General features: G+C 38.4%; 1 protein-coding gene across 2 annotated transcripts; it reads left to right on the forward strand.

Annotated features, from left to right (window-relative positions):
* The first annotated feature begins 12,989 nt into the window (after window positions 1-12,989).
* Window positions 12,990-57,405, forward strand: LOC110462163 (acetylcholine receptor subunit alpha-like 1). 2 transcript variants are annotated; one of them, XM_021516005.1, is made up of 5 exons: window positions 12,990-14,138; window positions 46,283-46,327; window positions 52,744-52,853; window positions 55,651-56,644; window positions 57,099-57,405. In XM_021516005.1, the coding sequence occupies exons 1-5, from the start codon at window positions 13,917-13,919 to the stop codon at window positions 57,267-57,269; spliced, it is 1,542 nt and encodes a 513-aa protein (XP_021371680.1). In that variant the 5' UTR covers window positions 12,990-13,916; the 3' UTR covers window positions 57,270-57,405. The 2 variants fall into 2 exon arrangements, with proteins under 2 accessions (XP_021371680.1, XP_021371681.1); XM_021516006.1 differs by lacking the exon at window positions 12,990-14,138 and adding an exon at window positions 35,450-35,628.
* The last annotated feature ends 14,684 nt before the right edge of the window (window positions 57,406-72,089 follow it).

A 72,089-nucleotide genomic window follows, 5' to 3' on the forward strand; every position in this document is an offset into this window, starting at 1 on the left:
GCCCCACGTAGTTCTCGAACCCGTGACCCAGCGGCGGAGGGCTAGTGGTATCAGAATGTTCACCAGTAAGGAAGCACATATTCAAAGATTTGGTTTGTTGATGGAGCAAGTCATACAAAGTAAAACATTACTGTACCATACGGCCATTTCGTCGATATACAAGTAGTTCTCATCAGGAACAGACAAAGGATGTATGTTCTATTAAATGATCGTCAAGACGATGATAAGTACAAACATTGCACTTCATTTTCCTTGTTAGTTAAATCCTGCATGTCAGCGATTGCGATTGTTAGAAAATGACAAGTGTCCTCCATTTGTTGTAAACCGTGATAAGATCTCACGTTCGTGTACAAATCTATGTGTTTGTCAATCCTTCCCGGAAAAGTACGGTTGTACGTTGATAACGACCATACTTAAGATGAAAACACATGAATGTACTTTTAAAATGAAATTTAAGTAGAAAATGGCAAAATGGGTTCAGGCTACAGATTGCCTTTCTGTTGCACGTTTTGTTATGTCGCACTGATAATGTGGCTATATCACACACAGGAGGTATTGAGGAGAGCTTACAGGTGATTACAAGTAACAAGAACGTGCCTTCGGATTGATTGACCTCCAGCAACTGTTTTTAACGACATGTCCATACTATATGTTATTTACAATGTTAATCAATTAAAATCTGCATTCAATTTTCAGCCAACTTAATTAAAGCTGCTGACCCCTAAGTTTTGCGATGTATCTGTAGTTGGGGTTATGGTTATTTTTTAAGTATCAAAAAAGTTAAATACGAATTCCAGTATCATTATTTTTGTTTTAATTTTCATTTATTGAATTTTGTACTTAACGTGAGTCCGTCGTAAGTAACGTCTAAATAGCGAATTTATGTAATACATTTTACCTGATGTTATAGTACGAGGTGAACGCGGCTCACTCAATGGACTAAAATATATACATGTATAATACAATTATTTACTACCTTTTTAAAATTCTCTTCCCGTATCCAAACAAAGAAATCGCATGGCCCTGACACAGCTTATAGCCTATCGAGAAAGGATTTTGAACTGGATCGACTCCTATCGAGATAACCTTTGTATCGCAATATTTGTTTGTTTTCAATAATTGTTAAGTCATAACAGGAAAACAACGCTAAGAAAACTGAAAATCAGTGCAGGCCCACTCATATGTAAGGTTTAAAGGTAATGCTTTATGTATTAGACAGAACAAATAACACATTATCGGTCAAATCGCAAATACTGCAAGGATACATTTAAACAAATGATTGTGTTTTTCAACAAAAATTGATAAGCATTTTATATCAAAATTAATTTATCCACCTAATATCAATATTATATGTTACTTTTATAATTAACGGCTCAAGTAGTTCGCTTCACACGTTTTATATACTGTGCCCGGATAAACACAATTATTCAAATATTGCTGATTTTGTTAATTCATAAACACAAGCTACAGGTAGAGCAGCATCTTAATAGTTAATTTGTAACTTATCAATAGTACATGTGCATCAACCATTCATTGTAGAAGACCCTGTATTTATATCTTTGAATTATTTCTCACGACCGTAGGGTGATAAATAGGTATAGAGGTGTCATAGGCGACAACAAAAACATTGAACCATGGGACCTTTTCACTTTTTATATTGCAATTATTCAAGATTTCTTGTCATTCTTGATGACACAAGACAAGCTGGATGATAATCATTACATCTGGCAGTTTTAAAAAGCATTTAACATGTCAATCAACTGAACCGAAGGACAACACAGCATTTATAGTGTATGTATGTTTATGATATAGGTCAAGTTGAAGATTATTTAAGAGGTGTGTTGCTGACCTCGTTCATGCCTGAATGCCATTTTTATGTGAGAAACCACATTGTATGTTGAGCACGCGCATCCTGCGCGAGGTTCCACTAATTACCCAATTTACAGATTTATAATCCCCCACTGTGGGCCGGGAGTGGACGGCGTGTTCATCAAAGCTACGCGCTATGGAGTCTTCTAATTAACTAGCAATAAATATGATTAAAACAATTGGCATGGAAATTGGGTTGTGAGTTAGGAAGCCTGGGTTGGATCATTCGTTCGATTGTGTTGAGAGAGCTGTTATGAAGCCGTATCGTTTACTCTGCTGTCAAAGCTCTAGTCCCGTAAGCTCATCTCTGCTGAGGAATCTCCGACTGTTGTCAAATTTACAGCGAAAATATGCATCAGATTTGCTTTAATCTTAAATGATTTTCGACTCTACGGGCGTTTCAATTCGGCGTATTGAATAAGCACATGGTTTTATTTATAATTGATGGGAGATTTGCATGGAAAATTGGACAAGAAAGCCGACATTACCAAATATTAAATCACCACATACATTCTTTTCTTGCACTTGTATAATCTGAGCAAATATTAAAGATAAACTGACGAAGCTTTTTTTTTCTGGCTGATTCTGAAAATTGCCTAAAATTGATCTTATCCTGAAGATTTTCCAATTGGTTATGGCAAATTTTCCGGGGCTTGGTGCCAACTTTGTAGCCTAATACTGGTAATCTGTTCGTGTATGTAGCTCTGGTTTACCAATACTTGATATGAAGGGAGTTTCCTCTCAGCTAAATATAAATATATGATCCACTAGCTATTTTGATACTTTTGAGATCTAACACGTACACGTGTACCTATATGTCTATTTTGTCATAGAGACGCTTGCCTCTCCATGTACGTTTGTCTTTCCGTTCTCACGAACACCTGCTTCGTCATCCAAACGTTTGTCACTGTCTATGTTCGTGTTCACCAACGACGTCATATGGACGCTTGTCTATCCGTTCTTGCGTACACCTACATTGTCGTGGGAACATTTGTCACTCTACGTGAGGAGTAAAACAACAACGTTATAGGGATGCTTGTCTATTCATGGACGTGCACACCTAATACATGAACGACGTCACAGAGACGCTTGTCCATCATTACACATGCATACATTGGCCGTCATTTAGATTTTGGTAACAGTCTTGTGAAGATGATGAAATGCTGACGACATAGTGCTAAAGATTAAAAAAAAGCAAAACAATGATGTCGCGTAAACATTATTGGTCTCTGATCTACTTAATAGTATCAAAGGAAGAGATTTTCCATTCGACAAAAAATAAACGTGTAAAAGTTCTTCATATTTTCATTGGTAGATTTGTGAACCTGTCAAACTGAAATTTAAATATTTGCATATGAATTATACGTTTAAAACCATTAAACCACAGGAAAAACAAACGAACACCCGAACATAAGCACAGGAGAAATTCGAATGTTAAATCACAGTGGAAAGCACACTCGCCAAAGCGACTGGAGATCGAGGATGAGAAAAGCCCGACCACATGGGTTTCCAGGGGTACTCCGGTTTTCTTCCTACATTTATACCTCCCGCGTGCTAACATCCGGACAAACAAGAGTGATCAATATAAGTTGGGAAAACATATTCCATAATTCAATGAATATTTAAGTATATATATATTGGATTTCTTGGGGACTGAGGGGACACCAAAACAAAAGGAAAGACAACGTGAATCCAAAAAAAATGACTATACAGCAACTATTCTTACGGATTCGCCGTGGATTTATCACATTGTGTCCGTGACTGATAATAATATATTATCGTGTGTCCTTATCAATAGCTCGTCTACAAGTACATCAGATACATGAATTACCATGGGAACCATTGACCACGCGATCATTCCCGATCAAGCATCAGATATTGAGACTTTCTATCTTAGGAATGGATATCTGTCACATGCATTACCATCAAATTCGTTCACCCCCTTTGTACTTCCCTATCATGCAAAGTATTAGTAATCGTCACTGATTGATAGACTATGTAAGAAACATTGGGTCTTCATTTAGAAAGATACTAACCGCTCCCAACCGACTTGGCTAAGAAGAATTTTTCTCTTTAGCTCATTCGGTAAAGCGTCAGACTAGTAAGCAAGATTTTCTGATTTCGAACCTTAGCGGAGGCGTTTTGATTTATATTTTTGTATACAAAGACGACTTTTTGTTTGTTTATTTTTTAACATAAAAACGCACCTTTCAAATGAAGTGAGCTATTGTGTAGAGTATTCGACAAATAGGTGGTCGTCAGGGTTGTCATCTATACTACTTGTAGTACTAGCCATGTAAGACGACATAAGCATCTTGTCCAAACTTATAAAGGCCTGAATTTGGAGGCCATCAGATTTACAGTAGTTCATCACATCACCTGATACGAGATTTTTTTTACTTCTCGCTCAAATCGCTCAATATAGCCATTTTCAAACACGATTATGACGTCTTGTTAATAACAAGGTTGTAAGACAAACCTCTATTAGACTGTCTTATAGATTAAGACACGCGAGGACTGCAGTGGACACCAGACACGTAATAGGTCAAAACATGCTCGACCCGTCCAAAACTATCTATCCGTCTTCAAGACCTTTAACGTTTCGTAAAACGTTTCCCTATTACTTCCGATCTGTAAATGTGACAACCTTCCAAACATCCCCAAAACTTGTTCAGTGTGTGAGAAAGAACCAATGTCTCGTGCAATCTTGTCAATTAATTTATTAGTTAACGATATCAGTACACATTGTAACATTGTATAACCAAGCAATCGTGTATAGTACTGCAAAAGTTTTCAATTCATGCAATCATATTTTTTCTCGCATTTATCCCGAACTTCATTCACGTACAAACAGCGACCGGCCTTAACTGTTAACTTATGTCAAACACAATTTATCAAGCAGCTGAAACATACTTTGCGTTCAATTACAAAGTAATATCCACTTGTGAAAATGGAGCAATTAAATTGCACCGGAACGAACCAGAATCCGGTAAGTTGTTTTGTTTGTTTGGGGTTTGGTGCCCTCGCACAAGGTCATATAAAAACATGTGCCTTTTGAGATGCCACCGAACAAAGCTAGATAAGTGAGAAAAGCAAGAAAAGTATAAATTCCAAATGTTACAATAGGTGCAGCAGATCGATTTTAGTTTCTCCATTGAAGCAACACAAGAAAACTTCGAATTCTGCAGGGGTTCACGTTATCGCCCAGTACGATAACGTGTAGTGGCGATACACAGACCCATTCTGCATGTAGTGTAAGAGGCGACTAATGAAGAGAACCCCTGTAGAATTGGGGGTTTGCTTTTGCGTCCTCTACTTGAGACACAAAAGTGACCAAAATAATCTGCTTCACCCAATTGCAATATTTGGGATCGTTGTGTTCCTCTCGACTCTCTACTTCTAAATACCTTTTATTTCCTAGCGCCTTGCTTGACAATACCTTTTGGCGTTCGCCCAGGTGAGGAAGGCAATTGGTTCTGTCCCCAGGCCGGGACATACCAAAGTCCTTAAAAATGGTAGTTGCTATTCCCTGCTTAACGTTCAGCATTTCGGGGAATGACAACAACAGCTTTCAGTATGGTCGTCTGACAAATTAAAATGACAAATTAATTTACCTACTTGTACTACATGTAATAGCATGTTTACCTAATATATAGTTTGTATGCTTGACTACAGCAGTGCCCCATCTTTTTGATATCGTCATCTGGCATTCCCCGAATGGAGGCTGCTGTTGCTGCTCCGATGCGAAAGGAATGGGATTTGAACCGTTTTGTATCAAAGCCACCAAAATGAAGTGCTTTGTGCAGCACGGCAGAAAACTGCTAACGTGTAACAGGTTTCCCTCCATAATGACAGAAAAGGTGACCCTGTATATTTGGACGGAGATGCAGGTATTGAGAAACGAATGTTACTGGTCCCCGCTTTTAGCTACTGGAATTTTTTGTACCCCTTGAATGCTGATCGGTCTTGGAAGAAGAGAGTGTCAATCCTAGCAGTCCCGTTGTCAGTATAATGTGACCGGGTGAAATGCTATGCATGGTGCCTTAAAAGTATTAAAAAAGCATTTTAATGTCAATGTCGTACAAATATTCGTTTGTCATTGTCCACCACACAGACTGTCATATAAATTATATACTATATATTGGTCAGCCTTTGCCATTTTGTCATTCTGATTGATGTATATTACCAATATGTTGCTCAATTGCTTGATAACATCAGATATACAGTTATACATGTGTCCCTCACATCGACCGACGTGTCACCTATATTCTAAATACGTTGATCAGCAGCTAACGTTCTGTTGCCCGGTCAAAGTCTTGCCAGACATATTGCAATATGATCCACTTACAACAGCTAAACAACACTCATTGTTTGTTACGCTTTTATTCATGAATCGTATTTTAAGCAGCTTTTAGTCCGCCCTGTCCCGTGACTGTAAGTCCCGTCTGGGTCTCGTCTGTTACGAGAACATGTCCTTTGTGGATAAATATGTAAATACGGCGTTGACAATATCTCTGTATGATTTATATATCTGACGTTTGTCACGGTACGACTGGCGATCGTCTGTCTGTGAATCGGTGAGGTTTATATACAATGTCTGTGTTCTGTGGATCGTAAAATTATTCAATCATTTCAGTAATGGTCGGGATTCTTCATAAATCACAGATCACTGACGTTCGAACGGTATCTTCTTTTGAAAATCTCTCCTTAGCCTTAAAATCAAACTTCCTTCACACATCTAACAAAAGATTCATATTTCCAACAAGAATGTCATGTTGAAATATTTACCATCGTATGGCACTGGCAATATATATCGTTTAGCATTCGTAGCATGTATGAATAACAAGACCCGCTTGTTGACGTCATCATGTTTATGGCGTCATAATTGTCATTTCCAATATCACTGACTCTCCCTGAAGAGTTAGATGACTGTTTTTTGACAAGTTTCTGTGATATATACATTTTTTCGAACGAAGTGTTAATTTTGATTCTTTATTTTCTATGACATTAACAGAATCTGCAAATGGTAAATATAAGTGTTGAACTGTTTCCAATTTGTAATTTCAGTCAATATGACACAGGGACAGCGTGTGAGAGGCAGCTACGGTATGACACAGGGACAGCGTGTGACAAGACAGCTACGATATGACACAGGGACAGCGTGTAACAAGACAGACTCGGTATGCCACAGGGACAGCGTGTGACAAGACAGCTACGGTATGGCACAGGGACAGCGTGTGACGAGACAGCTACAGTATGACACAGGGACAGCGTGTGACAAGCCAGTTACGGTATGACACAGGGACAGCGTACGACGAGACAGCTACGGTATGACACAGGGACAGCGTGTGACGAGACAGCTACAGTATGACACAGGGACAGCGTGTGACAAGACAGTTACGGTATGACACAGGGACAGCGTACGACGAGACCGCTACGGTATGATACAGGGACAGCGTGTGACAAGACAGACTCAGTATGCCACAAGGACAGCGTGCGACGAGATAGCTACGGTATGGCACAGGGACAGCGTGTGACGAGACAGTTACGATATGACACAGGGACAGAGAGTGACGAGACAGCTACGGTATGACAGGGGGACAGCGTGTGACGAGATAGCTACGGTATGAAACAGGGACAGCGTGTGACGAGACAGCTACAGTATGACACAAGGACAGCGTGTGACGAGACAGCTACAGTATGACACAGGGACAGCGAGTGACGAGACAGCTACGGTATGGCACAGGGACAGCGCGTGACGAGATAGCTACGGTATGGCACAGGGACACCGTGTGACGAGACAGTTACGATATGACACAGGGACAGCGAGGGACGAGACAGCTACGGTATGGCACAGGGACAGCGTGTGACGAGATAGCTGCGGTATGGCACAGGGACAGCGTGTGACGAGACAGCTACGATATGACACAGGGACACCGTGTGACGAGACAGCTACGGTATGGCACAGGGACACCGTGTGACGAGACAGCTACGGTATGGCACAGGGACACCGTGTGACGAGACAGCTACGGTATGGCACAGGGACACCGTGTGACGAGACAGCTACGGTATGGCACAGGGACACCGTGTGACGAGACAGCTACGATATGACACAGGGACAGAGAGTGACGAGACAGCGACGGTATGACACAGGGACAGCGTGTGACGAGACCGCAACGGTATGACACAGGGACAGAGAGTGACGAGACAGCTACGGTATGACACGGGGACAGCGTGTGACGAGATAGCTACGGGATGACACAAGGACAGCGTGTGACGAGACAGCTACAGTATGACACAAGGACAGCGTGTGACGAGACAGCTACGGTATGACACGGGGGCAGCGTGTGACGAGATAGCTACGGGATGACACAAGGACAGCGTGTGACGAGACAGCTACAGTATGACACAGGGACAGCGTGTGACGAGCCAGCTACGGTATGACACAAGGACAGCGTGTGACGAGACAGCTACGGTATGACACGGGGTCAGCGTGTGACGAGATAGCTACGGTATGACACAGGGACAGCGTGTGACGAGACAGCTACGGTATGACACGGGGGCAGTGTGTGACAAGGCAGCTTAAGGTACATGTATGACACAGGGACAGTGTGTGACGAGACACCTACGGTATGACACAGGGAAGTGGATTTCATTAAATTTTAATTCTCTGTTAATACACAGAAATACTACTTCAAACAGACGACCATGCGTTATCTAACGCGTACAGGGGCATCTGCAGGTTTCGGGTTTTGTTCTGTTCTGTGGGAGATACTGCCCCGATATATCTTCGTGTTGTCTTTTCTTGTGTCCGTTTGGCTCCTGATGTTTGAGCATTGAATTTGGTTTCCGAATTTGGCATTATGAGCTATAATGCTAGAGTATAATTGTTTTATTGTATCAAGATATATTTGAATTGGTAAGACTTGCAGTCTTATAGCTATCCTGTTTTCCGCCTCCTCTAATATGACCTTATTTGAGCGACCTGTGACCTCATAATATATCCAACATTGTCAAAAAATTTGTGTTAATATGTGACTTCCTTCTCCCACATAAACACATGTTTCCTTTGGAATGCACACACATTATTTTTGTCTATTAACCATTCTGTCTCAGAACAAAACTCGACATTAACGTTTCAAGGAGATGGTATCGGGCTATCTGTACTGGGACGATACACCGGAACATCTAAAGGATCGGAGGGTCGTTTTTTGACCGTGTCTGTAGCACGTGGACCTAACTGAGTTAACCCTCTTCTGATGTCCTGCAAATTCGGTAGAACGCATCGTAATGGGGCCTTGTATCCCGGCGGGATGGGGCAGTTAGATACAAGCTTAGATACGGGACACGCCAATACTGCGCGTCAATTACAGAAAGGCGTACGCATGTTGATATGTTCATGCATAATCGTGCAATTTCGCCGTCTTCTGATGAACGAGTTTGAATCTGTCCTGCAGTCCACTGTTTGCATTCATCGATAATTTCTAATTGGTCTTAAACAATACTGGTTATATGTAACATGAGTTTTATTGAATGATGATCATTGCAGATCATTGATATTTATCCTGTGACTACATGCCTGTGGGAATCGTCCAATATGGTGTACACGTTTTGTACAACAAATATTAACACGACTTATTAGTGTACTTGAGTTTCTCTTGAGCAGGCGAACTTACTGGTGCCTTATTGATCAGCGCTGGTTTTATATTTACATTAAAGGTTGATGTGATACAGTTGGACACATACAGCGTTTACAGATTCAATTGATGGTTTAATTGTCGATCTCTCCTTGTATTGCAGCACGCACCGTTCAACTGACGATCTCATAAATCAGCTAAACCATTAACACTATTTGCAAGCAAGGAACATAACATGAAGACGCGGTCAATGACACTCGCATGTCCTTGATAATCATATCATGTGATCAAATAACGTGATAAATCACATGATTGAAACCTGTTGTTATAAGATATGATGGGGGTCACCGGTACTATACCGATCTTAGCATGTTGTTTGAACTATGAAAAGTAATGGTATTTGGATTAATAAATACATTACATAACGTTTGAATCGTTTTAGTTAGCAATATGGACGATCGAGTCCAGAAAGGGTTGCTTTCTATTGAACTTTGATAGCAATATCATGTTTTTTAGATTTTATCTCAGCCCCATGGTTTCCGTACAAATCACATTATATGAATACTTGATAATATTAATAAAAATATACATGGAATTTTTATTAGAAAATTAGGAATACAACTGGATTTAAATTTTATTACGGCATCGAAAACCAATATTGTTTTATCGGGATAAAAATCGGGGTTCTCTTCATGTTGTCTTTTAAAAGTGCACTTCTACTGGACGGTGTACAAATGTATATTACAATTCAATGAGAGACAGGTTGGCTGGTAACAGAAAAGAAAAAAAAATGCCATCAACAATGCTTAGGTCCGTTCCGATCGGATCGTGGTCAAATCGGCATCAGAGCCTAGATCACTAATGAAAATCTACTTAGTGGTGAATGGTTCTAAAGTATTGCACACGGATGCATGTCTTGACCTCTGACGTGCCGGTAACGTCGGCAGCTAATGGACCGACGTAAGTATATATAGGTAATTAAACATCGTCCGCCACATGTGCGCGGACTAATGGTTACTAATTGCTGGTCTCACAGACAGGGAATCTTTAATCTAAACCAGCCCTACATATAGATCAGATTTGTCAATACCGCTTACCCTTTTTATCGGGACTAATCTCGCTCGGTTATACCATCAATCTAAATGTAGGTCTTTTACTGTGGAGGTAAGTATTTAACATACAGACACATTAGTATTATAAGTATCTTTCCAAATCAGAATTGGTGAGAACAATCAGAACTCTTCATACCGTCAGAAAATAAAAGATGTTGATTTTAGACAGGACTTGATACTTCATCTCACCAATAATCGTTAACGCTGTTTTCTCACGTTACATTTTAATACATAAACCCGTGCGAAGCTAATCCGCGGGCAGCATGAGCTGGGGATATTGTTAATATTTGAAAGAATGTGTCACTTCTCTTGAATAGACAACCGAGGTTTATTGAAATAAGTCCACATCAGCTTGCGCCATCTGGTATAGACCTCACACGTGTGATATGCGCCCGATCGATTAGGTTTTCTATCCCATGTAACAAGTGGTCATGCACGTGTCCGAGCGTACAAAGTAATCCGGGCCCCGGGTCCCGCCCCAGCCCGGGAGGTTCCAAATGCTCATTTCAGGTTCTGCGTCTCACAGAAGCTGGTTTACGGTAGAAAATCCCCCTCGCTTGAAATACACACGGAGGGAGACCCCATCCCACGTTAGAAACACGATACAAGAAACGTGGTAAACGGATTTACATACACTCGACTGTTTTATCGTTTGTTGCTCGTTTGTCTTGTGGTTCGCACGCGCAGTGTATTGATCGCTGCGCGTGCCAGAAAATAAGTCAACCAAGCAAAGACGGGAAAAGAAGCGAGGTTCGGAACTAAATATTAACCAAAGTATTCCGGTTATTGTAGTCAAGCTCCATGAAGAAAATAACTTCGAACGGATAATAACACACCAAAAAATAGCCCGTTTAGCGAGCAATCGATAGTCGGGGTTCCTTTTGATGTCACACAACGGTGGGCCACTCATTGTGACCATTCGTTCAATCCATTTCATGCAAGTCTTTGAGAATGTAAATATTACGAGCGAAAAGTCAATTGAAATTCGCTCAAGCTGAAGTTGTCAATATGAAGATCGTGAGCGTATCAATGAACACAAATTTCCTAAGCCTTTCCTTGTGTTTGTATTTGTACATGGGATTGATTGGCATGTGTTCGCCGTCCCGTGTAGAACATAGATCTTGTGCTTACCGTCAGAGTAGGGGGTGGGGGTGGGGGTAATTGTTTCATAATAGCAGTAATTATAAAGTCGTTGAATATTGTTTGAATATGTAATATATGAATGCCTATTGAGATATATAGCGAGTTCAGTTCTGATGAAACATTGAATTGAATGCTGTGTGAATATATGTAAGCATGGACTACCGATATTGCGAAAGGAATATGAAAAAGGTTCACACATATAGTTGAATACTAATGGAAATTGATATTTATGGTTGATTATTGGGTTGAATTATGTTTGAATAGGTAAAATTTTGAAAATGATTTATTTTTAATATCTGAAATGAATATACATATATTTATGAAAATAAGGAATGAATATGTATAGTTGAATATTATATTAAGTTAGTGTTGTGACAATATGCAGGAGTTGAAAATGCATTATATCTTTGTTCTACATATCTATAGCATGAATGTATTAATAAATACAGTTAATGAGTATGTGGAGTAACATGTAAATATTGAATTGGGTATTGTGTCAATATACAGGAGTTGAATATGCTATATTTCGTTATTTTACAAATCAAGTATGAAAATATCAGCGAATATATTTGATGAATATGTAGAGTTCAATAATGATTTGAATGTTGTGTCAATATGCAAGAGTTGAATATGATTGATTCCGTTATTCTACATATCTAGTATGAATATGTTAATGACTTCTTTTATTTTTGCTGTCATTATTATTTGTAGAAATATGATTGGGAATGATTGCGTACTAGTTGATTGAATGTGATGTAGGAGTTGATTGAATATGATGTAGGAGTTATTGAATATGATGTAGGGGTTGATTGAATAGGATGTAGGCGTTGCTTGAATAGGATGTAGGGGTTGATTGAATAGGATGTAGGCGTTGATTGTATAGGATGTAGGGGTGATTGAATAGGACATGCATTGCAGTTGTTACTATGGAGTCTGCATACGTGTCGTTGGTGAGTAGAAAGCTTATATTTTGGGGCAGCTGAAGGAAGTGCTAATACTTCTACCACAGAGTATTAACCTCTACACTAACACTAGGAGTTCTCGACGATCTCAGTTTCTGTTGGTAGTGTGCAGTACTTTTAAAAGATACATTGTGTAGGTAAATGTGGCAACAGACACCCTAGGTGTACACGATAATTAACAGAGAATATATCATGTAACATCCGCGGACGGCGCGGGAACCACCAACCCAGCACGTGCTGCAGTTTTAATATCCATCACGTCCATAAGCACGGAAGATAGCGCACAAGATTTCACAACTTACAAAAGTCAAAAGAATTTCGTTAAAGTTATCGGTTATCTGCTGCAGCTTCTGACAGGGATGGTAGTGTCGAACAACAGTGTGTGTGCAATTGCAATATTTGGGGGCGACGTACCAAAATACCTTGTTTAATTAACAAATAAATTCACATCAAAGTATCATAATGATTATATACGTTGTTTCTATTTAATTGGGTGCGTCGCCCATCGAGAGACAGTACAGAGCTGGGCGTCTCTCGTTAGCTGTGGTGTGGTACCCGTCCGCACAGCCTTGCCTAGGTCAGTACAGACCCAGCAGGCCGCGTTGTGAGGAACGCCGTACTTATGTCAAAATATCAAACAATCGGAGGGAATGAACAACGACAGATACACGTGGTAAGGAATACACAGTCGAGTGGGAGGCTCCACAAACTCCTCCTTACTTACTCATACAATCGTATCAAACTTCACCGCGTTACTCCGTAGGATTTAATTCAATATAATCGCTGTTCCCGTACACGAGCAGACCAAGTCTAGCCCGGCAGTGTTTAGGAAATTATACTAACTCGTTGCTTTTTTAACATCTAAAAGTCAGAGAAATCATATTAGAGGGGACGGATATTGCTCCTCAACTCAACCAGCACGACTCGGCTTCAGACGTCAGTGGGGACAGGTCGGATAATTAAAACCTAGGAAATACAAAGGACTCATCTTCCGATACCAAGACATGTGACTTCTTGTGACAGAGTTAGATGGTCATACAGTTCTGTTATATAGCAGGTCACCTTGTTCGATAGCAACCGAAACCACATGCCTCCCAGTGGTCGGTCAAGGTCAGTGATACTGAAGACGGTCGGCCAAGATTTCTGTGACGTAGTTTGATAATTGTGTGACATTGGACGTTGTGTTTAGAGACATGGTAACCCCTGGTCTATTTTTTGGGGTGGCCACTTTCCTCGTGGTCCTGGCCGGATATTGTGACGGACAAGAACCACCGGCAGAGAAGCGTCTCCATAGCGACCTGTTGGTGCGGGGTAGATACAGCAAACTCATCCGTCCTTCCGGTACTGACGGAAACAGTAGCGTCCAGAAGCTGACGGTCAAACTGGGCATGCGCCTCACACAGCTTCTCAACATGGTAAGTATTTCCGGGTTTATTTTTGTTTTGTGTTAATGGGTTTCTGTATTTGTTTATAAACATGCTTTTAGTAAATTAGATGAAGCAAACTTTCTGCGATGAAATGTAATGCATATTACCATTAAAACGACAAATATGATCACTCTTTCAGAGAGGCAACGATGGACATCGACGTTGGTTTTACCCTTATCAATATAATTTAATTTGTATTCCATTTCTTAATTGAATTACTCTTCCCTAACTTACTGAAATTTCTATAATTGATGTTTCCAGGCTTTGACCCGCGTTTGAACAAAAAGATCAATATTCATTGAACAATTTAAGCAAATAGTTACAAATGTGTGTGTTGAGTTCTTGAAAATGTCAATACAATGTATTGTATATATATATGCATACAGTTTAATAGTAAAACACTTGTCTCTTTACCTTGTAACAAAATTGGAGCAGTTTGATTACTGCTAGCGTACTACAGTATTCGATTGAGCAGAACAGCTTACTAGTCATGTTAACCTAATCCGTTTTAAATGATGTTTAGTCTATGATAACATTTTCTCAGGTTTAAATTTTGGCATATGTACATAATTGTAATATACCTATTTAAGTGTAAGTGGTTAGTGTTAAGGAGGTCCAAAGGAAGCAAATCATACTACGACTTTCTCTGATCGTAGGGCGAGCTAGTAAACATTTAAATGTTATAAAATAAAATAAAAACATTGTATAGCGTTTAAGTGGTTGTCTGAAGATTAAAAGCTAATTATGTCTGTCGGGGGTTATTTCAGAAATGTATGCACTACCTGCCTGTAGAATAAATCATGTGTGTGTTTGTTGTTTGTATGTATATATATAGATAAGACCGTACCAGGGTACCGTTCACCAATACACAACAATGGTCCATTGTTTAGTTAGCATTCAGATATGTTACTTTCACATATGTGCGGTGTGTTTTATGCAAGCCAGCGAAAGAAGCTGTTTTAACGGAAGTATTAAAAAAGCCATTCTCCTTACATAAGGACCGTTATCATCCCTCCTGATAGCGTTACGGCACACTAGCTAGAGGCACATTAAACCGAAGTGTCGATATCATACCTGTCTGCCACATTCCGTAAGGAAACTTCACACAACTACGTGGGTACAAAACAACATAGGTCCTAAACCACTTTGATGTGTACAAATATTTAAAGAATGCCATTTAAGAACCTATTACGATGTTTTGAAAAAAATACATAAAAAGTTGTGTATTCGACGTGCAATTTCATGCAACTCTGAAGTGGTGGTATTCTGTCGAGCCGTTTGTTAGCCCAGCACCAACAGTATTTGTAGTTCTATCTCCATATGCCGTGTCCTCAGATACAGATGCGTAATGTTTATCTATTAATAGTATACATTTGTTCTCTGAACGTCCATACTCTGTTTAATATCATAATATGTTTCATAATGTGAACGGGCATCTGTTTTGTCCCAAGTATCTCGCAAACCGTAGTCGAAATGTCTCCATGTAAATTAAAGTTCTGTACCCTGTGTTCATACGGATCGGGAGTTAAAGATTAAGAAGGAATATCGTGCATTTTGAAGAAAACATGCAATCGTTCACGAACTTGTTTGATAAGTGGTAACGACCCACATGTACAATGTCATACATGGCCTCACAGTAATTTGAATGTCCCACCAGTACAATAAGGTCATATAGCGGTAGTCGTAACAACTCATCTGCCCAATGAAGTCATACAGGGTCAAACGATAAACTTAACGGCTCAAATTTAAAATCAGGTCGTATAATGGTATTGGTAATGGCTCATCAGCAAAATTCAAAATTAATATTGGCCAAACGGTAGTCTTAAAGGCACCTCTGTACAATGATGTCATACAGCGGCAAACGGTAGTCTTAAAGGCACCTCTGTACACTGATGTCATACAGCGCTAAACGGTAGTCTTAAAGGCACATCTGTACAATGGTGTCATACAGCGCCAAACGGTAGTCTTAAAGGAACATCTGGACAATGGTGTCATACAGCGCTAAACGGTATTCTTAAAGGCGACTCTGTACAATTACGTCATACAGCGCTAAACGGTAATCTTAAAGGCACCTCTGTACAATGATGGCATACAGCTCCAAACGGTAGTCTTAAAGGCACCTCTGTACCATGATGTCATACAGCGCTAAACGGTAGTCTTAAAGGCGCCTCTGTACAATGACGTCATACAGCGCTAAACGGTAATCTTAAAGGCACCGCTGTACAATGATGTCATACAGCGCCAAACGGTAGTCTTAAATGCACCTCTGTACAATGATGTCATACAGCGCTAATCGGTAGTCTTAAAGGCACCTCTGTACAATGATATCATACAGCGCCAAACGGTAGTCTTAAAGGCCCCTCTGTACAATGATGTCATACAGCGCTAAACGGTAGTCTTAAAGGCGCCTCTGTACAATGACGTCATACAGCGCTAAACGGTAGTCTTAAAGGCGACTCTGTACAATGACGTCATACAGCGCTAAACGGTAGTCTTAAAGGCGCCTCTGTACAATGACGTCATACAGCGCTAAACGGTAGTCTTAAAGGCGACTCTGTACAATTACGTCATACAGCGCTAAACGGTAATCTTAAAGGCACCTCTGTACAATGATGGCATACAGCTCCAAACGGTAGTCTTAAAGGCACCTCTGTACGATGATGTCATACAGCGCTAAACGGTAGTCTTAAAGGCACCTCTGTACAATGGTGTCATACAGCGCCAAACGGTAGTCTTAAAGGAACATCTGGACAATGGTGTCATACAGCGCTAAACGGTAGTCTTAAAGGCGCCTCTGTACAATGACGTCATACAGCGCTAAACGGTAGTCTTAAAGGCGACTCTGTACAATGACGTCATACAGCGCTAAACGGTAATCTTAAAGGCACCTCTGTACAATGATGTCATACAGGGCTAAACGGTAGTCTTAAAGGCACCTCTGTACAATGGTGTCACACAGCGCCAAACGGTAGTCTTAAAGGCACATCTGTACAATGCGTCATACAGCGCTAAACGGTAGTCTTAAAGGCACATCTGTACAATGGTGTCATACAGCGCCACACGGTAGTCTTAAAGGCACCTCTGTACAATGATGTCACACAGCGCCACACGGTAGTCTTAAAGGCACATCTGTACAATGATGTCATACAGCGCTAAACGGTAGTCTTAAAGGCACATCTGTACAATGGTGTCATACAGCGCCAAACGGTAGTCTTAAAGGCACATCTGGACAATGGTGTCATACAGCGCTAAACGGTAGTCTTAAAGGCGACTCTGTACAATGACGTCATACAGCGCTAAACGGTAATCTTAAAGGCACCTCTGTACAATGATGTCATACAGCGCCAAACGGTTATCTAAATGGCCCATCTGTATCAGGTCATAGAAGGCCACACGGTAATCTGAATGCCTCATCTGTATACTAAGGTCATACAGGACAACATAACATATAATGTCCTACCTGTTTCCGAAGGTCACACAGGGCCAAACGGTAGTATTAACGGTCCATATACACTGATGTTATACAGGGCCACACAGTAGTCATATTGTACCGGTCATAAACACTATGATATTATACAGGGCCACACGGTAGTCTTATTGTACTGGTCACATGCACTATGATGTTATACAGGGTCACACGGTAGTGTTATTTTACCGCTTATATACACTATGATGTTATACAGGGCCGCACAGTAGTCTTATTGTACCGGTCATAAACACTATGATATTATACATGGCCACACAGTAGTCTTATTGTACTGGTCATATACACTATGATGTTATACAGGGCCGCACAGTAGTCTTATTGTACCGGTCATAAACACTATGATATTATAAAGGGCCACACGGTAGTCTTATTGTACTGGTCACATGCACTATGATGTTATACAGGGTCACACGGTAGTCTTATTGTACCGGTCATATACACTATGATGTTATACAGGGTCACACGGTAGTGTTATTTTACCGCTTATATACACTATGATGTTATACAGGGCCACACAGTAGTCTTATTGTACCGGTCATATACACTATGATGTTATACAGGGTCACACGGTAGTCCTATTGTACCGGTCGTATACACTACGATGTTATACAGGGTCACACGGTAGTCTTATTGTACCGTCCATATACACTATGATGTTATACAGGGCCACACAGTAGTCTTATTGTACCGGTCATATACACTATGATGTTATATAGGGTCACACGGTAGACTTATTGTACCGGTCATTTACACTATGATGTTATACAGGGCCACACAGTAGTCTTATTGTACCGGTCATATACACTATGATGTTATACCGGGCCGCACAGTAGTCTTATTGTACCGGTCATATACACTATGATGTTATATAGGGTCACACGGTAGACTAAGTGTACCGGTCATATACACTATGATGTTACACAGGGCCACACAGTAGACTTATTGTACCGGTCATATACACTATGATGTTATACAGGGCCGCACAGGAGTCTTATTGTACCGGTTATATGGTCACACGGTAGTCTTATTCTACCTTATTGTACCGGTCATTTACACTATGATGTTATAAAGGGTCACACGGTAGTCCTATTATACCGGTCGTTTACACTATGATGTTATAGAGGGTCACACGGTAGTCCTATTATACCGGTCGTTTACACTATGATGTTATACGGGATCACACGGTAGACTAAGGGTACCGGTCATATACACCAGGATGTTATACATTGCCATACAGTAGTCTTATTATACCGGTCATATACACTATGCTGTTATACAGGGCCACATAGTAGTCTTATTGTACCGCTCATATACACTATGATATTATACACGGTCACACGGTAGTCTTACTGTACCGGTCATATACACGATGATGTTATACAAGGCCAAACGGTAGTCTTAAAGGCACCTTTGTACAATGATGTCATACAGTGCCAAACGGTAGTCTTATTGTACAGGTCACATACACTATGATGTTATTCTGTACAATGATGTCATACAGCGCCACACGGTAGTCTTATTCTACCGGTCATAAACACTATGCCGTTATACAGGGCCACACAGTTGTCTTATCGTACCGGTCATATACACTATGATATTATACATGGCCACACAGTAATCTTATTGTACCGGTCACAGACAAGATGATGTTATACAGGGCCGCACAGTAGTCTTATTGTAATGGTCATATACACTATGATGCTATACAGGGACACACAGTAGTCGTATTGTACCGGTCATATCCTATGATGTTATACAGGGACACACGGGAGTCTTATTGTACCGGTTATATGGTCACACGGTAGTCTTACTGTACCGGTCATATACACGATGATGTTATACAAGGCCACACGGTAGTCTTAAAGGCACATCTGGACAATGGTGTCATACAGCGCTAAACGGTAGTCTTAAAGGCACATCTGGACAATGGTGTCATACAGCGCTAAACGGTAGTCTTAAAGGCACCTCTGTACAATGATGTCATACAGCGCCACACGGTAGTCTTATTGTACCGTTCATATACACTATGATGTAATACAGGGCCACACAGTTGTCTTATCGTACCGGTCATATACACCAAGATGTTATACATGGCCATACAGTAGTCTTATTATACCGGTCATATACACTATGATCTTATACAGGGTCACACAATAGTCTGATTGTAGTTATACAGGGCCACACAATAGTCTTATTGTAGTTATACAGGGCCACACAATAGTCTTATTGTACCGGGCATATACACTATGATATTATACAGGGTCAAACGGTAGACAGGGCCACACAGTAGTCCTATTGTACCGGTCGTATACACTATGATGTTATTCTGTACAATGATGTCATACAGCGCCACACGGTAGTCTTATTGTAACGGTCATAAACACTATGCCGTTATACAGGGCCACACGCTAGTCCTGTTGTACCGGTCATAAACACTATGATGTTATACAAGGCCACACGGTAGTCTTAAAGGCACCTCTGTACAATGATGTCATACAGCGCCAAACGGTAGTCTTATTGTACCGGTCATATACACTATGGTGTTATACAGGGTCACACGGTAGTCTTATTGTACCGGTCATATCCACTATGATGTTATACAGGACCACACAGTAGTCTTATTGTACCGGTCATAAACACTATGCTGTTATACAGGGCCACACAGTAGTCTTATTGTACCGGTCATAAACACTATGATATTATACAGGGTCACACGGTAGTCTTATTCTACCGGTCATAAACACTATGATATTATACATGGCCACACAGTAGTCTTATTGTACCGGTAATATACACTATGATGTTATACAGGGCCACAAAGTAGTCTTAGTGTACCGGTCATATACAATATGATGTTATACAGGGCCACACAGTAGGCTTATTGTACCGGTCATAAACACTATGATATTATACATGGCCACACGGTAGTCTTATTGTACCGGTCATAAACACTATGCTGGTATACAGGGCCACACAGTAGTCTTATTTTACTGGTCATATACACTATGATGTTATACAGGACCACACAGTAGTCTTATTGTACCGGTCGTATACACTATGATGTTATACAGGACCACACAGTAGTCTTATTGTACCGGTCGTATACACTATGATGTTATACAGGACCACACAGTAGTCTTATTGTACCGGTCGTATACACTATGATGTTATACAGGGTCACACGGTAGCCTTATTGGACCGGTCATAAACACTATGATATTATAGATGTTATACAGGGCCACACGATAGTCTTATTGTACCGGTCAAATACACTATGATGTTATACATGGCCATACAGTAGTCTTATTGTACCGGTCATATACACTCTGATGTTATACAGGGTCACACGGTAGTCCTATTGTACCGGTCATATACACTATGATATTCTACAGGGCCACACGGTAGTCTTATTGTTCCGGTCACATACACTATGATGTTATACATGGCCATACAGTAGTCTTATTGTACCGGTCATATTCACTATAATGTTATACAGAGTCACACGGTAGTCCTATTGTACCGGTCGTATACACTATGATGTTATACAGGGTCACACAGTAGTCTTATTGTACCGGTCATATTCACTATGATCTTATACAGGGTCACACGGTAGCCTTATTGGACCGGTCATAAACACTATGATATTATACATGTAGACTAAGTGTACCGGTCATATACACTATAAGTTTATACAGGGCCACACAGTAGAAGTATTGTACCGGTCATATACACTATGATGTTAGACAGGGCCACACAGTAGTCTTATTGTACCGGTAATATACACTATGATGTTATACAGGGTCACACGGTAGACTAAGTGGACCGGTCATATACACTATGATGTTATACAGGGCCACACAGTAGTCTTATTGTACTGGTCATATACACTATGATGTTATACAGGTTCACACGGTAGACTAAGTGTACCGGTCATATACACTATGAGTTTATACAGGGCCACACAGTAGACGTATTGTACCGGTCATATACACTATGATGTTATACAGGGCCACACAGTAGTCTTATTGTACCGGTCATAAACACTATGATATTCTACAGGGCCACACGGTAGTCTTATTGTACCGGTCACATGCACTATGATGTTATACAGGGTAACACGGTAGACTATGTGTACCGGTCATATACACTATCATGTTATTCAGGGTCACACAGTAGTCTTATTGTACTGGTCATATACACTATGATGTTATACAGGGCCACACGGTAGTCTTATTGTACCGGTCACATGCACTATGATGTTATACAGGGTCACACGGTAGACTATGTGTACCGGTCATATACACTATGATGTTATTCAGGGTCACACAGTAGTCTTATTGTACTGGTCATATACACTATGATGTTATTCAGGTTCACACAGTAGTCTTATTGTACTGGTCATATACACTATGATGTTATTCAGGTTCACACAGTAGTCTTATTGTACTTGTACCGGTATTATACACTATGATGTTATACATGGCCACACAGTAATCTTATTGTACCGGTCACATACAATATGATGTTATACAGGGCCACACTGTAGTCTTATTGTACCGGTCATAAACACTATGATATTATACAGGGCCACACAGTAGTCTTATTGTACCGGTCATATACACTATGATGATATACAGGGTCACACAGTAGTCTTATTGTACCGGTTATATACACTATGATGTTATACAGGGCCACACAGTAGTCTTATTGTACCGGTTATATACACTATGATATTATACAGGGTCACACGGTAGTGTTATTGTACCGGTCATATACACTATGATGTTATACAGGGTCACACAGTAGTCTTATTGTACCGGTTATCTACACTATGATATTATACAGGGTCACACGGTAGTGTTATTGTACCTGTCATATACACTATGATGTTATACAGGGCCACACAGTAGTCTTATTGTACCGGTCATATACACTATGATCTTATACAGGGTCACACAGTAGTCTTATTGTACCGGCCATATACACTATGATGTTATACAGGGCCACACAATAGTCTTATTGTACCGGTCATAAACACTATGATATTATACATGGCCACACAGTAGTCTTATTGTACCGGTCATATACACTATGATGTTATACAGGGCCACACAGTAGTCTTATTGTACCGGTCATATACACTATGAGGTTATACAGGGTCACACGGTAATGTTATTGTACCGGTCATATACACTATTATGTTATACAGAGCCACACAGTAGTCTTAATGTACCGGTCATATACTCTATGATGTTATACAGGGCCACACAGTTACCTGCTACTAAAAGGAAATTGAGTTAAAAATATGTCAGAATTGTCACAGATTTTACAGTTATTGCCCATGTGATAGGGAAAGATTATTCTTTGTTTCCCTTTGATTAATCATGTTATATGAGAACCTGTGAATTATTTGATTTTCTTGTGAAATAGTTAATCAAATGGCCCTACTACAAAATATCATCAGGCTTACGCTCCATTATTGCCCTCTGTATTGGTCACTTCGAAGTTGGAAACTCAAGCTTTGAAGGGAAACACTATGTTTTATATTAAAGTCGTGTTATTTTTTCCTATTCTCAGGTCTGAAAGCTGCATATCATAACTAGAATATAATGATGTGGAAAAATTGTTACCATATAAAATTTATAAAGTCGAATAATTAAACAGGCAATTTTATATTAATGGTTCATACCATGTGATAGAGCTTAAAATAGTACTCTCAACGATGTCACCTGAATGAAAGGTCGTCACATTATAAAATATTTGGTCCTAACTTATTTTTGTGAAACTGAGCGGTTGAAATATCGCTGCCCAACTTTGGTACATAATATATATTATCATTTGTGGAAATATAAACGCCAGGGGGTGATTTTATTGTCGCTCTTTCTCAAGGACGGGGGCGGTGGTGGCCGAGTAGTTAAGGCGTCTGACATTTTGCTACCACTAGCCCTTCACCACTGGGTCGCGGGTTCGAGACCTACGTGGGGCAATCGCCAGGTACTGGCCGTAGGTCGATGTTTTTCTCCGGAAATTTCGGCTTTCCTGCACCATCAAAACCTGGCACGTCCTTAAATGACCCTAGCTGTTAATAGGACGTAAAACACAAACAAACCAAACCAAAAACGTCAAGGACACAATTGCTGTTTTCAGTTTACGAAATGCATTGATGACTTCAAGGTGCTGTTGCTCTAGGATCACTTTGGCCATGTGTCATATTTAAAAAAAAAGATATAATTTGATGAGTTTTGCTTTTCGCTTAGAAACAATATGTCAGTGGCATGTTTCTGTAAAGACAGTGATGTGAGTCTATAGCCCCTGATGAAAGCACCATATAGTTAGCTTCCACATACAATAACATTTTTGACAAAATTATAAACATTCGTTAAGTTTTTTCCAGTCAGTTTAATGTAGATTTCAGTGTAGAATATGTCAATGACAGAAGTTACTAATGATTTTTTTTAAGCCATTCATATATTAAGTAATCTAATACACGTTTATAGCTGAAGAAAATGGCAAATTATACCGTTTCACAAACGAGAAAAGAATTCATAAGAATATGACACTAAAGCTTTTAATTCTAAAACATATACACAGCACACAATGAAACTTCTACTATCTTCGTGGCGTGAATGACAATATCACGTGTTATAAGCAACAATAACACGTGATGAACACAACAATATCACGTGGTGTATATGACATCATCACATGGTATATGTAACAATGGCATGTGATATAGATGATAAAATCACGTGTTATAGGCAATAATATCACGTGATAAACACAACAATATCACGTGGTATATATGACATTATCACATGGTATATATAACAAAGTCATGTGGATATAGACGACAATATCACGTGGCACCGGTTAAGATATTCATGCAAATTGTCGGGGATAAATTCCCGTAGCGAGCGTAGAATTTTCAAAAATATTAATCTGCTTCCTGTACCGTTAAGCTCTTCGGAGTTCTTTACTGATTAAGAGAATGCAGAATCTAGGTCCCGCGTCTCAATGTCTCGTTACAGTGAGTTAGTTTCTCGGACAGAACTCAAGGTCCGTGTCCTGATTGATAACCGTTGCCAGGGACGCTTAGTTTAGAACAGGTATTATTGTGGAATAACTGGACAATTCCGAAGCATATCAGCACTGTTTCTACGGCCTGACTTCTGTGAAAGGACGAGTAGTATTTATTCACATCCATCTAGCTCGCGTGTATGGTTCAATGCATGTTTCCTAGTGAGACGTAATGACCTATTTTCAGAGAAGTTCTCTACACATTTCCTAACATTTGGTTAAATGACAGGCACATCAGGGTAGTTTATAAATGGTTTATCATCAAACTCTCTAGAAACGCCTGTTTGGATCTGTAATGTGTGGGTTTACAAGCAAACTCCTTAAATAACAATATAAAAGTCAGACGAATTCTTGCGGATGTTTGTCGACGAGCGGACGTCAATCTGAAGATCTCTGCGTTATTGTTTTCCTGTTCAGTAACAAAATCAAACGCGTCTGTATACATCTATACTAGAAATAATTAATTCCGATTCAAAATAAAATTGGAGTGCGATGGCCTATATATATGATATGTCAGACACTGGCTGTGCATCTTACCCAACCTGCCAATGTTCACATGTTTCCGATTAAAACGTATCAATGAACAGCCTGCACGGATGATACCTACATGTGCTTTCCGGTATTGCATCTGCCGCCGAGACATGAATGAAAAGAATGTTTTGAATTTCCTAAAACAATTCATGCACCGCAATTATACTGACATTAAATTTACAACGGAGAAGTAGACGTAACATGTTATGCTCAATTAGATATCGGTACACGTAAAAACGGCAACTATTTATAGAGACAACTGTTTGGTATATATACACACGCGCGCGCGCGCGTGAGTTTGTTAACTGACAAGAGAAACGCGGGAGGGGGCCTCTTCTTGTCGTCTCCCTCGTTTATTTTCCCCACCAGATTAGTTTTTGCTCACCTTTCTTCCTGAATTTCCAGAAACAAATTGCCGAGATAATGTCTGCCGTTATTCATGGTAATCTCTACACGTGCGCCAAGCCGTCAGTCCTGACGACTCATGTGGCGGGAAGGGTGTTTCTTAACAGTCAGAAAAAACGCGAACATTTGATTAATGTTGTCTTTACCTTGTTGCAGCTTTCCTCTGATTGATTCTAACACATGTATTGTTGAAACAATAAACTCGTGTTATTGAGCGCAAGTTGTAACAACATGGTGAGAAATCCCTTTACTATTTACAGACAAAACATATTAAGGTATTTGAGATCACTCTGACTACACACGCCCAGAAAACACGTTAATACTTTAACTTTCTTACGGGATAATAAAATATCATGAAGATAAAGACAGAAACATTTCAATCATTGGTCTAAACAGGTGACAAGACTCACTGAAACACGCAGGAAACAGACCTTGGTTTTAAAACGTAAGGGTCAAAATCTGTTTTCGAGCAGAAAACTGTAAGGCATATACAAACGTGTGTTTGTGAGTGTAAATCATAGGCTACTGTTCAGTTTCAGATATCTGCTATAATAAAAGATATGAATAAGATAAAAGGTATTAATTAAATTTCGCATCTTGGATTTTCTTCATTTTTTTAAGATTTCGTATGCTTTGCAACCCCAAAACAAAAAACATCTTGGTCACTTCGCTCGTTGGAATAATACCACAAAACTTGAAACACTGATGAGGATAGTGCCTCACCCACACAGCTTTAGCAAAGTTTTGCTTCTCTCCTTTGACTATTATTCGAAGTAGCTTTGTTTCTTTGTTTCACATTCTCAGATAAAACTTATGATCTTTGCCCTGTATATTGGCAGTAACTTGCAAAGTTACCAAAACTTAGAAATAAAAAGTATCCTCCCTCGACTCAGCGATTTAAATAAAGCACCACTCTCACAAAACAAAGAGTTAATTGGTGAATGTATTACAGAATCAATAGGGAAGTGCATGTATCAATATAGGTAAGAACTAAAATCGAGTTGGCTTTATAAAATCATGTAACAAGCTGTCGAAAAAATGCGATAAATAAATGTTCAAGTGAGATTAAAAGCCTTAGGAATTCCCATATCGCACATTGGTAACAATCCTGATGAAGAACCTGGAACCTCCGTTGCCATTGGGAATAAGGCGATTCAACCTTCCCGTCGCCAACCTGACGCTTATTAGCTTAATTACAGCTTGTCAACGCAACGAGAATCGCTTCATAGTATCATACTGTTTGAAACTGCGTACATGCTTCATACACTGTTTTTAGCTCATATAAAAAATGCCTGTCAATAAGGCTTAAATCTAGCTATTTAGTAGGGGGGAAATTCATGCAAAATTGGTATTATTTCCATCGTTTTTTAACAATGCAATAATTGCCTTTTCCGGAATCATAAGCAGGGAGAATTCATCTTACTTTCAAATATTGTTTCAACATTTTCTAAAGTCATTGTAATTATCTGTCTCGAGCTAGCTTTAATGAAAAGAAGACTTGACAAGCTTTCAAAGACTTTTCCTGGGGCGAAACATCGAACTGGAAACCTAATAAACGGGAATGGGATGCGAGTGTACACAAAGGCCAATATGCTTCGATTGGGGAAGAAATTTGTTTCGAGCTAGAAAGGCTCCACAACAACGCATATATCGTTTGATATTATGCATCAGTACTGTACATCTAGGACCGTATTGCGATATAAACTCGCACTGTACAAAAACGATCTAGCAACAGAGTTCCCTCTTTACATTTTTATACGGAATTTATTTATAAACGCAACTTTCATTCCATAAAAATAACTGTTAGTATTCTTCGTTTAAATTTGGCAATATCTCCTCCTGGTAACAAAATCTAAAAACCATCAGTGATAAATGTTGATTTTCGTTTCATTTTTGTTAATGAGATTCATAATAAGATAACAAAGACTCTCTACGTTAACCGCGCGTAAAATTATGGTTATGTACAACTTTCTTTCAAAAACCGATATTAAAAACAGAGTTTCATTGATGTGTGTTACAATGCCACTTTCTCTGTGTTTATAGTAATTTCATTGCTCTGTTTATTGGTATACGCGGGATACTCAAACCCGTCTGCAGTCGTGCGTTGGAAATGTGGAGCTACAAATCAGAGAAAGGCATTGTTCTGCGTGCTCCCTTTAATTGACGTTAGCGATGTAATATAGTAGGGAATAGGCTCCGCGATAGAAAACTTACACTTCACATCTAACGAGCCGTGATGTGAAGTTATTGATGGGTAGACTATGTCAATAGTAAGAAAAAACACATTATCTATCGAACAACACTGTTCTGATGTAAACAGAACGTAGACTACACATCTACTGAGCCATGATGTAAACAGAACGTAGACTACACATCTACCGAGCCATGATGTAAACGGAACGTAGACTACACATCTACCGAGCCATGATGTAAACGGAACATAGACTACACATCTACTGACCTGTGGTGTAAACAGAACATAGATTACACATCTACCGGGCTGTTATCTAAACAGAACGTAGACTACACATCTACCAAGCCATGTTGTTAACAGAACGTAGACTTCACATCTACCGAACGGTGGTGTAAACAGAACGTAGACTACACATCTACTGACCTGTGGTGTAAACAGAACATAGATTACACATCTACCGGGCTGTTATCTAAACAGAACGTAGACTACACATCTACCAAGCCATGTTGTTAACAGAACGTAGACTACACATCTACCGAACGGTGGTGTAAACAGAACGTAGACTACACATCTACCGAACGGTTGTGTAAACAGAACGTAGACTACACATCTACCGAGCTGTGATGTAAACGGAACATTGACTACACATCTACTGACATGTGGTGTAAACAGAACATACTTACACATCTACTGACCTGTGGTGTAAACAGAACATAGATTACACATCTACCGGGCTGTGATGTAAACGGAACATAGATTACGCATCTACCGAGCTGTTATCTAAACGGAACATAGATTACACATCTACCGAGCTGTTATCTAAACAGAACGTAGATTACACATCTACCGAGCTGTTATCTAAACAGAACATAGATTACGCATCTACCGAGCTGTTATCTAAACAGAACGTAGACAACACATATGTGGTGTAACTTCATGTAGACCGTGTGATACAGAACAAAGACTACACGCCTTCGGATCTGATGTAAGGGTGTAGACTTGTGACGCCGACATTGGAACGACTCTCTGTCCTTGACACTTTCCTTTTTTCCTAGACGATAACTCAATATACTGATTATAAACCAAAACTCTCTCGAACAGTTTTATTATCAACTGTTATAAAACGGAAATACGATAAGCGTCAAACAGTTATAAAAACGATATTTTCTTTCATAAATCAAGATTTTTAATTACAATAATAGTGATTTTATTACTCCTCTCAAGAAATTATCTAATTCTCTAAAATTTTGCCAAGCCGTATGATTTTAGTATGTGATTTTATCATTTCAATCATGAAATCGAACAAAGTTACTGACACTGAAGTACGTCTTGTATCGTATGCTTCTAGCTCACAAAGATACAAATATTGCATTTTACTACTTTTATGAAGTCTAAAATAATTTTAAGTTTTCCTGCGTAGTTGTTCTGCAAATCCCGCGTCGTTTTCATATATGTTCAACATAATGTTTTAAATGTGTTTCAACGTGCACCGTCCTGATACGGTCCACTTTGTGTCATCTGCTTCTTTTGCTAGGTATATTTGTTATAATGATAACACCATAATGACAATTTTCTATTGATAAGGTTAGGACATTTAAATCAAGAAAGTGTCTCGAAGATTTTATAACAACGTCTAAATTCAGTGCGTGTTCACCGGAATTCGCTACCTTATCGAATATTGTACTCTTGTGTTTAAGACATGTACCCGATTCGCCTTTTAAAACCTTACAACTGCATTGTCTATTGTCTTAGACATGTCTGATGCATACGAAGCTCTCTGTATCACCAGAATGGCAGGTCGATTCCCAACCATGTCGTTCCTTTCCTAGGGACTCGCTGGAGATAAGGAGATACGAAGGAACATTCACTCTGACATATCGAGACCATCACAAAACTCCAGGCCGACGGTTGATGTGATTCCTTAAATGGTAATCAAAGCCAGTGTTTATCTGTTTTTGTCTCCAGTACTGACGACTCAGATAAGTCTCCTCCAAAATGTCCTGCTTGAAAGCTTTCTCCGTTTCGGTATCAGATACATACACTCGGCTCTGAGACGAACAGTAATCATGGAGTTCATCTGTCGAACCCACAAATCAGAATCCATCTTGATTTTTGCAGTCTATAATAAGACCAATAATGATACATTTTCATACTGACCAATCGTAATGCGTGATTCATTAAACGATACTAATCTTAAAAGGTGCAATTTATTACTATCCATACACTGTATATTTAGCATATCTTTTTTTAAACAGTTTATATTTACACAAAATACATAAAAACGGATTCGTAGGATTGAAGGTGGACTATAAATCGTTTTAAAATATTGCATTCTGTCATATTTTCGAATGATTTCTCAAAATGCACTTTCAACAAATTAATCTTTCCTCCAATTTTATTTTATGTGAGTTGATTGGTTCGTTAGCAAGAACTAATGCAAGATCTTGTCAAACGAACCACACCAAAGGTGCCAGCGCTATTTCGATAACATCTCGATCAACACCTTATAAACTTTCCGCAAACTGTTAGTATGATTTCTCTTTTAATGACATTATGAATATTAGTTGCCTCATATTAGTTAATGGCAAAAATCGACGGATGAAAGAAATGTGTTTTTTATCTTGCCGACACCATATGTATGTGTTTTTCATAGATAATTCCGCAGCAATTATCGGCATGACTTTGATGTAGGGTAATGTCCGTTTCAATACGAGGCGATTTGTTTTCGAATCATTCGGAAATTTGAAATTTAGATGATTAACTTATGAATACCAACGACAAACAACTACTAATGTGTTTTATATAATGTGTTTTTTCTGAGTAGCTTTTAAATCACCAAAACAATCAATGTTAGGTCTGTGATTCCTGTCCAAATAAATATGTTTTATTTCATTATGATGTTCATACCACGGTACTTAGCTCAACACATAAAAATGGCGGTATCGCTCTGTCCAAAACGAACAGATAAAATTTAATTAATTAAACACACATATAATTAGGAATCCCATGATTTCATATGGTAATGATTAATTCTAGAATATGTATCGTTGTTTTTGTTTGTTATTTCATCTCAAATAAGTATGCCGACGATTAGCCACGGGGTATCCTTCTACTTCCCGTACAATTTATACACGATTCTGGAGAATATATCAGTTGTGTACTGGCAAGAAAGGAACTGCGGAGGTTCTCGCCAACCAATTATAGCTCTATCTTGCATGGAAGCATTTGCTAAATTCATCAAATAGTTGGCTGTGTTGAACCGTACTCCCCGGGGTAATGGATCCGGACAAGGCGAATACGATGAGGCCGAGTCTGTACATCCGTCAAAGGCATACTCATAACATCTTCTAGACCGTTTCCTTACTTTTGTACAATATCGGCCAATATTTTTTCTCCAATTTGCAATAGTAATTGTCTTTTATAAGGCAATTTTCAATCAGTATTTTGTAAATTTGGTATTTCATACAAATAAAAGCACAAATAATTGATAAATCCTCGTTACTGCATTGTTTTATGTCTCTGAGATATGAATACCAAATAGTTCACATCGCTTAATTTCATATTTTCAGATTATATCGGTCTGAAAATCTATAAAAACCTTATTTTGTTTAAACCAAAAAAGAAATTATGATGGTATGTATCCTACCTAAAGAAAACAGAGAACTGTTACATTTTACTTCTATAATTATTTTTAATATCACGTTTTGAATTGATGCAATTCTGTTTAAATGTGTCAAAACGCATAAAACGTCAATTTCAGTCACCCCTAAATACAGATTCCAATTAATTAAAGTTTAATTCGCTCAATGTGATAAATACACGAACAAAGTTTCCCTCGAACCGTTTTCTGTGATACTCTCGGAACAATTAATTAATGTGATAGCACTGATGAATCATTCCATTTCGATATTGTAATAATTTCGTCATTCAACTGTACGGTTATAATTACAAACCGGCTAAAGAAACCCGACGCCTAGCCCATTTACTTTATTGAAATACAAAATTACGTTAGCAGTAAGTAATCATGTTGTTCAAATACAGTTTTAACGTTGTTGGAAAGCAAGTCTGCCCTGCTAAATAAAACCAACATTTTATTATATTTCCCTAAATCAGAAGTGCAGAGTAGCATTATTAAAACGTTGAATAATTAAAACATTTTATATATTTTATAGAATAATCAATGTTGTGGGTCGGGTGATTACGAACCCACCCAGGAGATATTCCGTTCTACGCTCGTCTGTATCCTTGCGATATGGAGTCATTGCTTTAACATAAATCGACAAACTTTTGATGTTTCATTTTGCAATTTTCTGCGCTCAAACCTGGGAAAATCAGACCATTAGACAAGATATACACCAATTAAATCTGGAACATTACCTCGAGGTAACCGTATACAGATAGGCGTGCACATGTCGGCTCCCACATCTATCGAGGAAACGAAGTCTTCCCGAACTCATGGTATTTGTTGCTGTAGTTTCCATTGAGTGATGAGTTTAGCAGTTTTACAAAAACGTAAAATGTACAGTTACTGTATGTTCCATCAAAATGGCGAGGGAAGGATATGCTACGTCTGTTGAGCGTGAATATGTAATCGGATTTAACTTTATGGATTGGCTTGCCACTTTTATTAGTTTCAAATGGTCTGTGTTAAGTACAAATAAACACAAACATCAATTTGAAATGTTACTTACCTCTTCGTTGTGTACATATTTTTTATGCTTTTATTTTCCTTTTATTTTTAAAATTTCGACGAAAAATGAAAGCTCAAATAAACAATCATAAATAGGAATATTAAAGTAATCCTGTACAGTTTGTTTATGACAATACTGTAAACATATATATCACCATGAGTCACCTTTTTCAGACATTGCATATCTTGTCGGTGGTGAACTCGCCATCCGTTCATATGTCATACGGTCTCTCGGCTTCTTTGTCATACCGTAGCTGTCTCAGCACCCGCTGTCCCTGTGGCATACTGAGATTTTCGTCTGTGTGATACCGTAACTGTCCCATCACACTCTGTCCCTGTGTCATACCGAGTCTGTCTCGTCACACGCTGTCCCTGTGTCATGCCGAGTCTGTCTCGTCACACGCTGTCCCTGTGTTATACCGTAGCTGTCTCGTCACTCGCTGTCCCTGTGTCATACCGTATCTGTCTCGTCACACGCTGTCCCTGTATCATACTGTAGCTGTCTCGTCACACGCTGTCCCTGTATCATGCCATAGATGTTTCGTCACACGCTGTCCCTGTGTCATACCGTAGCTCTCTCGTCACACGCTGTCCCTGTATCATACCGTAGCTGTCTCGTCACCCGATGTCCCTGTGTCATACCGTAGCTGTCTCGTCACACGCTATCCCTGTGTCATACCGTAGCTGTCTCGTCACACTCTGTCCCTGTATCATACCGTAGCTATCTCGTCACACGCTGTCCCCGTATCATACCGTAGCTGTCTCGTCACACGCTGTCCCTGTGTCATCCCGTAGCTGTCTCGTCACACGCTGTCCCTGTAGCATACCGTAGCTGTCTCGTCACACGCTGTCCCTGTAGCATACCGTAGCTGTCTCGTCACACGCTGTCCCTGTAGCATACCGTAGCTGTCTCGTCACACGCTGTCCCTGTGTTATACCGTAGCTGTCTCGTCACACGCTGTCCCTGTATCATGCCATAGATGTTTCGTCACACGCTGTCCCTGTGTCATACCGTAGCTGTCACGTCACACGCTGTCCCTGTGTCATACCGTAACTGTCTCGTCACACGCTGTCCCTGTGTCATACCGTAGCTGTCTCGTCACACTCTGTCCCTGTATCATACCGTAGCTATCTCGTCACACGCTGTCCCCGTATCATACCGTAGCTGTCTCGTCACACGCTGTCCCTGTGTTATACCGTAGCTGTCTCGTCACTCGCTGTCCCTGTGTCATACCGTATCTGTCTCGTCACACGCTGTCCCTGTATCATACCGTAGCTATCTCGACACACGCTGTCCCTGTGTTATACCGTAGCTGTCTCGTCACACGCTGTCCCTGTAGCATACCGTAGCTGTCTCGTCACACGCTGTCCCTGTAGCATACCGTAGCTGTCTCGTCACACGCTGTCCCTGTGTTATACCGTAGCTGTCTCGTCACTCGCTGTCCCTGTGTCATACCGTAGCTGTCTCGTCACACGCTATCCCTGTGTCATACCGTAGCTGTCTCGTCACACGCTATCCCTGTGTCATACCGTAGCTGTCTCGTCACACGCTGTCCCTGTGTCATACCGTAACTGTCTTGTCACACGCTGGTCCTGTGTCATACCGTAGCTATCTCGTCACACGCTGTCCATGTGTCATACCGTAGCTGTCTCGTCACACGCTGTCCCTGTATCATACCGTAGCTGTCTCGTCACCCGCTGTCCCTGTGTCATACCGTAGCTGTCTCGTCACACGCTGTCCCTGTATCATACCGTAGCTGTCTCGTCACACGCTGTCCCTGTATCATACCGTAGCTGTTTCGTCACACGCTTTCCCTGTATCATGCCATAGATGTTTCGTCACACGCTGTCCCTGTATCATACCGTAGCTTTCCCTGTGGCATACCGTAGCTGTCTCGTCACACGCTTTTTCAATGTCATGCCGAATCTGTGTCATATTGCTAGATTCGTTAATTGTTCCTATGCCATAAGCCTATGTATCGTTGTTCCTACATATATTCCTTTCCTATGCCATATTAAGCTTTTATATGTCTTTAATACGAGAAAACAAGGCAAACCAGTGTCTGTGTTGTTGGAGGGGGAAGTACATCAGCAATATGTTTATTTTTGTCCTTTAAAAGAGAGAGACAGGACGAAAACTGCAGTATTTTATCAGCAAGTGGCCAGTCGTCTGAGTAGGTCGTGTTCATCGAGTAATAACCCGTCGTACGGAGTAAGTTTAGGTTATTACGTAAATGTCCAGTGGATAGGCATATTTAATGGATATTTTTAAAGGTAATGACCACTGCCTTTTAAGAAAATATCGCCAGCCTTTGCCGGAGTATTTTGAAGGTATTCGTTATCCTGTGTCTCGTTTTCCTTTTGGATAATGGGTGTGTTCCATTGGCTATGTCTCGCATGCATGGTGCTTCAAAGTACTTCTTTCATACTTCAAAAATTGCCCTACGCATCAACAAATATTTATTTTATATAGAAACATTTCACTATCTCCTCCCTCTCCATTTTTACAGCTTCCGTAAGAATATCGTTTTAGTATTATATTTCAAAGCGAGAGAAAATATTATTTTTCTCTTGCAGATGCATAGATAGTGTTTTATTTTGTGCAGCCAGAAACGACAAGTCCACAGAGGACTACATACCTCCTCTCTGGTTTGTGCTACTGACGTTTGAATGTAATCGAATGTTTTTTGGAGGAGTGTATCAATTACGTTAAATAAATTTTAGTCGCCCCTGACCCTGTGCCATCACGGCACTTGCAAACAGCTGTTTCACGTGAGCTGGAATGAATCAGGGGAGTTAATCGATGAGAACTGTTACCATGCATAAGTAAACACTATTAAACAGAACAAGTTGTATATATATACGAAAATCGTAAAACAAATCTGAGAGGACGGGTCTTTTATGTGGGAGTGTTTGATAAGATGATCAAACTATCAATGACTATTTAACATCCAAGTGTTGTTCACAAACGTCACGGCTGTAACGATCATCTGAGCTAATACAGCACGCGCAGGAACACGTGTGAACGCCACTTCATTATTGACAGTCTGGTGACGGCAAATATTATGCAGGAAAGTTACGTAATCAGCTTTAGGTCTGTCGTTTTGTTTGTTTTAATCTATAATTAAATATATCTATTACACTACTATATATTTTAACTGATAATCATTAATTTTGTATTTTGCATGTAAATTCTAGCTTCGTTATCTTACCTTTGAATCTTTACCTCTTTATTTAAGCCTATTAATCTTCATTTCTGTATATTGACCGGGCATTTTGACTGCAATTCTTCCTGCTCATTTTTACATAAATATATTATTTGTTAACATTAGCTTCTGTATTTTACCTGTTTATTTTTACTTCTGTATTTTACCTGTTTATCTTTACTTTTATATTTTACCTGTTTATCTTTACTTCTTTATTTTACCTGTTTATCTTTACTTCTTTATTTTACCTGTTTATCTTTACTTCTTTATTTTACCTGTTTATCTTTACTTCTTTATTTTACCTGTTTATCTTTACTTCTTTATTTTACCTGTTTATCTTTACTTCTTTATTTTACCTGTTTATCTTTACTTCTTTATTTTACCTGTTTATCTTTACTTCTTTATTTTACCTGTTTATCTTTACTTCTTTATTTTACCTGTTTATCTTTACTTCTTTATTTTACCTGTTTATCTTTACTTCTTTATTTTACCTGTTTATCTTTACTTCTTTATTTTACCTGTTTATCTTTACTTCTTTATTTTACCTGTTTATCTTTACTTCTTTATTTTACCTGTTTATCTTTACTTCTTTATTTTACCTGTTTATCTTTACTTCTTTATTTTACCTGTTTATCTTTACTTCTTTATTTTACCTGTTTATCTTTACTTCTTTATTTTACCTGTTTATCTTTACTTCTTTATTTTACCTGTTTATCTTTACTTCTTTATTTTACCTGTTTATCTTTACTTCTTTATTTTACCTGTTTATCTTTACTTCTTTATTTTACCTGTTTATCTTTACTTCTTTATTTTACCTGTTTATCTTTACTTCTTTATTTTACCTGTTTATCTTTACTTCTTTATTTTACCTGTTTATCTTTACTTCTTTATTTTACCTGTTTATCTTTACTTCTTTATTTTACCTGTTTATCTTTACTTCTTTATTTTACCTGTTTATCTTTACTTCTTTATTTTACCTGTTTATCTTTACTTCTTTATTTTACCTGTTTATCTTTACTTCTTTATTTTACCTGTTTATCTTTACTTCTTTATTTTACCTGTTTATCTTTACTTCTGTATTTTACCTGTTTATCTTTACTTCTTTATTTTACCTGTTTATCTTTACTTCTTTATTTTACCTGTTTATCTTTACTTCTTTATTTTACCTGTTTATCTTTACTTCTTTATTTTACCTGTTTATTTTTACTTCTTTATTTTACCTGTTTATCTTTACTTCTGTATTTTACGTGTTTATCTTTACTTCTTTATTTTACCTGTTTATTTTTACTTCTTTATTGTACCTGTTTATCTTTACCTCTTTATTTTACACGTTTATCTTTACCTCTATATTTTACCTGTTTATACTTTCTTCTGTATTTTACCTGTTTATCTACACTTCTGTTTTTTCTTGTTTATCTTTACTTCTGTATTTTACCTGTTTATCTTTATTTCTGTATTTTGCATATTTATCTTTATTTCTGTATTTTACCTGTTTATCTTTATTTCTGTATTTTACCTGCTTATCTTTATTTCTGTATTTTACCTGTTTATCTTTATTTCTGTATTTTGCATGTTTATCTTTATTTCTGTATTTTTCTTGTTTATATTTACTTCTGTATTTTACCTGTTTATATTTACTTCTGTATTTTACTTGGTTATCTTTACTTCTGTATATTACCTGTTTATATTTACTTCTTTATTTTACTTGGTTATCTTTACTTCTGTATTTTACCTGTTTATTTTACCTGTTTATATTTACTTCTGTATTTTACTTGTTTATATTTACTTCTGTATTTTACTTGTTTATATTTACTTCTGTATTTTACTTGTTTATCTTTACTTCTGTATTTTACCTGTTTATATTTACTTCTTTATTTTACTTGGTTATCTTTACTTCTGTATTTTACCTGTTTATTTTACCTGTTTATATTTACTTCTGTATTTTACTTGTTTATATTTACTTCTGTATTTTACTTGTTTATATTTACTTCTGTATTTTACCTGTTTATCTTCACTTCTGTATTTTACCTGTTTATATTTACTTCTTTATTTTACTTGGTTATCTTTACTTCTGTAATTTACCTGTTTATCTTTATTTGTTCCATTTTACACAAGGAAGATCTATTTTATTGTCATTCATGTGATCAACCATTTACAGTCAAACACTTTATGATTGAATGCGCTGATCTTAAACAAATACGTGACAGATTTTACAATGAACCCACTATGAAACGTTTATTGGATACAGTTTCTGTGCAATCAATCTATGATTAATTACATTCAAATAATCTCTATGATAAGATATTATATATTTCATAAACAATTCGTTTGCTATTGATATATTTTGACATAATTTATACATTTTAACCTTTTGTTTCTGGTTTTCATGTATTCAGTTTTTGCGAATGTCTATTTTGTACATTGTTGTTTGGCCCTTTATAACTCAAATTGTCAATGGGCCGTTAAATAATACATAGTTATAACAATAACTTCTGTATTTTACCTGTTTATCTTTACGTCATGATTTTGCCTATTAATCTAAATTCTTTTCTAAATTTTACCTGTTATTTTCCATTTAATCTTTCATCTTCCAACCTGTTAATTATTAGATTTTTATTTTACCATTTGATCTTTACTGCTGTAGCCTATTTAATCGTCTATTCTGTGTTTCCCTGTTACAATGGAGCGTTTGTTGTTGTATTTTACCTTTTGATCTGTACAGCTGTATTTTTCTGGTACATGTTCATGTAATAGATAATACTTACTCCAATGTAATATACCGGTAAATGTAAATCTTCATTCCTATGTATAATACTACCTGGTCCAATGGTTCCCCTATCGACACCCAGCCAGCGAAGCAAGCTAGATTAAATTGTTGTCCAATATACCGTTTGTAATGTCGGCGAACTATTGCCATGACAAATTAGTTTTAATTGACTTTCGTTCTGGTCGTATCTTTGGTGTGATGATCGGAATCGTATCCCGACATGTAAAACCAGCGCTAGTTTTACGAAATGTATTGAGAAAATACCAAGAAAGGTTTGAAATGAAATAAAGGACCGGAGAGAGACGATCTATCATTTACCTTATGGTAGCGATGGGTTCTAACACACGTTTTCACAGGCCAATAAATCGAGTTTGGCAATGACGAATGGTTTCTCTGATTATGAAGTATGCTATTGCAGCACTAAAACTTCAATTTCGTATGCAAATAAAATCAGAATATCTCTCCCTACCCTGTTGCGTGCATCCCAGGCCGTCTGCAAGAATGACCCAGACCAGCAGTACAGGAACGCTAGAACAGCGCGAGGTTCCCTCCGTGATCTCGGGGATAAACAACGCCATCTTGTCAAACAGGTCGGACTCGAGTTATTTTGAATATGACGATATTTGAAATTAATGACTAAGCTACTGTTTAATGATTTTGGATATAAACACGAGAAATGAAAGTACGGAAACGACACATAGGGCATAGTATATGAGATAACATTCTCTCCACTGAAAGCCAATATTTCCTCCGGTTACATGAAATGTTTCATTGTCAACCAATGACACGATGACAGTTTCCCGTCTTCCCAAATGTTTGGTATATGTGAAAGGTGGATATAATAATATTAATTTAGTCGGTGAGACCAAACTAACAAGTCGGATATTAACCAGTACTTGTTTCAAAAGAGGAACAAACAAAAACGAATATTAAGTTTGTTGCGTTATTCTTTAGATTGCATATCAAACGGACAACATCAATTACATAGTAACTGACGTTTTGCTTCTGTTCAAAGCCTGCCTTCTCGGTTCTTTATGAGCTCACGTACCTAAACAATCCGAGGTCGAAGGAGGTTACGCTTGCATGTGTCAGTACCGTGTCGCTACATCCGGCGGTGGCCAGCAACTATGGCCAACACGACAACATTTCCGCTAACTCTGTCCCGTCGTAATTATTGAAGACGGAGACGCTATTCCAGAATTTCCGCAATCTTCGTCTCACTATAATCACTGAGATCATGGGTCAACACGACAGCATCACTGCAAGCTCGATCCTGCCGAAGTTACTAAGGTCAGGGTCAACACGACAGTATTAGCATTTTTGATTGCAAACTGAAGTCAGAAATCAACACGACTCCATTTTTGCGAGCTCCATCACATCACAATTACTAAGATTAAAGGCACAGTGCATCCAAATGACTGAACAATGCAAAGGCCAGAATTAAAAAACCGATTTTTGTGTTTATGGGTTGTATTGTATCTTCCATAAGACTTAATTTTATCATGATTGATGTTTTCGGGCGTTCTTTCAGTTTTTGTTACAGTTATGCTGTAAATAAGAATTGGCATGCCTATATAATATAATGGGATAGTTATTACGTAATGATGGAACAGACCTGTAGGAACGTCTTCCGTACCACGACCTGGGGAAGTCTCACAACAGACATGTAGAGCACGGCTCTCTCTGATATAGCGAGATATATCGGGCACTGACAAGGTTTCTCAGAAACACGTTTCGTAGAGCATGTTTCCAATCTATTTAGAAGGTAACTGGTTCATGACATTTTATAAGCATATCTTACATAATCTCACAATAAACTGTAATAGGGACTGGTCATAAATAACGCATTTTCGTTTCATTTTATAAAATATGATCGTTTAAGTACGCTTCATTTTGCCATTCTGATTGGGTATTACATGTACCTAATTAAAAGGGGTTATTATGGTTTTCACGTGGGTTTTATTGCTGTTTGTAACATTGTTTGTGTATGGGAGGATAATGTTTTGTCTTCGGCTATATTACATCGTAGGTGAGATTTTTTATTGCCGTTTGTTCTCGGTAGAATTGGGGATGGGATTTAACAGGGAAACTTCCGACACGTGTTTCTTTGCCTTCTTTACTTCTGATACTGTCCTCTGTAGAAAAGCTGTGCTCCCGAGTATGCTGTAAGAGATTAGTAATGTGAGAACCTATGCATAATGTTGGATTTTCCTGTTTGACCTCTACATGGGGACACGGAAGTAAGCACCCATATTAATATTTGAGATAGTTTTGTTCTCTCTCTCTCTTTTCTGACTACTTTCACTTTCTTATGCCTAAGTTTGCAATATCTCGCTTTTGACCTTGAGTGTTAGCCCAAAAGAGGAAGGTTAAGGGCTCTGTCCCGACCGAGATTTCTAAACTCCTTAACAATGGTAAATCCTGCCCTTTTGCTGAGAAATTGAAAACGGATATCGACAAAGACTGGTTAGCCATTTGTGAGTAACATATGACAGGCTGGATCGTCATACTTCCTTGTCCATGTTCTGACGTTTCAGTGTGATGACACTTTAAAACTTTCACTTCCGGTACATGTTGCTTTACCTCTTTGACTTCCGGTACATATCGGTAAATGCTGCATTCCTTCTTTCACATTCAGTACATGCTCCGTTACTCCTTTATTTCGAATAATGTTTTTGCGATGTCTCCCTCACTGCTGATTTATGCATTCCCTCTACTTCTGATATGTGTCCATAAACCTCCGTCCTATTTCGTCTAATTGCCCAGTCACTTTGACTGATTTTATGTGACAACAAATCGTTCTTCAGAAGTCTGTCCCGTAAAGTAGCTCGCCAAGTGACACCCGGAGTCATTAACGACACAAAGAGTGGCGCTACAGGACACAATGGTATGATGTATGTGTTATCAGACTGTCCCTGACACATCAGACTGTACGTCATACGGGAGAGCAGTTGTTGTAATATGCGCGGTATTGAGAGGCACGGAGATGCTTATGTTAAATATACAAAATAAATCTTTATCACCGGACAATAGATGTCGTAGACACTCAGACAGCTGTAGGATTCTACAAATTAAATTCTGATATACACGTTAATTTCCTATAATTACATGTATATTACATTATCATCAATTTGTCATCTAAATCAATAATAGTGTAGATACAATTAATTTTAGTATTATGTTAAAAAGAATATTTAATATTTAATGGTTAAAAACTGACCTTAGATATATCAAAAAGAAAACCTATCTTACTTATTTTATGGTAAAATCTTACCTTAGATCAAAATGCTATCTTCCTTATTCGAGAATAATAGTAAAAATAATAGTTCATACTTCAAACTGATTTACTATTAAATAATTATAGTATTACCAATTAGTTTTTGTCATCTTAATAAAAAAATAATCAATTTATAATGTAAAAGTAGTATCTGCATCTTACTGAGTCGAGTATAATGTTTAAAAGAATATGTTACATTAAAATATGAAAACCAATCACGAAAAATAATACAAATCATATACCGGAGATAAAATCTCCGTGTATATTCTGTGTACTTGTAAACAGTATATGTTTCCTGCCTGTACCGACCCCAGTACAGACGACAGTACCATTGTGTCGAGACATTCGGAACAACGATCCTATCTGAAAGTGCTACATGCTGTATTTCAAATGAAGACAATACACAAAGGCTCTGGCTATCTGCTTCCTCGTGTTATGTCTGAACGTCTTTAAGGACTCTGACCCAAATTTCCCCAGTTTTGTATTCACGCTGACTAGATCGACATCCATTGGTTTTTTTGTATCTGATAAGGTAGCCATACTCAGCATTGTATTGTACCGGCATGTCTGCTCTCCGTATTTGGGTTCGGGACGAGTCAGACTTCGTCTGGCAGCAAAGACTGCCGGGACAATTACAGTATATCTGTTACAAATTTGGCTGATTAGTTGCCCACACCTCTGTGATTTGTGCTGACTTGGTTTTAATGGACATTCATCACCATGGTGATACAAAAAATACGTTTATGTAACATAATAACGACAAATAACTTCCCTCCTAATCGGTAACCTGGGCGATCTCAGCAGTACTGTTCAGGAAAACGTTGACCGGAAATGGCCAAACTGGTTGATGTTTGAAACAAAACCAAACCCATTTTCTGAATATCTATTCATTTGAATTATTTCGTCATTCCGTTCTAACGTGTATATTAAATTGCTTCCTTTGTATAACTGTTTATCGGCTAATTGGTAAAAAGACATCAGTTGTTGTCGAGTCCTGTCTGTCTCCAGCACGTCTGCTAAAAGGATTTCGGAGGCCTTCACGAAAGTCCTGGCACTAATGGGGCAGGTTACGTCCCCCACGTGTCATCAGACCTCACGAACTCGGGAGGGACCGGCCAGCGGGTTAAACTATCAATTTGGGCAATGATAAAACATTCGACGTTAAATCGTCTCTAGAGTGATGCGGTGGATTCGAGGCGACCGTAATGGTGGACCCTCGCCCGCCCAATACTCTGGATCAAGAACATGAGCAATGGATTTATTCGGCTTGTCTGCTGTTAGGCGTCGCAGACTTCATTTTTCTTGCCGTAGCGTACACGTCCGGAATTAATTGATAACCTGCATCGGCGTTAGAGGTTACGCAATGTCACCCATGCCATTCCATCAACTCGCTAATACCCAATAACCGCCATTGACTAAATCGAAAACGATTTTTCTAACGCCATGTGTTTGCCTTTTGTATAAAGATAACGTCTTCTGTATCAGGTTTAGCTTATAGATCAAACGACGAGATATACAAACTTCTGAAACTATAAATGCATGTACATATTCACAAGCGAAATTTAATCCATCTTACTTCAAATCACAGCAGTTCCTATCCCCTTTGTTATAAGTTAGACTACACTTATAATACCAGTTCGACGTCAAAGAGTGACAAAGGCAATGCTTTCATTGTAATTGGTTATACCACCGACACAAGACAGGTTCGGTCCCACTTAGGTGGGAAACGCTGCCACGAACAACCCTTTTGTCAACGTCTAGAGCGTTTTTTGGGGCGTAGCAGACGATAGGATTAATTGGCAGACGTCAATCCGGTCGGCAGGAGGCGCCCGCGCTGGAAGAGGAAGATAGGCAGAACGATGACAGGATGTCATCGGGAAACTGCTAAATGTATAACTTGGCCTTGAGAAAATATCACGTAATCCCGAAAAACATATTACCCGGTAGGAAAAATTACTACAAATAACCAAAAATTTATTTAATTGTAACAAAATTTTACGCATAGATGCGCTTATATACAGAAATTAACGAAGCGAGTTCAATGCGGTCGACTTTTAATAGCATTCGCTCCAGGGCTCTGGGCGTTAAAGTCAATTGATATGGGAATTCAAACGCAACAAAGCGCCATCCGATTAATGGTGCTGTGGATTTGTCCTCTGCTAAAAGGCTTATTTCTATAAAATTTGAGGAATGCAGCGTCCCAAAATGTCTTGCGGTGATCATGTTTCTCGTCACTTACCCAAATCTATATCTTAGCATGTTGTAGACACATTCCTCATATCAATTCTAGGGAGGAGTGGGGATGTTGATTTGTTTGTTGGTGTTGATGGTTGGGGTGGGGTATCCCTTCCCCACCCGAACGTAGAAAGAGTGAAATTAAACGCTAGCATAATCCGTATCTGCATGTGAGTTATCAAAAAAATCGCTTTCTCCCTTCAGAAATTCTTAATACGCGTCTGAAATTTTGATTTGGTAAAAGTATACCACTTTGACATTTGTAGGGTTACGGATTTGAGACAACAATTGGTTGTTTCTTTCACTGTAAAGCTGTATCAGATCAATATGGTTTGTGAAATTAAACTTTTAGTGTGGTGCGTTATTTCAAATAATCTTGACAGTCATGTAGAGTCATGTTCCGAGACTGCCATTATAGTAGAGTAATATTTACACGGAGTTAATAATAGCCAGGTTTCGGCGAGTGGTAACACCCAGGCCTTCCACGCAGACGGCCGGGGTTCGATACCAGAAAATGTCGTAAAAAGGGTTGTATGCATGACTTTTCCTCGCCCATATAACTTCAATAACCCGGATGGAATAAGATGTTCAGGATTTATGCTACAGTGTCTGTGCTGTTATATTCAAATAAGGTGACACTATATTAAAAAGATGCGATTAAAAAAAATAGTCCACTGCAAATTGAACACTAATACGCATCCATCAAATACGCAAGCACGAACACATAAGGAGGTATTTAGCCAAGTGGCATATGACTTGTAGTTAGTTACCGTGCAATTGTATCGATAGAGCTTCTTTGAAATGATACTGATATAGCTGATCTTTTTCAAATTATATTGATAGAGTTGTGTTTGTTTTTGCTAAATATGGCGCTATAACAAATATTGTATAAGTATTAGTAAGTAAGACACTGGACTAGCTAATGTGATTCTAGTTAACCTAGTTACTCAAATGGGTACGTTCCAGCACTGTATGATGAAAGCGCACAATGCGACGTGCTCATACTTTGCCACATCACGAACGCAAATTGTGTGATTCTAGTTAACGTGCGCACATAATCCATATATGGCAAAAGATCCGCTTTTTTGGCCCAAACCCATTTTTTCTACAAAAATATTTCAACAAAAAGGTGTTTTTATACAGTTGACAACATAATGAATTTGTATCTAGACTTGCAAAAACTACGTGGGCAACGTAATTAAAATTCCCCTATAATTCCTTCAGACTAACAACCTTATGGTCATAGAGTTACAGCGTTAAGCCCCACCTGTCGGTACTCGCATGGAACAAGTGGCAGTTACCCCTGTAGAGTTCCCGCACTGAGCCTCGTAAAGCCGCTCCCTCTAAACATGCTGATGTAATTAAAAAACAAACTTACTTTACATATTGATAAACCACGTCAATCACGGAGAACGCTGACATCCGAGTATCTCTGATTTCTGATTCTTATGCAGCATCTGTGCTGCTCTTATCAATGTTGTTGAATGTGCGGACGTAATTTCTGAAATCGTATAATCAGTTTTTTGGAAGGCTGTTTGCAGATAAGAGTCTGCACCCAAAGGTCAAGAGGCAACGTCTATTTGGGATAACATATCTTCGGATGTCTTGAACAAAATGTTACGATATTTTATAATAGACATTCTATAGGACCAATATCTGTAAACGGCATCACGTTTCTGTGTATCTTAGTTTGGAACCGAGGGGATTCTATGTAACCTCAATACTGCACTGCATCGTTATGATCAAATTTCTTCAATTAATATTTAAGCGCGGTCTGTACCGTTTCTATGGAAAGACCTGTCAACTCGAGTGTCCTTGGAGCACATCCGGTATTATACTTCCGCTGTTCAGTGTATCTTTTCGGGACATAACTCCTGTCCGAAATTACGGAAACAGTTATATTCAGAGGCTCCCAAGGGGGATTGAGACATAACAGCTACACAAACCAAGAAAGTGTGGCCAGTCCCCGTTTGAGTAGGAGGTTTTAATGACATATCGTTTGCATGGATACGTCTTGTCACTGCCTTGTTTAAAACAAAGTACCACCTGATTGATTTATTCTGGTCTTATTTAATGAGCACGGCTGCCCCTTGTTGGGACCCCGGAACACCATATTTCCATGATCTCTCCTTTGAATGCAATGACATCCGCGTCGTTCGTTAGCTCTGTATTTGCCGACCAAATGTAATTTCTGCCGGTGTTAGCCCAGTCACTTGATGGCGCAGGGGTTGGTTACTAATGACATATTCCTTGTTTCTTTCAGGACGAGAAGAGTCAGATCATGACGACAAGTGTTTGGCTCCGACAAGTAAGTACAATAAAGCAATTGAACCCGTTCTATTGCTACATTATTGAAATTACACAAGTAAGTACAATACAGCAATCGAATCTGTTGTAGTGCAACGTTAAACAGAACTTGTTCTAACAATATCGCTCCTATAATTCTATAAGATATTCTACCAAAGGGTATCACGGTTTTTCGAACAAATACAAACACCTATTAAACCGGAAGTTTAAGGGTATTGTTGAATACAACTAATCCCACGAGAAGCTAGTTAAATGAAACAATGATAAAGCCAAACTGTGCAACATTGTACACTATACACAGGTAGGTTGAATACAGTTATCGAATCCTTGTTCAACGATATATTTTTTTAAGTCAGATATTTTTGAATGATGGGAACCTTAGGGACTACCTGGTATATAAAAAATAATTAATAGTCAATGCTTAATAATATCATTTGAGAAATATTTTTTGTAAAGACAATGGCCATTAATCGCTTTTACATCCCTGAAAACGCCGTCCTGACGTATTCCTTAGTTAGTGCCTTGCCGTTGTCTATAAATACAAAAATACACTTATTCATCTTTGGACCCGAACATCCCTCGTCAAGAAAGTCAAATATAATATTTAGATCGGTAAATAAGATTACAGCGTTCCACTGGCTAGCTCTCATTATCGACTTAGAAATGAGTTTGTTTGAAATGAGATTTTCTTCTTTAAATGTCAGACAGACTTTATCAAAAATACGCATCAGGGATTACTCCCGAACATTTCATGTTTTATATTTAGATAACAAAACAATGCATTTGATCATTATATGATATTGTAACGGTGAAGGACCTCCTTGTATTACCACTGTCGCCAGTGGGCGCTCGTTCTCCGCTTGGACCAATCAAATTATTTGTAAACAAACACGGATGACTTCCGGTAACGGAACACCAAGTTCGCGGCATGTTGGTAATCTACCGCAACTATTGGAATGCTTTATTGATCGCCATCCCATAATAAACATTGCATGAATTTAATAAAACGTGAACGGAAACCTCTAGGGTTGTATTGTATATATGAGAAGGAAACTCTTCCTGAAATGTTAGTTACGGAAGTGTGAAGGCATCATTTGCATCAACCATTAGCTTAAGTCGGTAAATAGTTAAAACAGTAATCAAATTCAAACAGCAAGCGTTAAAATCATTTTTAAGCATGATATTAAGCTTACTTTGGAAATATATGCACGGCTCAGTCGTGTCTAAATATAGATGTCTCTGTCGATGAAAACATTCATAACTTCACAATTAACGCATGTGTACTACAATATTTCTCAACATAAAATTAAAATGTGGTTCTCGTATATTTAATGACACATGAATCCGTTTACATTCTCACCCTATTTTTTTGTTTATTTTTTTGTTTTTGTTTTCGTAGTAAAAATGACCTTTAAGAGAACCGGGGTATCTTTTAGGGTCACCAAAAATCATGTATCGCACGCTCATTCGCTCAGTTCAAGATCACAATGATATGAACGGCTGTGTTTGTCTTGCGCATAGCAATTACACATCAAAAGTCACGTGTGCAGAACATTGATAACAAAGCGGTAGATTTTATTGTGTTTCATGCTGTTAGCCATTGGCATTAAGACCTTGGATGTTATCGTGGCTTTCTTTAAAACAAAGTAATATTATTAGTTTATTGTCGAAACTGAAGGTTAAATTTAATTGCGTTTGACTTTCCGCCATATTGAACCCTGTTACATGTCTCCACGCGAGTTATAACGGGGTGTTTATCAAACAACGCTGCCACTTGCTACGTACAAGATCTATATACATGTCTTTCCCGATAAACATTCACATTTGTGTTGCAGATGAAATGTATAGACTTCTGAAATTCCGAACCTATTTGAAATCTAAGTGTGACGTATGTAGATGATATCAGTACGTATCATTGTGGTTTTGGGTGTAATTCTGTTTTATAGCATCGACAGTACCGACTCTGTCACAGGCAGACATCCATGGGTAGTCTTGTATTGAGGGTCTATATCTGATACAATCATTAAGCCATTCTATGTTGTACAGCATGCACAGTGCCATACAGACCAACCTGCAGTGTTCTCCGATATTTGCACCAGTCAAATCTAAACGGAAAACCTTGTTTTATATTCCATATCAGAAACCAAAAATAAAACCAAATTATTTTGGGAATATTTCGCTATTTCAGGAAAGACAAGATAGTAAAATTGTGTGCACATCCCGTGTAACACAAGTGTTTCAGAAGCCGTCGACTGTGCAGACCATCCCTCGCAAACTACTTGGTCGTGTAGGTTCGCTTCGTTTTGAATATCTTACCAATCAACGAAGCCTATTAAACGTCGGGCTGTATAACTCTGTAAATTGATCAAATATCTATAACATGCAATTCGCTTTTTAATGATTGCAAAATCTTAACAGAACATTGGACGATTTCTGCGTGCGGCCAAGCGCCAAAGTGTATGATCAGATGTAACCGCGGCAGATCTTATCACGAAAAACATTTCCTCCAATCCATCAAATTCACGTCACAATCAATCTCTACCGGAGTTTTGTTTCCGCCGAAATCTGATAACACCTGCACTAATCACGGGCTGTGCGCATGCGTGATTTTCGTTTCCGGTTGTAGTGACTGTCTGTAACCGTTGAAATTCGAATTTATTGCAGCTAGACTACATGTAACAGTTAGTCTAATATGGCGGTAATGAAGTCAACGTGTATCAGCAGGTGTAATGTTGACGTTATCATTCATAATGGGGTTTTCTGTCTGCCATAGTACTTACGGTTTCATTTCGACGGCGTTTTGGGTTTTTTGCGGGAATCCTCCAATTTTCTGTCCAGACTTATAGAGGTTTTTGTAATGTTGATAAGTCTGTACATGGGGTAATTTGAGTTAAAAACTTTCTAGACAGACATCGTATTTTCATGATATAAACCCTTACTGATTGCCACTACACTGTAATAATATCCGTACCGTCACATCAAAATTTACTGCAGAAGATTGGAATATAAGAGTTTAGTTTATTAACAATTCGGCAAACGTTTCTAAAATTCATCGTCATCCTTTCCCTATAGTAACATACAACATAACTGAGAAGAGTGGAAGTTCAGGATCATGGGGATATAGTATGAAGAAAAAGGATAGTCAAAGGGGAAAAGTTCGACCTGTGTGAAATTGTTTTATTCCATTACATTTTGTAATTTCATCGGACGGTTGGACAATGACAGCTAACAAAATAAAATATAAACGCCCTTTTTAGCTGGCTTTCCACAATTACATGCAGGACACGCTTCAACTTTACATTTATAAAGGTCATCATTGATTGTGCTCCATTTTTAAATCTTGTCTGGGTGATGTTTACTTTACGATATCCAGTATGGTGTAATTGCGTTTCTGATAGAGGAAGATTTTTTACGGTATCACCAAGCATGTTTGCAAGTCTAGAAGCAGAAAGGAAAAATTGACATTTGAATAATGCTAAGTCTATTTAACAGAATTGCATAATTGTTGGCTGACCTTATAATAAATTTGTTCTATTTTCTGCACAAACCGACTATTTTGTTATATGTATTTCGTAAAATCAGTGTTGTGGTTATACTAATTTGTTTATTTTCTAATCTAACATGCTGTTCATTGTTGACTTTCTTTTAGTAATCCATCCCAAGGTTTTGAATAGCCACCCATCTAAATTCGAGAATCGATAAAATAAAGGCATCCTTTATATTTCATTCTAACACGATTCGTTTGCAACGCGTGTTTTGATTGGATACGGACCATGTTCTAATCTGCGATAGAATCATGATCAATCGTGATAAGCTCCTCCCATCGCACTTAAGCCACGCCCCGTTTCTACCCAAAACAATATGGCGTCAAGCTCGCCTCTTAGCGAAATCCCGCTGATAAGGCTAGTAGGAACAAAAACGACCGATGAAATGTTCTTACCTCCATTTATTACTGAAACTTTCGTTCCATCCGTGTGAAGGCATCTTTTTAGATCCGAAATCAAATGAAACATTACACATGTGTCGTATGCATTTACAATTACACAAAACTCTTCACAAATCTATACAAATAATCACCGATTTTGTCGATAAGCACAGATTGGTTCTAATACTGACATGTAAATTTAAGAACTTGGTCAATATTAATCCAAATGTGTCGTAGAAACTTTGGTAACAGGACGTTCACGAACAATCCAAATATTCCGCCTCGTCAACATACAGATCGAGCGCTCGCCAGTATGGGCGGGGCCAAATGACCGACTTTTGAAAGCTTCTTTCCGATTGGTCAGTCCGCTGCAGATTGACACGTCGCCAGTTCAGGTCACAAAGTATTTTACTAAGTACTTTTAAACAAGGAAATACTATGTTTCTAAACATATTAGCGTGGTGTATTTGTTAAGGTGTGTTAGAATGGGGATAGTACGTTGTTTTGAGTGGCTATACTGGCGATTAGAACATGAAATTTGGTTTAAACTCTCGACCGGTTCAAACCCAATTTTCATGTTAATCGCCAGTATAGCCACTCAAAACAACGTACTATCCCCTAATTCTAACACGATTCGTTTGCAACGCGTGTTTTGATTGGATACGGACCATATTCTAATCTGCGATAAATTCATGATCAATCGTGTTAAGCTCCTCCCATCGCACGTAAGCCACGCCCCGTTTCAAACCAAAACAATACGGCGTCAAGCTCGCCTCTTAGCGAAATCCCGCTGATAAAGCTAGCAGGCAACAGAACAGAAAGTAAACGACCGATGAAATGTATTTGTTGAATGAATTAAAAAGTAAAAAGTACTCATTCCTTGGTCTTACCTCCATTTATTACTGAAACGTTCATTCCATCCGTGTGAAGGCATATATTTAGATCCCAAATCAAATGAAACATTTCACATGTGTCGTATGCATTTACACAAAACTCTTCACAAATCTATACAAATAATCACCGATTTTGTCGAAAACCACAGATTGGTATGCATACTGACATGGATATGTAAGAACTTGTTCAATATCAATCCGAATGTGTCGTATAAACTTCGGTAACAGGACGTTCACGAACAATCCAAATATTCCGCCTCGTCAACCTCCAGATCGAGCGCCTACCAGTATGGGCGGGGCCAAATGACCGACTTTTGAAAGCTTCTTTCCGATTGGTCAGTCCGCTGCAGATTGACACGTCGCCAGTTCAGGTCACAAAGTATTTTACTACGTACTTTTGTACAAGGAAATACAATGTTTCTAAACATATTAGCGTAGTATATTTGTTAAGGTGTGTTAGAATGGGGATAGTACGTTGTTTTGAGTGGCTATACTGGCGATTAGAACATGAAATTTGGTTTAAACTCTCGACCTATCGGTCTCGAGTTCAAACCCAAATTTCATGTTCTAATCGCCAGTATAGCCACTCAAAGCAACGTACTATCCCCTAATTTAATGTGTTGAAATGTGTTACGTATTTTAGTTCTCGAAGTGCTCCTGCTTATTAAAGGTCTCATAACGGACATTTTCTGCATGTCTTTTCCCTTTAAAATTCAAACTAACAGCGATACCCAGCTGTTTATGGCGGTCAGAAAAGTCAGAAAAGTTATGTCATTGTCATAAGCAGAGGGACAGAATCTAAAAACTTTGGTTTTATTTGGGTTGAATTTTACGAGCTAAGTGAAAGCCGATTTAATTCTATACGTGTATTTTTAATTTTTAACATTATCATTTACATAACTTGTAGCTGTGTGTTGAGTTTGATATGAGAAACTACATGTAATAATAATATATTGTCATAGACGGATGGAACAGGTGTACGGTGCAGGGTAATTTAAGAATAAGAATGAAAAATAACAGAGGGCTAAGAACGGCGCCTTGTCTAACACCGGTAGTTTTATTTTTGAATGGTAATTGTTCGTGTTTGATCTTCCATAATATTTCAATTCGTTTCAACCGACATATTCCAAAAAATCATCGAATTCAACTTTTTATTTTTATTTCAAATCTAATAATATGCCTGTTTCCTTTATCATATTATTGTAAATGTATGTTCGAAGAATGCGTAGGTAATTTGCAATCCATTTGATTAATCTTTGCTCTATGTTTTAAAATGAACCCTATCAGAGGCTTTCAATATCTGGATTCCTTAGTGTTTTAAGCTAGAACTTGACAACTGTCGTATTTGCGGTTTTGTTCGGTATCATTTGTTTGTCTTATCCAGTAAGAGGTTGGATTTATATCGGGGTGTTGATTTAATTGGATATTTATCACGCTAGTGATAAGTATACATTCATTTTAAATTTAGGCAAAGACATAATACAATCCCTATATTCATGTATTTAAAATCAAAAACTAATGTATGCACTTATCTTACATAACATTCGCTGACTTACCCAAAAATCATTTATTACAGTTTCTTATTCACTTTGTTGCCAGGAATGGATTGACGGGCGTCTGAAGTGGGACCCTCGGGCGTACGGCGGCCTACAGGTCACACACATTCCATCCAACGACCTCTGGCGGCCGGACATTGTCTTGTACAACAAGTAAGTAACAGTCAAGTCTTTTTGAAAATGCCACGGTATACGCTTCCAAATTTTAACGGAGTCGAATCCAGGGCCGCGCGCTTCTTCGTCCTAAACGAGCCGTCTTTGAAGCACCTAGCTTTTGAGGAAGTCGACTTCACATCTTTGTGTCAGGTTGCTAGGGTGTTTACAGCGCACGTTTCTCACTGTTACTTGAGTCGACTTCACAGTTTTACATATTATTGGTCATTAAGAGGTTTGATTTAGGCACAAAAACTTCATTAATGATTTAAAAGATGATAAAATAAAAAATCGAACACGTTACAAATCGAGACGACTATTGTAGACTCGTTTACAGTTTATTTTAACCGGAAGTGCAGTGTCGTTAATTTTCTTAATGAAGGGTTCTTGACAGTAATGAAAAGAACTGGCATTAAGGGATTGAAAAACTGAAAAGATGCTAGATTAGCAAGAAATAAAAATAAAATGACACAGGTTCTATTGTTTGCCCGGTTCATAATACTACGACAAGAAAAAAATGAAGTTTCTGTCACAAAACCCTTGTAAAAATGCAGACGTATCTCTATGTTCCAAGAGTGGGTCAAACGTAACACTTCTCTCTCCCGCACGAGTTTACTTAATAGCGTCATGCCGGGGTGAGAAAGTGATTGAGTCGACTACATGCTGGACTCGATTACCTGCCGTAGTACCATTTCACTCCGCCAGGCTGCGCTTTTCGAAACAATTTTTTGAATCAGAGAAAAAACTACAGCAGGAAATCCAGTTTTGTAGTGACGCCAGTCTCTGCGGGAGTTGACATCACAGCGGCACACTTTCGCTGTTGTAGGGGTCAACTTTATGACGTTAGGTTTTCCACACGTGTGGCCTAACAGTGCATGTCTACCCCGTCTGATCCTGGCCCGCACGCCGTCTACGTCTTCTACCGTGATACCCAAGGTACCAATGAGGCGCCGGCCCGGCTATCGTCTCCCAACTCCGACATGTAATGCTAAATACTAGCGGTGGAGTTTAGTAACGAACAGACTTCCCGGGTTTCCTTTTGTGCTATCAGTCTACACTGCCGACTGCATTCAGTTTAATTCCTCTGCGGATAACCCATATGTGATGTTTAAGTCTTCATGAAAATAATATCGCTTCTGTAAAGAAACCTATCGCTGAAAAGTAAATGAATTCCATGAGAGCACGTCATAGGTTAGCTTCATTTGTGTGATAGAGTAATAGATGCGTTTTTATTGAGATTTGAGTGCAATCACATTCGTTTGGCCTGTTCTGCCGTGGGGACATAAACCATCGAGCTCTCGTGTAAGAAAAGCACGTGTGATCTAAGTATCGCGGTCGTTGCATGACAAACAATCTCTCCTAGCCAATACACAAACAGTCAACAGCGCCATCTATGTTTACAGAGTGGCGTTTTAACTTCCATAAATCCATTATAATCACCGCCATCATGATTGTGCCCTAAAAGATACCACTTGATCAAATCGCTGGTCTGTGCGATTGTTAAAGATACAGTAACAACAGTACCGTGTAGTCTTCGGAAGATCTGAATAAGATTTTGGCTATAACTGGTCTTCATAGTGGAAAGACATCCAAAATAAAGTTTACCGATACATTATATACACAGTATAGGGCAATTCTATTAGCTAAGGTCGGGATACCACAGAAACCTATACAGACAACAAAAGAGTCGTGCTTATTGTACTGGACGCTGGACATGGCATATATAAAAGGTTTTAGATGGTTGAGGAGCGAAAACGACTCTCGAGCGCTACTTGACGGTAGCTTGTCAGGGTACAGTGATAGCGTCACTGTAACCAAACGATACAAAGGTCCTATAACACCGCGCTTCAGTGCGTGAGCTTGCCAATACTGACGAGAGCTTTCCGTTTACAAAATATTTCGGTAATTCAATTTTAGCAGCGATTCCCCTGTTGAAGGACTTTCTTAGAGTAATAATGTACCCGAGCACTCCCCAGCAATCCTCCTCCATTCTCCGAAGTGTTACGTCATATACCGGAACTACTTTTACACATCTCGATTCAATGTGGCGTTTGGTAAATAATACTTTTAAGAAAATAAAAAAATAATCATATGTAATAACCACGATTTGTTAGGGTTGTGGGGTGTACTGAAAACGCTGTGTGTACTGCAATGGATGAAACCCCTTTAAGTTTACGTGAAAACTAAACAATCTTACGTAACCATCAATCATGAATTCGGTGATATAAAGACACTTTTCATTGGTTAATAAGCATGCATTATTGAATAGTGACCAAATTAACGTTCTTGCAAAAGCCTCTCTGTTCTGCAAATGTGACATATTGAGCCGTATTTGACTTGTCTTGGACGAATTTGCTTTGTCGAATGAAAGCATGCGCGTGTAAGTATATATCTAAACGTTCCACATACATTTATGTAAACTGGCACAACAGAACCATTACGTGACAGACGTTTGCGCGTGCAAAAGAACAGCCCAATTTGCATATTAGATTATCTAGGCCACATTGCCTTTTTTAGCATTGATGTAAACACGAAAGGACATTAGATTTTATTTTAATGTTGTAGAATAAATATAAATGATATCAGCATGTGTTTTGTATTTGATGGTGGACTATATAACTTAAACTTTTTAAATGTTCGAAAAATAATGAACTCTAGCCGAAACAGCATGTAGTAATTGGTTAATTCCATCCTCGTTATATATTCCACCATTCGGCTCATATAACTGTATCTTGATTATGTTTGTGACTACAAATGTGTGACCTTTCCTCCAATGTTTGATCTTATGTCGTTTCAGTGCGGATGGAGACTATGTAGTGACCCTTTTGACGAAAGCTGCTGTCCATTTCACTGGTCTGGTAGTGTGGGAGCCACCGGTCATCTACAAGAGCTATTGTCCAATCAACGTCGAGTATTTCCCGTTCGACATGCAAGAATGCTTTATGAAGTTTGGCACGTGGACATACGATGGACATCAGGTTGACCTACGTCACTTGTGTGATTCCAAGGCCGTCATGGTCGGCGAGAACGAGCAGGTGATTGACAGGGGTATCGACATCCGGGACTTTTACCAGAACGTCGAATGGGATATCATTAATGTGACGGCACGGCGGAAGGAGAAAAATTACCCGTGTTGTGAACAGCCGTACTACGATATCATGTTTAATATCACATTGAGGCGGAGGACTCTTTTCTACTCCCTCAATCTGATTATGCCCTGTCTGTCCATTTCGTGTCTAACTGTACTTGTGTTTTACTTGCCCTCGGACAGCGGGGAGAAAATCACGCTCAGTATTTCCATCCTCCTGGCTCTAACTGTGTTCTTCCTGCTGCTGTCCGATATAAACCCGCCAACCTCGCTGGTCATACCGCTGATCGGAAAGTATCTGCTGTTTACCATGATAGTAGTGACTATGTCCATTTTTCTAGCTGTTTACACTCTTGGCATCAACTTCAGAACTCCCACAACACATAAAATGAATCCATGGGTTAAACGTGTTTTTACAGAAATTTTACCTAGGATACTATTGATGAAAAAGCCCGACTTAGAAAGGAAACAGAAGGTGCCGATACGGACGGTTAACGGGATAGAAATGAGGGAGGTGAGAAACATCTATAGTAGTACCGGGACGTCCTCTCGGGGCACCTCCAATCAGTACGATAACCTCCACCAAAGGAACATGTCGGAGGAGAGAGCGGAAATGAATAAATATCCAACGGAAGTGCGTGATGCACTCCAAGGCGTTACGTACATCGCCAATCATCTCCGATCCGAGGACGACGATAACTCGGTAAGTCGACATTGCTGTTTCTATCTTCAATAAAATTAACAAGTACTGCATTTGGAGTTGTAATAGATGTTTGGTGGTCATACAGGAATATAAGTTAAATGAATGTTTGTTAATGAATGATGTTACTGATGTATATATTGTTTGTCATACATGAAACCTTTCGACTCTTGGGATGCGTGATGGTCATACAGGAATATAAGTTGTTATAAATGTATGATTGTCATACATCAACATACGTCGTATGGTTGTATTGTGTTAATAGACATTTGATCGGGTGTATGATGGTAATATATGAATATAAGATATATTAGATATATAAATTATAATAAAGCAATATAAGTCGTTTCAGTATTATTTTTACACTTATTTACTGTACGGTTAAGAACTCAACACTGTTAATTTCTTTGAGATCATCTGCATCTATGTATCTTAAAAAAGAACTCTACGTTTTCAGGAAGTTCGAGATTGGAAGTACGTTGCTATGGTGATGGACCGGCTATTCCTCTACATTTTCACGACAGCTTGTGTTTGTGGCACGTTAAGTATATTTCTGTATGCGCCTTCCCTCTACGACAAACGCCCTCCACTAGCGCTCAATGACGCCACGGACATTTGTACAATCTAGGTGACAGCGACGTTTCGCGAACGCGCTATACCAAATATGACCACGTGATAAGCATTCACCAATGGAATGCCACTGATCCAACAATTGTGATCTCACTGTAACATAAAGGATGGAATAAAGCTTTGTTTTTTATAAAGCAATTACTTAGTTCTTTTCATTTTCATTTTACAACAGACTCTTTGTTTTCCTACAGTTTTAATGCTTAACGATCATCGTGTTGAGAATGTTTCAATGACAGCAGTAGTACAACAATTATTACCAAAAATACATGTACATGCAGTATTGACCGGAATGTAAGCCTTTTGTCGCGGAGTTTTTTTAAGCCAACCTTATTTTAATAGGATATTGCTTTCTGTATGCTTGTTGTTTGAGAGAGTTTCTGACTGTATACGGTTTATACTTAGTATAATGAAGGTCTTGTAGCGTATCAGACGGTATATGGTCGGCATGGTAATATTTTACTGGACAGTTGAAACAATGGCTTTCCTAGAGGGTATCTGACGGTACACGACTGGCATGGTGATGTTTTAGAGAGTATTTGACGGTACATGTATTAGAGAGTATTTGCCGGTGCACGTGGAATAATGGTGTTTTTAGAGAGCATTGGACGATACAGGATTTAGAGAGTATCTGACGGTTCACTTTGAATAGTGGTGTTTTAGAGAGTATCTGACGGATCTTTTAGCGTGATTGTTTTCTGTAGAATTGCTCGACTGTCCGTATAGATATGCCGCTCCGTAACACTAGACAGAACGCCAACCGACTCGCTATTGGATTGTCCATAGATTTATTGTGACATCCTCCTTTTTATGCATAAGAATTTCTGCATCCACTTGCATGTAAATAGCTTAATTTGTATAAGGCGAGCGAGAGACGTGGAGGCACGGCGACCGCTGGCTACAATGCCGTACTGCGTCCAGGGGCTATAGACCAATAATTATGTTTTCCTGTACACATAGCAAATCAAAATAATCTGTGATTCATCGAATTGCAAATATTTTACTTCATCCATGAATGTGAAAAGTGTTGGTGATAATAAACAAGACAGGCAAACTACAAAACATATAATGATTTAATAGGCTAACGAACCCAACATTTACGGGGTCATTTGCGAGAACTCTTTCGCAGTAAAACAGTCGCGTGCTTTGTGACAATGTGATTATTTCAAAATAACAACACGACCTATACCATTTCTGACATGCAAGCCGGGAAAAAGTCTAGAGATTGGGTATTGGATTTTTCTTGGAGTCGTGTCGGAAGCCGCGCTAGGGCCAGACAACTCCATAAGGCACACAACACTTATCTCCTCGTTGTGATTTCAAACCTTAGAAAACATTTATTCTCTGATTTTTATTAGCTTCGAATTTTAAATTACAATAATGTTATCGTTGCTAATTTACAGTGACTAAGTTTTATTCCACGGGGACATACCGCTGCCATCCAAATTGCCATATATCCCTGTCCCAGCAGAAAATGATCCTGTTTCTTTACGTCACACCATCAACATGGGGCTTGTAGAAATCAAAACTGACTATTAATTTGTACCATCGCGCCATTGGAATGTCAATTCAGTAATTAAATTTAGATAGCACACACTTGCTCGGGAGACTTTTATTTAAACATAGCGGAAGCACGCAGTCGTAGAAAAGAGTTGTCAGCTATAACGCAGCTTCTTAATTGACGAGCCGTTCCGCGTTCCGTGTCTTTGATTGCTTTACAGTGGTTTTAAATACAGGCGCATTAAAACATGGTGTACTTTACGCCAATTAGACCTACATATGGTAAATCAAGCCACGGATTGACGACGGGGACTATTTCAACGGAAAGGCTGCTGAACTTTTTCGGTTGTTACATGTATTGGTGTGCCAGTCGAACGAATCAGATTCGTCAACGCATTTTGTTTTGCCTCATGCAAGGTTCAAGTTCTCATTCTAAGGAAGCATTTCCTTAAATTTCCTCAATCATTTTTAATTCGGTAAGATAACCAGATTTTGCCTGCATTTAAACATTGCTAAAAGACGTATTTGATATTGACGAATCTTTAACGTTCCAAATGTCTTGTATTTTGTATACATCATATGATTAAAGATTTTGAGTTCATTTTATTTTCAACATTCGAGTGAATGTTTAGACGCGAAACATTTTCTTTTATATACAACATTCGAGTGAAGGTTTTGACCCAAGATACTTCCTTTTATCTACAACATTCGAATGAAGGTTTTGACCCAATATACTTCCTTTTATCCACAACATTCGAGTGAAGGTTTTGACGTGATAAATTTTCTTTTAACTTTTTATTAAAAGTTTAGACAGAATACCTTTTTTGTTTACAACATTCGAGTGAAAGTATTGACGCTAGACATTTCTTTCTTCTGCAACATTCGAGTGGAGGTTTTGACGTGACATTAAATTTTACAATTTTTCGATTGAAATCTATGACGCGTATCAATGTGGGTTTTTTTTGTAAAACATTCGATCAAATAAAACGACATGACAAACTGATTTTCGCTTGCAACCAGTGATGAAACACGTAGTTCTTTGTAGACATAAGTGGTGCGACATCTTGTATTCTTTATCAACTGTCTTCCAACATACGAAGTGAATAAATGTATATCATGTTTTAAATAAAAATTGTTTATTAATTGCAAACAATAGAATTAGAACAATAGTTATGACGTCAATATCGTTTGGGACAAAATACGGTCACAGAGAGATTTTCGTCGAAAATACTCGCATACAAGCTATGGAAATTAAAAGTATGACGGAAAGGATTTTTAAATTCGTTTCTCTCACATGAAAGAAATTAATAAAAATGCAACTTTTTGACAATCATGGTGGTATGCAACGCAGTTCCGCACAAAGTATTACAGTGAGATAGCTCTATAAAGTCGTCATCAGATCTGCGGTATCACAAGGAGGCAAGCACGCCAACATACCCTGTCTCCTGCATACACACACGCAAGCACGCATACACTGCACACATGGAGGCACGGCCATAAATGACCTTAGCTGCTGATAGAAATAAAATTAAACCAAACCAAACTAAACCGCACGAAGTAATTCAATGAACACCGGTCATTTTTGTAAAGATTATTAACCTTGGGTTGGCAGCAACAAAGATAAACATATATATTTCATGTCAATGTTTTGAATCAAATGGCGGACCAGCCAATTTTGTAGGATCAAGTCGTATTTCTATGGATACCATTTCTGTCGGACGACGTTAGTCGAAAATCATTCATGAGTTTTTGTCAAATTTTAAATTCAACGTCAAGTCATGATTGGTTCCCGTTTAATCTAGGAGCTAAATGGAAAAACGCCCACATGTAATAGTCCTTGCTGTTATTTAAGCACTGGACTCCTTTCAGTTGACATTTAGAATCAATAGGGATGTCAACTGGAAATGACAAATTATATGAAGCGTCAATCAGAGTTCAGGAAATTATTTCAATTTTTAGTGAGCGCCGTTGGCTTAGTTTGACCCTGCTATGTCAATATATCTAGAGTACTAAAGAGTGCCTCATAACAGCAACAATAGAACTATATCTGCCTGAAAGTACGCCGAATACTAAGTACTATTGTTTCTAACACACATCATTATACTGAGGGCGCCACGTTCACAACGCACGCGCACATCAAAGTCAATTATACGTTTTACTACATCGCATGTATAGTACATTGCATTCTGGACAAGCCATGCCTATCCTGTAAATCAATGTTCATCAGATTGTTGTATTGCTGTTTGGAAGTTGACAATTACGTTAAGGTTCGGAGACCAAAGGTACGGGCCCTACAAGGCCTGTTTCATATCTAGCCAGCGATTCCCTGGTCTGTTTCATGTCCCGCAGTGACCGAATAACGTCACAAACCTCGTTAACCCAAGGGGCAGCGTAGAATGTTAATGGGACGCAATAAATACAACGCTGTAATTAAATTGTACAAATTAGATTGCTTCCACCTTTTCATTACTTTAGCCGCCGTGTCTACTGGTCTGTATGTATATCGCACCTGGTGATCAAGGCAACACAAACCGTCGTGTAAATACCGTGTAAATGGTGTTTACTTTTTGTGACGGTTTGTGTGTCTCCTTGATTGCCATACGGGGACCAATTGAATTGCAAAGGTACCATTAAATTCCATATATATATATATATATATATATATATGTTGTGTAATGATGTTAAAGATAATAACAATACCAAGTTGCTGGAAATGTTTGTTTATCATATTCTGTTTGTTTTGGGTTTAACGTCCCAGCAACAGCTAAGGTCGTATGAAGACCGATATCTACAGATTCACGCCGAAAACAAGGAGCTGGTGGGAGAAAATTAATATACAAAGGAGCCAAGAGGTTCGATGGGGATGGGGGTCGAAACAGATCAGTTTGTGGTTTCCTCAAAGTTCCCTTAGGAGAGGACATCGGTTATTGAGTCAAAAACTCCCATTTTGCATGAGGGGCCATATTTGTCGCCTCTTACGATGTTTTTCTTCATCCGAACCATAAGACCAACATTCATGATGGAATGCATTTTGCCAGGGATAAAAGCTATCAAGTTTATTCCTGTGAATAATCTTTACGGAGGTCACATTGGTCATATATCTAACAGAACTATGACGAATGAAGTCGTGGTATTCGACATGGGATTGGCTGGTGTGGAGTGTAATCAACAGCTTCGTGATATATCTTAATTCGAGAAATAAATAACGATATAGGCCTACCATATGTCTTCTGTTTACTAATGATATTAAACCATGCGTTTGAAGAAAAACGACAAACACAAAAGAATTAACTGGAAGACAGGAAGCTGGGTGATTTGCTGTTTGTTTGTTTGTTTTTCAGGTTATCTGTATACTTCGATGTATTGCTATGCTTTTAAATTCATTTTTCATTTTTTTACGGTGTGAAGAATAGGATTGAACGGTAGGCAGGCTAATATCAATTTTCTCCTTTTATGTAAACATGATATAAACTGATAATTTTCAAAAAACATTTAAGTCATATTAATATTTCTTTGCGGCATGCTGGTTATGTATATGGAGATATATTCATATCATTTATTTCAAATTTATTGGTCCATTTATTTGTTTTGTTCATAAAAGCATCAAAGCGTATTGCACGTGTATGTCCTTCCGTAAACAGGATTAAAAGGGTCTCCATGGGCAGTTGGCTGATTCTTTGGGGACACGTCAAGACGCGTCCAACTGGGACACAAATTCACACCAGAACATTTCGCGGGGAAAGCGACATAGTGACACATAGAACACGACGTCACGCCGGATCCAGTATAAAACTAAGTCTTCGTTGTTTTCATTAAGAGACTTAAAGCTTGCTAGGCCCGGTCTATCCCCTCTCTGACAGCTGGGGCACGGTGGATTCCCGGCAAACCTCTGCAAATCTCTGGCGGCTTTTCTTGTGATCCCCCTTCCTTATCAATACACACAAGTAATTGATCCTCGTCACCATATGTTTCTCGTGATCACTTTATAAAAACATACAATTAAAACTATCCGGAACTGGCTTATCCCGGATTCGTTTTTGTCCTGTATACACCGACACAAAAAGAGGTTGCTACCGAATGGTTGTCAGTGTTTGTGTGTTTTGACATTGGAGAATCCCAGACCACCGTTCTTTTGTTATTGCAGGCAGCGATAGGGGAATTAGATTTGTGTGTTGAACATTCGCATAGCTAACATGATGTCCAAACATCACAATGACACAGACCAAGCGATGTTAATACGACACGAATGGCCCGTCCAGACATAAGCAGCACCGACACAATCTGTTGTTGGGCTGTAAACTGTATTAAGAATAAAAACTTTTCCTGTTACGACGATCTTACAAATACTGGGTTCGGGGCAACAGCTGCTTCTCCGCACTTGGATGTGGTCATGTTATTGTCAAGATCAATCCGGCTTTACATACAATACTGTGGAGGGTTAGACCCACTATTATACATATACAGTGGGCATGGTGTTGCCAAGCCTTGTTACTAATGATAATGATGTTGTGCTTTGGCAATGTGCTACCAACTACACGTCACCATAGACAATGTATTATCTGTGTATTCCTTGGGTGTGGACGGGGTAGTACTGCTACGGCATTCAAGTATACATGTTCCCCACAACCACTATAGGCTCAGGCTCATTGGATAAACCTCTTAGGAGTTAGTGAACCCGTTGGTTACTCACTAGTGGATAACGCCCTAGAAGTAGTTTCAACGGTCAATCTTTTGATTATGACGTGACGTAAAACTGTTTTCCGCCGTCATCTTTGATTGTGACGTCATGGTTTATCGCACTAGTTTCCCCGATCAGAAACATTAATCAAGTTTTTCCAAGAGGAACACGCGATACTTCTTAATCTGATATTATTGTTACTTCAAAAAGGGACCTCAATCTAGCGATGGTTTATTATAATGTTTATCTAACTCTAGCTAGTAAATTAAAAAACAACTGTAACAGACACTCGTGTAAGATAAACATGATAATCAACCATCAATCTTAGGGGAACGTCTGCATGACTTGGACGTGGGAGGAGGCAAAAAAACTACCACATCATAATGCATACATTTACAGTCTACACTAACATTCACTCAATAGCCATTGTTCCCGTAAACTAGCGTTATCATATCATATCTCACCATAGTTCTAACGTGACGTCGACATCAATACACGAAGGCGGAGATATGCGACATCATCAACAGTAGATGTGGGCGGGGTTTACCAAGACTTATGCAAATTCCAGGCTGTTACTTTTATTGAATATTTATAAACATTTTTCTTCAGATTGGTAAGTATGGATTATGAAAAGTTCTTTTTACACAACCAATAAGATTTTCTATGTGAAGTGTTGATGACTAGTACGACATGTACACTGTCACCTTCATCAGACAAATGACCAGTGAAGCGTATGCACACAAAGGTGTAAAATATGTACGAGTTGTTCATAAAATCGATGTCGATTTCGGCTACGCTGTAAGCGTTGTTATATATGTACCGAAATGACTCGATTCAGCTACGGTTTGTTTAATACTTGTTAATATTCTACAAAGTCATTATAAAGTGGACAAGACGGTAAACTACCAAGTTATTACATTGTGGATTGGGCAATATATTACGAAGTCATAATATTATACTGGGGCGGACCAATATACTACCAAGACATTGTATTATGGGCGGGGCAACATGATAACAGTTCATTTTACTTGGGGCGGGACAATATTCTATCAAGTTATTATATTATTGGCGGGGCATTATACTAACATGTTATTTAACTAGGGGCGGGGCAATACTCTACCAAATCATTATATGTACTAACATGTCATATTGTCGACACGGCAATATACTACCATGTTATTATGTTATGTTATATTATTACCACGTCACAATAAACCACCAAGTAATCATACGGTGGGGGAATATATTACAACATCACAATATACCACCAAGTAAATATACTGTGTGGGAATATATTACATGTACCACGTCACAATATACCACCAAGTAATCATACAGTTGGGGAATATATTACCACGTCACAATATACCACCAAGTAATCATACAGTGGGGGAATATATTACCACGTCATAATATACCACCAAGTAATCATATTGTGGGGGAATATATTACCACGTCACAATATACCAACAAGTAATCATACAGTGGGGGAATATATNTGGGAAATATATTACAACATCACAATATACCACCATGTAATCATACAGTAGGGGAATATATTACCACGTCACAATATACCACCATGTAATCATACAGTAGGGGAATATATTACCACGTCACAATACACCACCAAGTAACCATACAGCGTGGCAATATATTACATGTACCACGTCACAATATACCACAAAGTAATCATACAGTAGGGGAATATATTACCACGTCACAATATACCACCAAGTAATTATACTGGGGTGGAATATATTACCACGTCACAATATACCACCAAGTAATCATAAAGTGGGGAAATGTATTGCCATGTCATTATATTGTGGGCTGGTCAGTAAACTTACAAGTCATCATATTTCGGGCGGGACAAATACTTACAAGATACATGAAGGAAAACTTAAAAACGAATTGTTTGGGGGAAAAAAGAGGAAATAGAGATCTTGAAATGTGTTCGCAGTAAGTTCCGTTGCAAATAAAACGTGGAACATTATATAAAGGTTTTACTGCAGTATCAGACCAGCATTGTGAATGTGATATAGACGTTAGTTGGGTGTGCAACGAATGATTGAAAACATCTAATAAGATCTGAAAAGTTTTGTTTCGTATGTGCCCACGATATATTTTCGTGTCTAACGGAACTTGTACAGACACATTGGACCAGTTTGAGAGGACTGTACTAGCTGAAAGCACTGCCGCCCATACGTGTTATCATCTGAAATATTTCTAATTAAAGTCTTATGGTGGATTTAGCGATTTTCAGAACTGATGACAAATTGAGTCGGCGTAGGGCACGCAAAGCGTGGCAAATTGTTTCACAATATGCACCAACACGTATTCTGAAAATTAATTTCTAAACAATCTCTAAATTGAGAAAAAATATAAAGAGATAAAAGGAATTCCTCAGAAATACGTCTTAAATAAAGCAAAGCACAACTTCTGTTTTCTATTTCTTTCTCACAATACACTTGCTTGATTAAACTGGATTAAATCTAATTCTAATTTACAAATTACTTGTTTATTATCGTTGTTCGCATTCACCTCGCGGGGGCCATTGCTAATCCATTTCTGTGTAGTATTATGTTTTTAAGGTTTGCGTTATTCTTCTATAGTTGAAGGTCAATAATGGAGGTCACAGTTACAGATAATTTTGAATTCGCTGTTTTACACGATGTAAAAAATCATTACATACGGATTTAACAGCATTTTGTTTCAAATTAATACCGATATGAATGCAAATCGGTTACATACATATTTACCATGAAGCCCTTACCGACAAATTGATAAAAATGCCGTTCAATCCTGATATTTACATTCTAAATATTTAGTTATTAACCTAAATCTATTTATTCCCTTATATTTTCGATATTGAAGTGTTTGTGTCGTCAGCGCAAACAAACGTCCTGAAACAGCCTTACGTTATCAAAATGTTTGATTCTAACGGTTGTCTTATGTTAGTTAATTGAGGCGGGAGGAGAAGCTTCAAAATGACACTGATCGAAATGCATGCATAGTTTTATGAACACAATTTCTCCTGGTTCTGTTTATAAAGGAACAGCAGTTGAAATGAAGTACAATAAATTATATAAGGGGCTGGGGTCTTTGAACTTCTTCCTATTTGATAGAGACTAGAGTAATATAGCCAGGTCTATGTCAATCGGATTAATAAGATGTTCCAGTATCTTTCCCTGTTTTCCTGTTTACGGGTTCTTACAGAAACCTAAACTAGTAAATGATAACACAAAGCAAACATCTGTATTCTAATCTGATTAGAGCTATGTTCGGTTTATCATTCATACCTAAATATTTACGTTGCCATTGCCCGTTTCAAGATATGAAGCATTAATAGGTTCATGTTAAATAAAAATGTGATAGATCTGCGTTTATATCGACATGAATAATGTAAATAGTTGCATTTAATACATAACTTTGTATTATTTCATAATTATTAGTGATCTAGCTATAAAAAACAACAACTAACCTATGCGGAATCGCAGTGTTCATATCGTCAGTAGAAACTATTCCGTCTTTGCGTATTGCAGAGGTATCTTCTCTTGTGAGCAGGGATTGATTGTTTCGTCATTGGTTTGTGTGAGAAAGTTACGTCGTTTTCTCAAAAATTGATGACGTTACTCTCACAAACCAATTACGTAACAATCAATACCTGCTCACAAGAGAAGATAACTCTGCAATACGCAAAGACGGAATAATCAGGGAACAACCTTACTTTACCGAAATTTTTGCTTGTTATGATGACTATAATTGGAATTCTTTAGTATTGACCTATATAGAGTCAGCTAAATAATAGAACATTATTGTGTTTAAAGTTGGTTTCTTTTCCAAATTATGAAAGTTATGAGGTAAATAGAATCTTACATTCGTATCAATGTAATATTGAATGTATTTAACTCGTTCGTTAACTTGATATGACACTCGCCTAAAGGTTGTGTCACATCAAATTATTAAACTTGTTTAATAAATTCGACATAATATGATAAGGTTACGAAGCGTCAAACGGGCACTTAAGCAATCGGATCACTTCGCCCATATCCGTCGCACTCACGGGAAAAAGACCCGTAAGTAAGCGTACCAGGAAGATTTCCAAGTAGTAAGGCATAATGTAAATCAGAAAAAAACCGAAGCGTTTATCGAAAATTTCTCTTAAATCAAAATGCTTAATTAAAGTGAACATTTTAAAGAAATCTGATATTCCGTTGATAATATGGTTTGAAATAAAACTCAAAACCCACTTCTTTTGCGTAATCTAAATCTACTTCAAACATGCCCCAATCGTATTGGTTTACTTCAGATTTTCAACGTTTCTGAACAACCATATTATCAAAGGACAATCAGGTTTCTTTAATATGTTTGTTTTAATTCATTGTTTTGATTTGCGTGAGAAACTTTAGCTAAGTGCTGCATTATGTTTCAGCTTTACAATATGCCCGATAACGTTGAGCATCCAAACAGAAAATGGCGAAGATATTCGATTGAAGCATAAAAATAACAATCATACCACGAAAACAATTATAGAACGAAAACAATTATACAAAGAACTGAACCGGAAACAGGAATCCGGAATTTACATTTAGCAATCACGATATCAATCTTTAAAAAAAAACACGTCCTCATGGTTATAAGCTATTTGCTACATACAATTAAGAAACTAATATTATTTACATATGTACAGATAATCATATAGGCACCGTCTGCTGTTCATGCACACAGAATAAAGACATATTGGTTAGGGGTCTTTCACTCATGTTTTGAACGTGGTTCTGTGTCAAAGGTCAATGCTGACTCTTGACAAGGCGTATGTGACGTTAATTAGCTTGCCAATTGATAGATGTATTTCTGAATATTTTAACCATGGATCTGAACATTTACAAAACAGCTATCTGTCCTATACCTTAGGGTTTATTCCTGTCAGCGTCAAGGCACACAATGACCAATCAATGGTGACACGGCGGCTACACCAGAGGGTGTCTTTAATTTCTTACGTGATTCGCCTGTCTGACACTGTGTTATTCTGAGATAAGTTTATTGTCACCAAGCAGGGTCTTTTGGTTAAGGAATAGGTCTTGTTGTCACCTAATTGCAATCGTGCTGTGGCTAATGAACTTAGCAAAGACGGTAAATCTCGGCATGTAGGGAAGCATTCTCTTGTTCCTGGTTTGATCCTTCGGCAACTCGACTCTTGTTGAAGTTTTGGAGGTTTCCAATCTCAGCAGATTGTATATATTTTGTCAGTAACTGTGAACGTGGAAATGGGACCATCCTTAAGTATGTTGTGGCGTTTATCCTCGAAAAGCTTGGTAGTTGTAACACATCCCCGCAGGATGAGGATGAGCTTACGCTCTTGTTATGTGACAACAGGGAACAACCAACGCTATTCACATCACAGGTACAAACATAAACCCTCCAAAATTCTGATAGGCCGCCTGTGTATGGTCAGCTATCGTCTTCTCTTTAGAACAATGGGATTTGTTGTCAAAAACTGGCGACAGCGATTGTGAGAGTTAAGCATGTTTGTTGGAGAATATGTATACCTTTAAGGTCAGCTGATTCAGTTCTCACTCACTTGACTACATGCCATGTCCCACCCCGACACAGTATGGACGTGCTTTAAAAAGCAGTATATACCTGACCATAAACAGGCGAACGGTCAGAAGTTTTGAGCCTGCGATAAAGGTTAGTTCTTGAGGACTAGTAAAGATTCAGCGATTTACAGCAGGCTTGAGCCGATGACACGTAGGGGGATCTAGTTTGAAATGATGAGCAATAAGTAGACAAACTAGGACTTGTCTAGGTACGATGGTGCAATCGGCCGTGATAATAGATGGCCCGGTTGGTTAACTGTACTGTCTGAGCTTCTTTGAACGCAGAAATCAGTTCCTGAGATCAAGCAATACTGCCCTCTGAGTATCGTCCTGCGACTGTGTCATCAAGAGCTAAAAGTACGGTGAAACACCATTACACAACATTAAGCTAACACTTTAGTAGGCACCAAAGAAACTTAAGAGGCCGGGATCATTTGTAGGGCATGCTCGCTGATTGTCCATAGACACCAATTCCAATCCAGTATGGGTGTATGGTTCGGAGCGATTACTGTCTTGGACTCGGAGACCGTTATGGTGAAAGAATTACAAAACGGAATATCCGCTTTTCTAGTAATTCTTCCAATGAATTTCCAACACAATTGAGATTAGCTCGTTAGCTCGTTGGCAACATTCGCAATACACCCTCTGTCGCAAGATTAACAAGCACCCGACATGCGCGTTCTTCAAGGGCTCTTTTAGAACATGGTGTTCCCATTGCGCGTCTAGCTTAACGTATATGTCCTTAAACATTGTTATTCCTCAGTTCTTCATGAAGCCCCACGATGGTGGAATTTAGTCGAATGCTTTGTCAGTTAAATTGCGCGATTTGTTGAAGGGTCGAATCGACCTCGAACATGAGATACGGTTGCGGTTTGCTGTATCGGCTGATAATCAGTGAAGGTAGTTAGTAGCCGGAAGCTTTCAATAATTTAAAGGAAGAATTTAGACCGTTATGTTAATAACTTTGATGTTTGAACATACTAAATCTCTTCAAATTTGTTACTTTATTCTGCATCTTATATGGGATACTGAGGCGGGTTTCATGTTAACAGGCATGGAAAGGGCTGCAGCACCACTGTAACCGTTGCAGGCTGTGTCAAAGCCATAATCAAAATCCGCAAGAACCGTCCTGAATTTGTTTTTTATCTGCCGAGACAACGCCGTCAGGATCTAAACTTAAGAGGTAAAAAAGAAGTTCTAAAATATATATTAACTGTCCAATTCATTTTCTCCGAGAAACTGGGCAAATTTTGTATTCAGATACGATTCTACTGTTCAATAGTATTCGATGAAATGTTCCGAGCTCTCCGCAGTAGACTTTACAACAGGCATACTGAGTATTGCTTAAGCAGTACATGTCCCCTACCGGCTCTAAAAATAGTAACGTTGACCTTGATCTTGACCCGACAGCCCTGAAACTCGAATTTATCCGAGATAGTATGGTCCTTTGTAATTTTATTTTAAGTTTGATTTTTTTTTTACAAGTATTAAGGGAATATCATTAGATACTTAATAATTTAGCTCCATACAATTTGAATGAGTTTACGTAAATGTCCGATGTTCAGGGTTGAACTACAAGATCATCATCTACCAATGATGTTCAGGGTAGAACTACAAGATCATCATCTACCAATGATGTTCAGGGTAGAACTACAAGATCATCGTCTACTAATGTGTTTTACTTGCCATGTCATAAGACAATCTAGAAAATCTTTTAGATATCAGGGACCCCTGACATGGAGTCTTTTACCAAGTCACATTAGAAATTGTACTTCATTTTTAGAATCTAAGAGATCTGCAAAGCAATCTTACTTGAAATGATTTATGATTTCCTCCCTTATCCTGTATTTTATACATGTATATTTCTTAAAGCTGTAAATGTTGTACATTTTATCATACATTGTGTCTTGACCATATGTAAGATGAGCTTCATGCTCAAATATGTTATAAAGAATAAATAAAGCCTTTATTTTATTATATTATATTATATTATTAATATAAACTTTATTTCATTCCAAATTAAGTTGCATTACATCACATAACATACAAAGTACAGAGGAATGGGATCCGGAAACAAGTTGAAATAACTTATATAAATCCGTTTCCGAGAATGTATCTCATTAATTTAGGGCATGATGGTATAGTTACTGAATTCTATGGAAAGAAATATAAACACTTAAAACAGTAGCTTACTTTTAAACGTAATTCGAGGGATATAGATGCCCGTGCCAATAAGAATAGAAGGAGAAGAAATAGGTGATGTGAAACAAAGGATCGTTGTATAATGAATAGAACTTAGTCAAATCTTTTAGAATGGATGATGAAGTTTTGTACAGATGAAAAAATTAAGGCATTTTCGTCATCTGTAAGCTCATTATTCCCGAACAAAAGTAAATCAGTTGAGAGTGGATGATTGATTTCGTTAAATGTATGTAACCGTAGTTGAGAAAAAAGACAACAATGTAATAGATAATGTTCATTGGTTTCATTTGCTTGCATGCAAGAACACAGAGGACTATCAATTAGATTTCTCTGGTATAGATAAAACTTAAGGGAACTACACTCCATTCTTAATCTAGCATGATGTATCTGCCCCAGTCTGGTACCATTAAAGTAGAAAATTTTAATTTTGTGAGAGGGCTTGCGTAGATAGGTTTTAAGTTTATAGATTGAAGGGTCGTTCTTGACATAGTCAGGCAAGGAGTTCCAGATACTGATGACAGATGGCAAAAAAGATTTATTATAGAGACTCGTATGACTAACTAGTGGACGAAAATTATTTCCCGTGCGAGTATCATGGTTGTGGTAATTACGGTTACGCTGAGGTAGAATATCTAGAAGATATTGAGGAGCCAGACCATGAACCATTTTGTGGAAAAGAATAAGCTTGTGCTGTTTACGTCTTTCCTCGAGGGGAAGCCAACCTGTTTCAGTATACAGTTTAATTCTACTTGTGAGTCTAGTGCCGCCAGTGACTATGCGTGCTGCTTCTAATTGAAGATTTTCTAATAATTCAGATTGAGCTTTAGTAAGGCAGTCC

The sequence above is a fragment of the Mizuhopecten yessoensis genome, unplaced genomic scaffold, assembly GCF_002113885.1.
Source record: "Mizuhopecten yessoensis strain PY_sf001 unplaced genomic scaffold, ASM211388v2 scaffold10755, whole genome shotgun sequence".
Lineage (NCBI taxonomy): Eukaryota > Metazoa > Mollusca > Bivalvia > Pectinida > Pectinidae > Mizuhopecten > Mizuhopecten yessoensis.

Excerpts from the sequence above, each read along its gene's own strand:
- LOC110462163 (XM_021516005.1), top strand. The coding sequence starts at position 13,917 with ATGGTAACCCCTGGTCTATTTTTTGGGGTGGCCACTTTCCTCGTGGTC. Across the intron at positions 46,328-52,743 it reads CAAGTGTTTGGCTCCGACAA|GAATGGATTGACGGGCGTCT; the intron begins GTAAGTACAATA and ends CTTTGTTGCCAG. Across the intron at positions 56,645-57,098 it reads CCGAGGACGACGATAACTCG|GAAGTTCGAGATTGGAAGTA; the intron begins GTAAGTCGACAT and ends CTACGTTTTCAG.